Here is a 62,616-nt window from a genome sequence, read left to right on the forward strand (position 1 = left end):
TTGAAGAATCTCAAATATGAAATATATTTTGATTTGTTTAACACTTTTTTGGTTACTACATGATTCCATGTGTGTTATTTCATAGTTTTGATGTCTTCACTATTCTACAACAATGTAGAAAATAGTCTAAATAAAGAAAAACCCTTGAATGAGTAGGTGTGTCCAAACTTTTGACTCGTACTGTATATATGTGTATATATATACAGTTGAAGTCGGAAGTTTACATACACCTTAGCCAAATACATTTAAACTCTGTTTTTCACAATAACTGACATTTTATCCTAGTAAAAATTCCCTGTCTTAGGTCAGTTAGGATCACCACTTTATTTTAAGAATGTGAAATGTCAGAATAATAATAGAGAATGATTTATTTCAGCTTTTATTTCTTTCATCACATTCCCAGTGGGTCAGATGTTTACATACACTCAATTAGTATTTGGTAGCATTGCCTTTAAATTGTTTAACTTGGGTCAAACGTTTCGGGTAGCCTTCAACAAGCTTCCTATAATAAGTTGGGTGAATTTTGACCCTTTCCTCCTGACAGAGCTCGTGTAACTGAATCAGGTTTGTAGGCGTCCGCTTTTTCAGTTCTGCCCACACATTTTCTATAGGATTGAGGTCAGGGCTTTGTGATGGCCACTCCAATACCTTGACTTTGTTGTCCTTAAGCCATTTTGCCTCAACTTTGGAAGTATGCTTGGGGTCATTGTCCATTTGGAAGACCCATTTGCGACCAAGCTTTCACTTCCTGACTGATGTCTTGAGATGTTGCTTCAATATATCCACATAATTTTCCTTCCTCATGATGCCATCTATTTTGTGAAGTGCACCAGTCCCTCCTGCAGCAAAGCACCCCCAAAGCATGATGCTGCCACCCCCATGCTTCACGGTTGGGATGGTGTTCTTCGGCTTGTAAGCCCCCCCCTTTTCCTCCAAACATAACGATGGACGTTATGGCCGAACAGTTCTATTTCTGACCAGAGGACATTTCTCCAAAAAGTACGATCTTTGTCCCCATGTGCAGTTGAAAACCGTAGTCTTGCTTTTTTATGGTGGTTTTGGAGCAGTGGCTTCTTCCTTGCTGAGCGGCCTTTCAGGTTATGTCGATTATAGGACTTGTTTTACTGTGGATATAGATACTTTTGTACCTGTTTCCTCCAGCATCTTCACAAGGTCCTTTGCTGTTGTTCTGGGAGTGATTTGCACTTTTCGCACCAAAGTACGTTCATCTTTAGGAGACAGAACGCATCTCCTTCCTGAGCGGTATGACGGCTGCGTGGTCCCATGGTGTTTATACTTGCATACTATTGTTTGTACAGATGAACGTGGTACCTTCAGGCGTTTGGAAAATTGCTCCCAAGGATGAACCAGACTTGTGGAGGTCTAGATTTTTTTTTCTGAGGTCTTGGCTGATTTCTTTTGATTTTCCCATGATGTCAAGCAAAGAGGCACTGAGTTTGAAGGTAGTTCTTGAAATACATCCACAGGTACACCTCCAATTGACTCAAATGATGTCAATTAGCCAATCAGAAGCTTCTAAAGCCATGACATCATTTTCTTGAATTTTCTAAGCTGTTTAAATGCACAGTCAATTTAGTGTATGTAAACTTCTGAACCAATGTAATTGTGATAGATTACAGACACAGTGAATTATAAGTGAAATAAACAGTTGTTGGAAAAATTACTTGTCATGCACAAAGTAACTATAGTTTGTTAACAAGAAATGTGTGGAGTGGTTGAAAAACGAGTTTTAATGACTCCAACCTAAGTGTATTTAAACTTCCGACTTCAACTGTGTATATAACTCAACAAAAAAATAAACATCCTCTCACTCAACTGCGTTTATTTTCAGCAAACTTAACAAGTGTAAATATTTTTATGAACATAACAAGATTCAATAACTGAGACAAACTCTGTGCATGCTGTAATCACACACAGTATGATCAGAAAATTAAGAGATGTAACATCAGATCAATACAATTCTATATTTACACTGGCAAAAACCTCAAACAATCTTATGCTAATCCTATGACTATAACAAATACATCTGGTTACTTAGTTGATATAGAATTGTATTGATCTGATGCATCTCTTAATTTTCCCATCATACGGCAAGCTTTTACTTATCTTTCAAACATTGTCTGCATGGATTACAACATGTCCTTAAGCAGCAGACAATAAGGATGGGTGGAGTTTTCCACAATAGCGCTCTCTTGAACAGGAGATGATTCCTCAGGCCCATAGACCAGCCACTAACTCGCTCTCCTTTTCTGGGGGTTGATCCTATTCTGTAGCACCACCTTGTAGGCTTTGTTATCTATTTTGGACGTGAATCTCTCTGAGAACTACTCTGCTATGTTAATGTCCGGTGTTGAGTAGACTCCTCTTCCGAAAGTAGCACCAGCTCCATCTCCATCATTCCTGATGATGCCCTGGGATCCGTCCATAGCAGGTCTGTGGTAGGCCACTGGCCAGGCCTCGTCGCCAGTCCCCAACCATCCATCTCCATCCCTCTATTTGTTCAAAACCTTCAGGGCCATGCGGTTCCAGCCGCAGGGTCTGACGTACTGCTCCTTTCCCCAGAGTAAACGCTGCTTCCCCATCGTTAACATTTGCAAAGACAGCAGGGAATGCAAACTCAATCAAATAGTTAATACTTTGAACGTATCTCAAGTTTGACAAGTTTACTTAAAGAGACATTACACTCCAAAACCAAAGTTAGTCTTTTACAAATCTGCAGTTGTTACATATCATTATTTTAAAAGTAAAAAAATGTATGTACCCATTGATTCTTGAAGAATATCACAGTCCTTGCATGGGGTAACCTTTTATTGTTTGAACTGCAGATTGCCCCTTTAAAACTAAATTGTTCCCTCTTTCAGGTAAAACTAAATTTTGGTGCAGCACCTGTGTGAACAGGAATTCAAGTCTCAAGGTAAAAGTACTTCTGTAAATGATTTAAGTCATAATAGTTAGGACTAAACCTTATCTAACTGTAAATGTACGCCTGAGAGGTTTGGATGGCATGATGTTAATATTTAATCTCTAACCATGATATGTTTTTCATAGGAAGTGAGTCTGCACTATGCCAGTCTGAAGCACACTGGTAAGGCCCGCCCCACTGCTCAGGGAGTGCCAGGATTGGCCCAGGGAGACGTCACCTATGCAACAGTAGCCCAATGTGTTCTTACAGGCGCATGATGCATCACATGCACAGCTGACATGGTTCTTTGAATATCCATTATTGATGGAAATAGGGTTGTATTTTGATTTGTACAGGTATGTGTGTTTCTGTAAATGTTGAAAAGGCTAATGTTATAATTATTGTTAATGTTCTCCAAAGAATCTCAATAAAAACATTGAGGCAACAGGATATAGAATGAGTTGAATAAAATAATAGTATCTTGGGTATCTTGAAAGACAAAAAATAAATGTACTATAATATTAAAGAGCAACCTGTGTAAAATGTAGTCATACTGTAATACAAAGAAGTAAAATATGAATGGTCTGGTAAAGGTCATCAGTCAAATCAATGTTTTATCCTCTTCAAACCCTGGAATGCTGGTCTAGCAGTGACCACAGCGGAATAGATGACGTGATGCTGGTCTCCCTGTACCCTCGATCTTTCCCTCCAGTTCTGCCGACCCAGAGATGCATACTGAACCTCATTGTCTTCCACATGAGAAATGCCCTGAGACACACACGGAAACATACAAATATTTTCATTTTAGCAATGCTTTCAGTTTCCAGTGAGAGGTATTCATTTGTACTCACATCTTGCCCATCTCCCTGTGTGATCTCAGACCCTATAAGACAAAATATGATACAATCATTTGTTTTCCATGAGAGCAATACTTGTTGGGAGAATGCACATATACTACACAAACCCTACTATAGGGACTATTCTGTTAGCAAATAATTAGACAGTGTTCTTTACCTAGATTTGACAAGCACCTAGTCTGGAGTTCAGTTCCTTCCTGCTTGTGTCCTGTCACTATAGGAAATACAGTAATCATGTCACATGTTTGTCAAAAGGTTGTTGCATGACAGCATTGGCCAATTTAATCGCTTAATATGAACCTAAAGGCTTGTACAAACAAGATCAGAGGCATATAATGTAACAACAGAGTTTTTAGACATTTTTACCTGTACTGCAATTCTTTCTTCTTTTGCTCAGTCTGCCTATCAGCAAAAGGTACAGCATACCAGCCAAAAGCACCACGACGCATAGTCCAATGACAGCTATCATCACCACAACTGAAAGACAAAAGCACAGTTCAATATGTGAAAATGTCACCTGTATTAAAGATAGCAGGATGAAAGCCTAGTTCGTGCTCTCTGTAGCGAGCACAGCACAGAGGGTTGCTAACGGCAAACAAAGATGGGTGCCACTTATGTTCTTGTTTTTCAAGACTCTCAATTTTGACCAACACACACTGCCACTTTAGTTTCACCACAAAGAGCAAAAACAGAGTTTTGAATTACTTTTCATTTAGTCTAATTTGTCAGAATGTCCGTGGACAACCTACCATTTGTAGGGCCTGTCTCTTTGTTCGCTCTCCCAACATCATCTGAAAATAGGTGAAGAATATTAGTCATGGAATTTACTTTCACAGCACACAGTTAAAACCCTGGATTTTGGTGTTACTTTCATACTTGTAATTAGAATTGCATAGTGTTGCTGTGTGTTACCTGTTTACATAACAGCAGTGGTACTCTGGATGTTGAGGTGATCTGGGTTTGCAAAAAAAAAAAAGGTTATGCATAAGCATGACATTTTAAATTAAAGGGGAATGACATTAGAGGGGCTTCTAAAGTGTGGTTCCCCCAACACTTTCTCTCACTGCTTTTCCTAGCAAGTGATAAAGATGATTGTTGAGCCTGATCTTTTAACTAAATGAAAATGTCACTGTTAAAATAAAACATGGACAAATAAATAGATAAAATGCCATTTGGAAAGCTCTACCTGTCAACCCCGTTACTTTAGCTGCCGTTTCCCCATTACACAGATACTCTCCAGAGTCCCTTGGCTGCAGATTGAGGATCTGCAGGGCTCCATCTTCATCATAGGAAAACCTGTTCTGCGGGTCCTCACTCTCCCTTTTCACGGTTCCATTTTTTAACAGAGTCGAAATGGGTTCCTGTTTCGCATGACTATCTTTCTTGAAGAACCACCTCTGCTTGGCTTTTCTAGATACTCTACAGGGCAGCAATAGGGTCCTGCCAGCAGAAACAGCAAACTTTTGGCCTGTGGGAAGATATTTATGAAATGGTTGTAACAAGATGTGGAAATGTTATAAACAATGATAGGAATATGCTCATTAGACAAAAAAAGTATGTTTCAGCTAATTTCCTTAAAAATAGTTTACTTATATTGTTCTATCACTCCAATGACAGAGCAATTTTACAAGTGGTTGTCCACTTGTCCTGCTTGAAATTGATAATTGGTTCAACCATTATTGATCGCCCAGTCAGTGGTCCATTTTCAGCGCTCATCATCACGGACAGCAACCGATATATTTATAAAAAACATATTTGTTATTCTAGAGGGGTGGTCAGATAAGCGTTATATTTCACACACTGTAACCTCCTGTCCTCATACCTTTCAGTACCTCCACGTCTGCCACTAGCTGGTCGTTGCAGTGGTAGTCCCCTGAGTCAGATGGCTCCAGCTCTTCTATAACCAGAGATCCATCAGGCTGGAGGTCATATTTCTGGTGGTTCCGGTAAGCAACCGACTGGCCTTGTTTGATGACTATGATCCCGTTGACCTGGTGTCTCCACTGTAAGTCAACAGTGCCACTGCAGGCCAGGTACAGACGATGATCCTCAGGCACTGAGACTCTTCTCACTGAGGGCAGACATAGCAGGCGTGAATTGGCTTTAGCCTAACTAGAATAAACTGGACTGACATTGTGGGAAATATAGAAAACATTTTGGCAACTTTGGCAACACATCTGAGCATGTCTGATTTGTGTCACAGCTAATCTATTTCGAGACAAAATATGGGGTAATGTGTTGGATCAGGGTTTTTTCTTAGAGCCTGACTTGTCATAAGCTTGTGCCATCATCGGAGAGTGCAATCTACTTCCACAGTGGCTGTATGTAGACTAATATCAATTTTTGTCTACCACTACATGCAAGGATGTGTGTCACTCATATCTCCCTGAGTCAACTTTGGTCCTGCTTCCTGTGTGATCCACTATTCCTCTTTATCTAAAGCGAACATGGTATATCCTTAGAGTGGGAATAAAATTAGCCTGCTTCAAGGAAGCTGACATGTGTGTTTTTTTCTTTCAAGACACAAAACCATTAAAACAAACACAGGTATTATGGTGATATTATGTTGGGGAAATGTTACGGTCAAGGTGTTGACAAAAGGTATGTAATCTCACCCGAACAATGAAGAAAGAGCTATTTTGGTCACTGATTATAGGCAACTATGATTGTTCACATTATTGTAATATACATCTTCCTGAAGTAGCATCTCAAATCAATTTAAGAAATAAAGTTAAATAGAAATAAAATTATTCTAATATACTATGGTTTTCCCAGTAGCTAGTACTACTCCCTATTCTAATGTTTTGTTAATTTTGTCTTGGATAGAAAGAAAGTTTGAGTGCTGTGCGTGTAGTACTCAATTAATGCAAATAACAAAATGCTCACTGTACCTGTAGCTGTTGCACTGGAGGTGAGGAGAATCATTAGAAAACACAACAAAGGCTTGAAATAGTGCCACATCTTTCACCAAAACTCTTAGCACTGCAGAGTTCATCGGGATATGTGATAGTAACCCCTCCTTCCCTGTTCCTCTGTTCCCTGTTTAGAACAGACCAAGACCATGTGTCTGTGTGGTCATGGATGAGATGGGGACATTATGAGGACTGATGCGCAGCATTATACCCCTTTTAATAGCATTATACCATTGACTCAATTAGGATAACATTTGATAGTGGAAATCTCAAATGTTTCATTATGCCTCAATGAGAGGACATTGAAATGTATTTTCACATATACATATTATACTGTATAATACATTTACAATACATATTTATTTCATAGTAATTTATTGGATTGATTGGCAAATAAGAGGCCCTTCACACTAGGGCTTATCTGGAAGTAGATACCGCGTTTAATGATCTCTTCGAGAGTACAGATTTGAACCAGGTGGGACCCCTGCAGGGTGACTTTCCAAACAACGCTATTAGAATGATGACAGTAGTAGCGAAATAAATGCTTTTTACTACTTTTGTGCATTTGATGTGCTCTCGAGACATACCAGAGATTGTTCAGAATGTTATTTTACTGTGAATTTGGACATACAGTAACCTACTTCATACAGTGGAGGGCGCCAAACAACAACAACAACAAAAACTTTACATCCATGTAAGGAACACATTTGGTAGGGACCCTGTTATAAAAGGAATACTTTTCAGATGAAGACTTTTCTTCATACTAGGTACCTACATTCTATTCAGAAGTTGTTATATGGCAAAGACCTCATATAACCTGGCTGGACCATTATGTAAAATATGGCACTCGTGACAGAGGATAGCCTCTTGATACCTTACTGCAAGATGTAGTTAATAGAGTAATTGATGGTACAGTATGATACTACTATGAGACTGCTAAATAGCTAGTTAAATAGCTACCCGGACTATCTGCATTGACCCTTTTTGCACTAACTTTTTTGAATCATCACATACACTGCTGCTACTGTTTATTATCTATCCTGTTGCCTAGTCACTTATTCGTAGTTATATGTACATATCTACCTCAATTACTTGGTACCCCTGTACATCGACTCGGTACTGGTACCCGTGTATATAGTCAAGTTATCACTTATTGTGTATTTATTATTACGTGTTATTACATTTCTATTATTTCTCTATGGTCTGCATTCTTGGGAAGCGCCCGTAAGTAAGCATTTCACGGTTAGTTTCACCTGTTGTTAACGAAGCATGTGACGAATAAAATTAGATTTGGATTTGATACTTGTTAAAAGTCAATCATCAATATAATATTTTTTTTTTCAAGTACAGTTGCGGTGCGTGATTAAAACCACTGGTGAAGCCAGAAAGAAAAGCCATATTACAACCTATGTGTTCTGATAATTGCGTTGTTTGCTCTATAGCCTGTTAGTTCATATGCCTTGCGACCTTGATAAATACAATGCATACAGTATTCAGACCCCTTGGCTTTTTCCACATTTTGTTACATTACAGCCTTATCCTAAAATGGATTCAATTATTTTTCCCCTCATCAATCTACATACAATAACCCATAATGACGAAGCGAAAACAGGTTTTTTGAATTTTTTGCTAATTTATTACAAATAAAAAACAGAAATACCTTATTTTCAGACCCTTTGCTATGAGACTCGAAATTGAGCTCAGGTGCATCCTGTTTCCATTCAACATCCTTAAGATGTTTCTACAACTTGATTGGAGTCCATCTGTGGTAAATTCAATTGATTGGACATGATTTGAAAAGGCACACACACCTGTCTATATAAGGTCCCACAGTTGACAGTGCATGTCAGAGTGAAAACCAAGCCATGAGGTTGAAGAAATTGTCCATAGAGCCCCGAGACAGGATTGTGCTGCGGCTCATATCTGGGGTAGTAACAAAACATTTCTGCAGCATTGAGGGTCCCCAAGAACACAGTGGCCTCCATCATTCTTAAATGGAATAAGTTTGCAACCACCAAGACTCTTCCTAGAGCTGGCCGCCTGGCCAAACTGAGCAATCGGGGGAGAAGGGCCTTGGTCCGGGAGGTGACCAAGAACCCGATGGTCACTGACAGACAGAGCTTCCAGAAGGACAACAATCTCTGCAGCACTCCACCAATCAGGCCTTTATGGTAGAGTGGCCAGATGGAAGCCACTCCTCAGTAAAAGGCACATGACAGCCCGCTTGGAGTTTGCCAAAAGGCACCTAAAGGACTGACCATGAGAAACAAGATTATCTGGTCTGATGAAACCAAGATTGAACTCTTTGGCCTGAATGCCAAGCGTCACGTCTGGAGGAAACCTAGCACAATCCCTACGGTGAAGCATGGTGGTGGCAGAATCCTGCTGTGGGGATGTTTTTCAGCGGCAGTGCTGGGAGACTAGTCAGGATCGATGGAAAGATGAACAGAGCAAAGAACAGAGGGAACTATTTAATCCATTTTAGAATAAGGCTAACGTAACAAAATGTGGAAAAAGTCAAGGGGTCTGAATACTTTCCAAATGCACTGTAAGCCTAAGGCCGAGACAGTAAGACACAGTGGTAGAATACATTCAACCACACCTTTGTTTCATCACAAAACCGGAGAGCAACCTGTCCGGTGAAGTCCACAAAGCATATTGCATGTAACAAACAGTTATATGACCTGCATGGTCAAGCAAGTTAATGTTTCCGACATTTTCGGACCACTAAACAACTATTGATTTAGAACCATGGAGAGTTAACAAAAGTCGCAAAAAAACAGGAGCTGCCTCAGCCATTTCAACATCATGAAATCACCTATGCTTAGTCTAATACAGTGACAACTAAAAGATACCAAAAACAATTTAGTCCAATGTAAGCTAAATATGATGTTGCTGTCCATGGTTCTGATTTGTTTGTGTGTGCATGCAAGTAGAAAGAACATGTTGACTACTCACCCTACTGTAATATTCATATGTGTCAGCATAATGAATTGTAATTGGATGCATTCTACTGTCATATCATACTGTGCTAGGATTGGTTAAGACCACCCAGGTGGTGAGGGCATTCTAAATATGATCATGGCCAGAGACACATGAACATGCCAGTTATAGCTAGTTAATAAAGAGCTACGTTTATAAATATCCTGTCGTCCTGCATTTTATTATTTTGTACAAAGCATACAAAACAAGACATGGTGTCAGAGTAAAAGGACTAAAAGATGGATTTTGCTGGAGTTCCTTCACCTCGAATGGATTGGGGGTCTACAAATCTACCCGGTGCATGGCGTAAGTTCAAACAGCATGTGGAGCTGATGTTCACGGGTCCTCTGAAGGAAAGAGGAGAAGAGGAAAACTGCAGCTACCTGCTCCTCTGGATCGGTGAAAAAGGGAGAGACATGTACAACACATGGACACTTACCGAGGCTGAATCAAAGGCACTGAAAACATACTACGATCGTTTTGAAGCATATGTTGTGCCAAAGACCAATACAATTTTCGCTAGGTACAAATTCCATGAGAAACTACAAGGCGCTAGCGAATCGTTTGAACAGTTTGTCACTGAGCTGCGTCTGCTTGTGAAAGACTGTGATTATGCAAACAAGGATGAGATGGTCAGGGACCGTATTGTATTTGGAATACACTCACCGCGAGTGCGATAGAAACTTTTGAATGTTGGGTCTGAGCTAACGCTGGACAAAGCTATCGACATATCCAGATCTCACGAGCTAGCACAGGTTCAGATGAAAACCATTTCGGGCGGCAGCACGAGCGCATCACGTGAACAAGCAGTGCACGCAGTCAGGCAGACATCAAAGCACACCTCCAGTGCCCAGAGAGCATGTTTCAGAACGGAGACAAACAGAACTCCAAAACAGAGCGACACAGACTCCAAACGCCCAAAAACATGTGGATATTGTGGATACAAAGTGCATGGCGAACAGGGGAATTGCCCAGCTAAAGGCAAACAGTGTACTAAATGTGGAAAATGGAATCACTTTGCAAAAGTGTGCAGAGTTTACCGTGGAAAAACAGTACATACAGTGAGTGAAGATGAAATGTCAATCAAAGAGTCAAATGCTGATGAACTGTTTATTGATTCAGTGACACAGAAAAGTCATATATCAGAGACAGAGCAAGCCTTTGCTGACATTGAGATAGGAAGACAAGGCACAGAGCTAAAATTCAAACTAGACACTGGTGCACAAGTAAACATTATTCCTCTGAGTAAGTACAGAAGCTTGACATCTGAGTGTGAGCTACAGCCCACCACGCGCAGACTGACTGGTTATGGTGGTGAACAGCTCCCAGTAAAAGGCACATGCACTCTCAAATGCAAATACAAGGAAAGGGACATGATGTTGGACTTTTACGTTGTTGACACTCGAGCACCTGCAGTGCTAGGTCTTAAAGCATGTTTAGACATGGACCTTATCAAGCTAGTTTTATCAGTGACAGCACCAGTAGAGATAGAGAATGTCATGGAGGAGTTTGCTGATGTTTTTACAGGAATAGGACTATTCCCAGGAGAATGTACCATTCACCTTGACCCAGACGCAACCCCTGTGGTCTACCCACCGAGAAAGATTCCACTTGCTCTCCGCGCCCATCTGAAGAAAGAGTTGGAGAGCATGGAGCAATCTGACATCGTCACCAAGGTTACAGAACCGACGGATTGGGTCAACGCGTTAGTGGTGGTGGAGAAACCACGCACAGGCAAGCTCAGAGTATGTCTCGACCCAAGAGACTTGAACAAGGCTATCAAACGCCCCCATTACCCCTTACCGACGCTAGATGGCATCACACACAAGCTAGCGGGCGCAAGCTACTTCAGTGTCATGGACGCCAGATCAGGCTACTGGGCTATCAAGCTCACAGAAGAGTCATCTAAGCTCACAACGTTCAACACACTGTTTGGACGCTACAGGTTCCGTCACCTGCCTTTTGTGATTATCTCAGCCCAAGACGAGTTTCAGCGAAAGATCGACGATGTGTACGAAGGCCTCGACGGAGTCGTGGCAATTGTGGACGTGTCACGATCGTCATTCATAGAGGAGGACCAAGGCACAGCGTTGAATGCGAACATTTTATTTATTAGAATGATCACACGATCAAAACAACAAAACGAAACGTGACGTCCCTGGTTACATAAACAAACCAACACGGAACAAGAAACCACAAATAATGAATGCCTAACGGCTACCTAAGTATGACTCCCAATCAGAGACAACGAGCTACAGCCGTCTCTGATTGGGAGCCACCCTGGCCAACATAGATATACAACAACTAGAACATAAACAAATGAAAACTCACACCCTGGCTCAACATACTAGAGTCCCCAGAGCCAGGGCGTGACAGTACCCCCCCCTAAAGGCGCGGACTCCGACCGCGCCAACCAAATACAACAGGGGAGGGACCGGGTGGGCACTCCGCCTCGGCGGCGGATCCGGCTCCGGACATGACCCCCACTCCTTCTCTAACCCCCCAAAGTACCCCTGGTCCGGTCTGGCCCTGCTGACCAGAGCTGAACTGAACACTGGTGGAGCGGATTGCTCTAGCTCCGGCGTGACGCAGCACCTGACCGGTGCCGGACACGCCACCGGTGGAACAGGCACGGGCCGTACCGGACTGACGACGCACACCACTGGCTTGGTGTGGGGAGCAGGAGCGGGCCGAGCCGGGCTGACGAAACGCACCACTGACTTGGTGCGGGGAGCAGGAGCGGGCCGGACCGGGCTGACGACGCGCACCACTGACTTGGTGCGGGGAGCAGGAACGGGCCGGACAGGGCTGACGAAACGCACCACTGACTTGGTGCGGGGAGCAGGAATGGGCCAGACTGGGCTGGCGACGCGCACCACAGACTTGGTGCGGAGAGCAGGAACGGGCCGGACAGGGCTGACGAAACGCACCACTGACTTGGTGCGGGGAGCAGGAATGGGCCGGACTGGGCTGGCGACGCGCACCACAGACTTGGTGCGGAGAGCAGGAACGGGCCGGACAGGGCTGACGAAACGCACCACAGACTTGGTGCGGGGAGCAGGAATGGGCCGGACTGGGCTGGCGACGCGCACCACAGACTTGGTACGGAGAGCAGGAACGGGCCGGACAGGGCTGACGAAACGCACCACTGACTTGGCGCGGGGAGCAGGAATGGGCCGGGCCGAGCTGGCGATGCGCACCGTAGACTTGGTGCAAGTGGCAGGAACAGGCCGGACCGTACTGGGAACACACACCACTGGCCCTACGTGGGGATCAGGAACAGGCCGGACCGGACTGGCAACACACGCCAGTACCTCTCGCCGTGCCTCTACATCTTCCACCCCCTCTTCGACCAGTGGCCCCCGTAACCTGGCGGCCTCCTCTGCCAATCCGCTGGGCCGCTCTGCAGCGGTCTCCTGCTGGCCCGTCGTCCACGGCGTTAGCCCCCCCCTAAAAAATGTATGGGCTTCACTCCTACCCGTGGCCAAGGCCTCCATCCCTCTTGCCAGACTCGCACTCATCTCCTCCCAAGTCCATCCTCTCTCCTCGTCACGCTGCTTGATCCAGTCGAGGTGGTTTCTTCTGTCACGATCGTCATTCATAGAGGAGGACCAAGGCGCAGCATTGAATGCGAACATTTTATTTATTAGAATGATCACACGATCAAAACAACAAAACGAAACGTGACGTCCCTGGTTACATAAACAAACCAACACGGAACAAGAAACCACAAATAATGAATGCCTAACGGCTACCTAAGTATGACTCCCAATCAGAGACAACGAGCTACAGCCGTCTCTGATTGGGAGCCACCCTGGCCAACATAGATATACAACAACTAGAACATAAACAAATGAAAACTCACACCCTGGCTCAACATACTAGAGTCCCCAGAGCCAGGGCGTGACAGGACGACATCCTTGTCTATGGTCGAACCAAAGAGGAACACGACAGAAACCTCAGCGCGATGCTGCAAAGGTCGCGAGAGAGGAGTCCGGCTCAACCCCGAGAAGAGCACAGTCGGCGCTACAGAGGTCAGCTACTTCGGACATCTTCTCACAGCGAATGGAATCAAGCCAGATCCGCAGAAGATCTCAGCCATAAAGGAAATGGAGCCACCAAAGAACCGCGCAGAGCTGGAAACAGTGCTTGGCATGGTCAACTACTTAGCCAAGTTCGCACCCAGCCTCTCCAATGCTAATGCACCCCTGCGTCAGCTGCTAAAGCAGTCCTGTGAGTTCCTCTGGGACAAGCAACACGACATCGCTTTCCAGAAAGTGAAAGACTTGATCACGAGAGAACCAGGACCAATCCTTGCCTACTACGACCCCAACAAAGAGCTCAGACTCCAGGTGGACGCGTCGAAGTATGGACTAGGGGCAGTGCTACTGCAAGAAGGAAAACCCATCGGCTACGCGTCCAAATCTCTCACAGACTGTGAAATCAACTACGCTCAAATCGAAAAGGAGCTGTACCCCATTCTGTTCAGATGTAAGCGTTTCCATCAGTATGTCTATGGACAACAAGTCATTGTGGAATCAGACCACAAGCCCCTCGAGTCAATCATGAGGAAACCGTTAGCCGCAGCCCCGCCAAGGCTACAGAGAATGATCCTTCAACTACAAAAATACGACTTCACAATCACTCACCGTCCAGGCAAAGACATCCCTGTCGCAGACACACTCTCCAGGAAGTTTCTTACCTACAAGGACAGCAGCCTCAGTGAAGGCATGGACATGCAGGTGCACACTGTGTACAGCAACTTACCAGTTAGTGACACAAAACTGAAGGAGATCCGAGCAGAAACAGAAAAAGACACACAACTCACACAGCTGAGGAAAGTCATACAGTTAGGATGGCCTGAGGAGAGGAGAAAATGCCCTCAGAGCGTCTCAGAGTTCTGGAACCATCGTGACGAACTATCACAGATCAACGGAATCATTTTCAAAGGAGAGAAAATCATCATTCCTACCAGTCTCAGAGAAGAGATTTTGACAAAGATCCATGCTGGACACATGGGCATGGAAAAGTGCAAACAGAGAGCACGGGACATTTTGTTTTGGCCCGGAGTGTGCAAACAAATAGAGGACATGGTTGGTAAATGCCCCACCTGTCTTGAACGACGCCCCTCAAACACCAAAGAGACAATGTTACCTCACAGTATCCCAGACCGACCCTGGCAGGTCGTGGCAACCGATCTGTTCACGTGGAACAACGAGGACTACATTATAACAGTGGACTACTACAGCAGGTACTTCGAACTCGACAAGCTTCACAGCACCACATCTGCAGCTGTGATACACAAGCTGAAAGCAGCCTTTGCCAGGCATGGCATTGTAGAGACTTTAATATCTGAGAATGGGCCCTGTTACAAATCAAATGAGTTTGAATCCTTCACAAAAGCATGGGAGTTCACACACGTCACCACAAGCCCACATTACCCTCAAAGTAATGGCCTTGTTGAAAAATCTGTGCAGATTGCTAAATCACTGATGGACAAAGCAAAAGCAGACAAGAGAGACCCCTACCTCAGTCTCCTTGAATACCGCAACACTCCAGTTGACAACTTCAAATCACCAGCCCAGCTGTTGATGAGCCGCAGACTTCGCTCAATCCTTCCCAGCACCAACCAGCAGCTGCAACCTGAGGTCGTCAGCTACAAGGAAATACATGCAAAACGTGCACAGAGACAACAACAGCAAAAGCGATACTACGACAGGTCAGCCAGACCACTGCCACCACTGAACGACAGAGAGTCAGTTAGAATCCAGGAGCATGGCTACTGGAAGCCAGCAGTCGTCATCCAACCAGCTGACACTGAACGTTCATATCACGTTCGCACCGCAGAAGGAGCGGTGTACCGCCGCAATCGTCGTCACCTACTGAACACAAAAGAACAACACACTGACGAGATGAACTGTTCCCCTGAAAGAGAACGGGATGGACTAAACACAGACCCAACACAACATACACCATACTTACCTGCAACACCACAAGAACTGTTGACTGACACAGAAGCATACTCAGCTTCATATCACACAAGGTCAAGAAGAGAGGTCAAGCCTAGAGCTGTCCTAGACCTGTGAAATGTCAAAGGGTGTAGGCGGATCGCTGCCCTAAAAGAGTTCCGGACTGTAAACTTGTTATTGAAAGTTAACTTGAAATGCTTTGGTGTTGTATTTGTTTGATATGTTGAGATGTCATTGCTACAGTGAAAAGCTGAGTTGCTGAGAAATATTTGTTCTAAAAGTAACAGTATGCTGAATCATTGTTTCAGTCTGTTATGTTGATGCAGTTGGTGCAGTTTAAATGGTTACTTACCTCGAGTTCAAACTACAGAGCATGTATTCAAAAGAAACGCTTTATTGTTCTACATATTTTTTTATTTATTTTTTTAAAAGAAGGGGGATGTAATATTCATATGTGTCAGCATAATGAATTGTAATTGGATGCATTCTACTGTCATATCATACTGTGCTAGGATTGGTTAAGACCTCTCTACATTTTCTTCATCTGTTTCTGCTGCTAAGGCCACTTTCTACCACTCTAAATTCCAAGCATCTGCCTCTAACACTAGGAAGCTCTTTGCCACATTCTCCTCCCTGCTGAATCCTCCCCCCCCCATCCTCCCTCTCTGTGGATGACTTCGTCAACCATTTTGAAAAGAAGGTTGACGACATCCGATCCTCGTTTGTTAAGTCAAATGACACTGCTGGTCTGCTCACACTGCCCTACCCTATGCTTTGACTTCTTTCTCCCCTCTCTCTCCAGATAAAATCTTGCGACTTGTGACGGCAGGCCGCCCAACAACCTGCCCGCTTGACCCTATCCCCTCCTCTCTTCTCCAGACCATCTCCGGTGACCTTCTCCCTTACCTCACCTCGCTGATCAACTCATCCTTGACCGCTGGCTATGTCCCTTCCGTCTTCAAGAGAGCGAGAGTTGCACCCCTTCTCAAAAAACCAACACTCGATCCCTCTGATGTCAACAACTACAGACCAGTATCCCTTCTTTCTTTTCTCTCCAAAACTATTGAGCGTGCCGTCTTTAGCCAACTCTCTTGCTATCTCTCTCAGAATGACCTTCTTGATCCAAACCAGTCAGGTTTCAAGACTGGTCATTCAACTGAGACTGCTCTTCTCTGTGTCACGGAGGCTCTCCGCACTGCTAAAGCTAACTCTCTCTCCTCTGCTCTTGTCCTTCTAGACCTGTCTGCTGCCTGTGATACTGTGAACCATCAGATCCTCCTCTCCACCCTCTCCGAGCTGGGCATCTCCGGCGCGGCTCACTCTTGGATTGCGTCCTACCTGACCGGTCGCTCCTACCAAGTGGCGTGGCGAGAAGCTGTCTCCGCACCACGTGCTCTCACCACTGGTGTCCCCCAGGGCTCAGTTCTAGGCCCTCTCCTATTCTCGCTATACACCAAGTCACTTGGCTCTGTCATATCCTCACATGGCCTCTCCTATCATTGCTACGCTGACGACACACAACTAATCTTCTCCTTTCCCCCTTCTGATAACCAGGTGGCGAATCGCATCTCTGCATGTCTGGCAGACATATCAGTATGGATGACGGATCACCACCTCAAGCTGAACCTTGGCAAGACGGAGCTGCTCTTCCTCCCGGGGAAGGACTGCCTGTTCCATGATCTCGCCATCACGGTTGACAACTCCGTTGTGTCCTCCTCCCAGAGTGCGAAGAGCCTTGGCGTGACCCTGGACAACACCCTGTCGTTCTCCGCTAACATCAAGGTGGTGACCCGATCCTGTAGGTTCATGCTCTACAACATTCGGTGAGTACGACCCTGCCTTACACAGGAAGCGGCACAGGTCCTAATCCAGGCACTTGTCATCTCCCGTCTGGATTACTGCAACTCGCTGTTGGCTGGGCTCCCTGCCTGTGCCATTAAACCCCTACAACTCATCCAGAATGCCGCAGCCCGTCTGGTGTTCAACCTTCCCAAGTTCTCTCACGTCATCCCGCTCCTCCGCACACTCCACTGGCTTCCAGTTGAAGCTCGCATCTGCTACAAGACCATGGTGCTTGCCTACGGAGCTGTGAGGGGAACGGCACCTCCGTACCTTCAGGCTCTGATCAGTCCCTACACCCAAACGAGGGCATTGCGTTCATCCACCTCTGGCCTGCTGGCTCCCCTACCTCTGCGGAAGCATAGTTCCCGCTCAGCCCAGTCAAAACTGTTCGCTGCTCTGGCACCCCAATGGTGGAACAAGCTCCCTCACGACGCCAGGACAGCGGAGTCACTCACCACCTTCCGGAGACATTTGAAACCCCACCTCTTTAAGGAATACCTGGGATAGGATAAAGTAATCCTTCTACCCCCCCCTTACCCCAACCCACCCCCCCCAAAAAAAAAGAGACACATGAACATGCCAGTTATAGCTAGTTAATAAAGAGCTACGTTTATAAATATCCTGTCGTCCTGCATTTTATTATTTTGTACAAAGCATACAAAACAAGACACCTACCTGTAGAGAAAAGCAAATGCCATGATCCTCCTCTCTTTCATGTTGACGAAACTGTCTATCACTCTGATACAGTACACGCTTTTAGTTTGTTGTCCTGCTACTTGGCTAAAAACTTTCATTGGTAACGTTAGCTAGTTAACACTAGGCTACTAAATAATATGCCATTTAGCAGACGCTTTTATCCAAAGCGACTTACAGTCGTGTGCATACATTTTTACTTATGGGTGGTCCCGGGGATCGAACCCACTACCCTGGCGTTACAAGCGCCATGCTCTACCAATTGAGCTATTGAACTTCCATCCTCTTAGGCAAGGGGCACAATGTATGAATTTATGGTTGGATCAGAATCGCCGTTATAATCATTGGCCAGTACGGAGAATTAAGTAAAACCACAAGTCCAAATCCCTATCTCCATCCATAGGCAATTTAGGAAAGGGACAATTTTAGCTAGCTGGCCACCATGTGCTCAAAGGAAAGGTTCTCATCGTTGAACACGATTGGTTTTTATAGCCTGTCCTTTGACAGGAATGCCTAATTACATGTCTACCATTTAATATTTTCAACGTCACTCAAAATTCTGAAGTGCGATTGAGCCGAATCACCTTTAAACATCTTCTTTCTGTCCACCCACAACGGTTTACTCTGCCTAAATAGTAATCATATTATTGGATAGGCCGATCGAAGAATCAATCTAACAAATCGTTGCTTTGATTGGATCCTGTATTGAAAATGGGCGGGCCTTTTGCGGAAATTTCGTTTCTTGTCTGGATGTCATCAAATGCGAGATGGTGCTGTGCCTGTGGATCGAGTGGATATTATGAAAAAAATCTAATGTTTCGCGTAAGAAATTATAGTTTTATTTTGTACATCGATGGACTTAATCGCCAACTGAGCATCATTCGCTGTAAAATCGATTTCGCGGATTTATCTTTTTTGATATAATTTATCAGTGATTATCTACACCCCCTCTAATTAACAAACGCCTTGTGGCTATGACTACGGATTTACTATCTGATTTGGATAGTCGTTTCTTCGCTGATAACCTCCTGACAAGCGAAGATTGGGGTAAGTGAGAGAGATAATACATGGTACTGTAATGCATGTTTACCACAGGGCAGCATGGATGCGTTAGCTAGCTACGTACTGTAGCTAACTAGCTAAAATGATGAGCTAACTTGTAGCTAGCTAACGAGACTCGCTGATCACGAACGCGTGAAATTGACTATGCATCTTCCATTTCCTAACCTTACCAGGTTGACCCTGGCAGCAAATTACGAAAAATCATAATGTGAAAGTTGGTGGTAGAATGATGTGCAGTTCGGGGTAGTTTGGTTTCTTGCGTGGGTGTGTGCCAATGACTGTAGCTATATATGTGCACTGGGCAGCAAACCGGATGTCACTGTATTAGCACAGATAGGATGGTTAATTATATAGTTAAACAAAATATTTGGTGTTAGTGTGAGAAAAGCTTGTGCTCTGCAAGCTTTCATTTTCCATAAGATTAAAGCTAGCTGAAAAGACCATCGATCCCAAATACCTGAATTACAAACGTATGCAATATGTGGAACCAAAACATAGGCTAAGGCCTATCTAAATACTGAAAACATAGCTGGCTTTATGGGACATCTGGTGGTCTGGGACATCTGGGTATCTCAGTCCCTTTCTTAAATCAATAGCATTTGCATCTGACAGATTGGCTTGCTTTCATTGTAGGGCACTGTATTTTAGATACTAAACTTCCCCTTTTACTGACCCCCTGATCATTGCTTTTGTATGCTCAAGTTTGCAGACTTAAGTCTTTGGTTGTCTCATGCACTTTAACTTCCTGTGATCACTGAACCTGATTCAATTTTACATTTACTCTTTATGATAGACATAATTTAAATAGTTAGGCCTGCCATATGAATCAAAACTAGTTGTGAAAAACGATTTAGAGTTGTAAAGGATAGCCTACTCAGTCTAGCATTCTTTCAAGAAAAAAACATCCCACGATAATGTAGGCTAGAACTACAATTTCATTTCAGCCCATAAATTGGCCCTCTAGTTAATGGGGTCTACTATTATAATGAGTAGCTAAGACTTTAGCTAGCCCTTGGCTAATTAAAATTCATCAGTAACGGGGAACAATTCTCAGCACAGAGCAGGTTGGTATCTGATCCCTCTGCTATTGAGCATGGGTCACCTCAGGGCTGAAAACCTCCATCTCATGTCTTTTAATCCAGCTTCCCCTCAATTGCTTAGATTTCCCTCAATTTGTAAAGCCGGAAAACCCAAACTGGACTCCTGTGAATTAAAGCTGCTTTGAATTTTAAAATGGGTGTGGAAAAGCATCAAACCTTGAGCTCATTTTAGGTGTGTTTATGATCACAACCATCATTTACTAGTAGATCCCTCTTCTTGTTTTAGCTCAAAGGTCAGAGTCGTGTTTCAAGCCCTTGACAAACCAAATAAGGCATGGGAAACCATGGCGACAAGGGGTCACTGTGGTATAGTGATAAGGCTTTACTTACCACCGCTATTGCAACTGATACTCAAGCAACTAGTGTGTCTGTCCATGTGCATAATTATGTTCCTACAGTACTAACTAATTGGTCGGTCTGTCTGTCTCAGATGCCTGTCTGTACCAGTGTGAGAGCATGGAGGAGGGAGAGGACGGGGAGTACACGAGAGGACCGAAATATGAAACATCGGTACGGACAAAGAGTTTCTGCTCGCAGACCCTGACTGTATTATCTGACCACTGTACTGCACATGTTGTATCACCACATCGAAGTTAATTCATAGCTATGACCAATGCTAATCACTCTTTCAATGATTTAGACCTAATTCCCGGTCTACTCAACATGAGGCCTATTCTAGGGATGGGCATTTGAAATGTTTTGACGGTTAGAGCACTCGCATTTATTTTTTGAGTACTCAAAGTGGGGGGGGGGGGGGGATCTATTTTTAGAACACAAGGCCTGAACTGGAAATAAATATTTGTGCATTATCTATATGCCAACAGTACGCAACAATGCCTAATTTATCAAAACCATTACAGATAACAAATCCTAATTTCTAAATTGCCCCATATATATATATATATATATATGTATATGTGCCATTTAAGATTCATTTATCGAAACCGTAAAATCAACTGGTTATACATTTACATTTACGTCATTTAGCAGACGCTCTTATCCAGAGCGACTTACAAACCCTATAGCCAGTGGGATAACCACTTTACAATATCTTATTTTTTTTTTAGGGGGGGGTAGAAGGATTACTTTATCCTATCCCAGGTATTCCTTAAAGAGGTGGGGTTTCAAATGTCTCCGGAAGGTGGTGAGTGACTCCGCTGTCCTGGCGTCGTGAGGGAGCTTGTTCCACCATTGGGGTGCCAGAGCAGCGAACAGTTTTGACTGGGCTGAGCGGGAACTATGCTTCCGCAGAGGAAAGGGAGCCAGCAGGCCAGAGGTGGATGAATGCAATGCCCTCGTTTGGATGTAGGGACTGATCAGAGCCTGAAGGTACAGAGGTGCCGATCCCCTCACAGCTCCATAGGCAAGCACCATGGTCTTGTAACAGATGCGAGCTTCAACTGGAAGCCAGTGGAGTGTGCGGAGGAGCGGGGTGACGTGAGAGAACTTGGGAAGGTTGAACACCAGACGGGCTGCGGCATTCTGGATGAGTTGTAGGGGTTTAATGGCACAGGCAGGGAGCCCAGCCAACAGCGAGTTGCAGTAATCCAGACGGGAGATGACAAGTGCCTGGATTAGGACCTGTGCCGCTTCCTGTGTAAGGCAGGGTCGTTCTCTCCGAATGTTGTAGAGCATGAACCTGCAGGATCGGGTCACCGCCTTGATGTTAGCGGAGAACGACAGGGTGTTGTCCAGGGTCACGCCAAGGCTCTTCGCACTCTGGGAGGAGGACACAACGGAGTTGTCAACCGTGATGGCGAGATCATGGAACGGGCAGTCCTTCCCGGGAGGAAGAGCAGCTCCGTCTTGCCAAGGTTCAGCTTGAGGTGGTGATCCGTCATCCATACTGATATGTCTGCCAGACATGCAGAGATGCGATTCGCCACCTGGTTATCAGAAGGGGGAAAGGAGAAGATTAGTTGTGTATCGTCAGCGTAGCAATGATAGGAGAGGCCATGTGAGGATATGACAGAGCCAAGTGACTTGGTGTATAGCGAGAATAGGAGAGGGCCTAGAACTGAGCCCTGGGGGACACCAGTGGTGAGAGCACGTGGTGCGGAGACAGCTTCTCGCCACGCCACTTGGTAGGAGCGACCGGTCAGGTAGGACGCGATCCAGGAGTGAGCCGCGCCGGAGATGCCCAGCTCGGAGAGGGTGGAGAGGAGGATCTGATGGTTCACAGTATCAAAGGCAGCAGACAGGTCTAGAAGGACAAGAGCAGAGGAGAGAGAGTTAGCTTTAGCAGTGCGGAGAGCCTCCGTGACACAGAGAAGAGCAGTCTCAGTTGAATGACCAGTCCTGAAACCTGACTGGTTTGGATCAAGAAGGTCATTCTGAGAGAGATAGCAAGAGAGTTGGCTAAAGACGGCACGCTCAATAGTTTTGGAAAGAAAAGAAAGAAGGGATACTGGTCTGTAGTTGTTGACATCAGTGGGATCGAGTGTTTGGTTTTTTGAGAAGGGGTGCAACTCTCGCTCTCTTGAAGACGGAAGGGACATAGCCAGCGGTCAAGGATGAGTTGATCAGCGAGGTGAGGTAGGGGAGAAGGTCACCGGAGATGGTCTGGAGAAGAGAGGAGGGGATGGGGTCAAGCGGGCAGGTTGTTGGGCGGCCTGCAGTCACAAGTCGCAAGATTTTATCTGGAGATAGAGGGGAGAAAGAAGTCAAAGCATAGGGTAGGGCAGTGTGAGCAGGACCAGCAGTGTCATTAGACTTAACAAACGAGGATCGGATGTCGTCAACCTTCTTTTCAAAGTGGTTGACGAAGTCATCCACAGAGAGAGAGGAGGGGGGAGGAGGATTCAGCAGGGGAGGAGAATGTGGCAAAGAGCTTCCTAGGGTTAGAGGCAGATGCTTGGAATTTAGAGTGGTAGAAAGTGGCCTTAGCAGCAGAAACAGATGAAGAAAATGTAGAGAGGAGGGAGTGAAAAGATGCCAGGTCGGCAGGGAGTTTAGTTTTCTTCCATTTCCGCTCCTCTGCCCGTAGCTCTGTTCTGTGAGCTCGCAATGAGTCATCAAGCCACGGAGCTGGAGGGGAGGACCGAGCCGGCCGGGAGGATAGGGGACACAGAGAGTCAAAGGATGCAGAAAGGGAGGAGAGGAGGGTTGAGGAGGTAGAATCAGGAGATTGGAGGGAGAAGGATTGAGCAGAGGGAAGAGATGATAGGATGGAAGAGGAGAGAGTAGTGGGAGAGAGAGAGCGAAGGTTGCGGCGGCGCATTACCATCTGTGTAGGGGCAGAGTGAGTAGTGTTGGAGGAGAGCGAGAGAGAAAAGGATACAAAGTAGTGGTCGGAGACATGGAGGGGAGTTGCAGTGAGATTAGTAGAAGAGCAGCATCTAGTAAAGATGAGGTCAAGCGTATTGCCTGCCTTGTGAGTAGGGGGGGACAGTGAGAGGGTGAGGTCAAAAGAGGAGAGGAGTGGAAAGAAGGAGGCAGAGAGAAATGAGTCAAATGTAGACATAGGGAGGTTGAAATCCCCCAGAACTGTGAGGGGTGAGCCATCCTCAGGAAAGGAACTTATCAAGGCGTCAAGCTCATTAATGAACTCTCCAAGGGAACCTGGAGGGCGATAGATGACAAGGATATTAAGCTTAAATGGGCTAGTGACTGTGACAGCATGGAATTCAAATGAGGAGATAGACAGATGGGTTAGGGGAAAAATTGAGAATGTCCACTTGGGAGAGATGAGGATTCCTGTGCCACCACCCCTCTGACCAGATGCTCTCGGGGTATGCGAGAACACATGGTCAGACGAGGAGAGAGCAGTAGGAGTAGCAGTGTTTTCAGTGGTAATCCATGTTTCCGTCAGCGCCAGGAAGTCGAGGGACTGGAGGGTAGCATAGGCTGGGATGAAGTCAGCCTTGTTGGCAGCAGAACGGCAGTTCCAGAGGCTGCCTGAGACCTGGAACTCCAGGTGTGGGGTGCGTGCAGGGACCACCAGGTTAGAGAGGCAGCAGCCACGCGGTGTGAGGCGTTTGTGTAGCCTGTGCGGAGAGGAGAGAACAGGGATAGGCAGAGGCATAGTTGACAGGCTGTAGCAAATGGCTACAATAATGCAGAGGAGATCGGAATGAAATGAACTAAACATCTGGGAAAGGAGAGAGTAAAAACCAAAACTCCCAAATATAACTCTCCCAACTTCACCCCAGAAACTATAATTGTTTCACTGAACCACCCGAATAAAACTCTCCCAACTTCCACTTTAGAAATTAGAATTGTTGTGAACTACAGCGGTTCAATGTTTCAAGAATAGACTCAACTTACTTTATTCAGCTAGCTAACTATGACGCTATAGCTAACTAGCATGCTAGCATCCAATAACACACAGTTTAGCACCAATACTTGGTTACAACAAACTACCAATAGTGTGTTAACACACTAAACAGATAATTCGTGTCCGTGTCTAGTTCCTTTCATAACGCAGCAATAATTAAACGTTGGCTAGCTAGCACAAATATATTGTATTTAGCTGCTGCAGTACAGCTAGCCGGTCGTGTTGGCTAGCTAGCAATGGCTGCTGTGTTGACTTTGTTTGAATAACGGCGGCGCTGCGAACAAATGTAGCTGGCTAAAAGGATATTGTATTTAGTTGCTACCGTTGCTAATAGCTACTCGCCAGCTAGTCCAGGAGGTGAGTTAGCTAGCTAGCTAGCTTCGTGCTACACCCGGCACCGCCGAACACAATGCTAACCTACAATAACTACCCACAACAGCCCACGATGCCTACCTATAATACCTAATAATATACAGCCCACGATGCCTACCTATAATACCTAACTACAATCTAAATACATAGTTTAAGCCTTACTCGACAAAGCCCAAGCTATGTATAAAGCCAAACTTACCCGACGCCAGCTGTCTGGGTGGCAGACTGCAATCAGTAGCTGTAATTAAGTACAGCAGCCACCAACCACCTAACGTTAATGCCTCGGATAATGAGGTTAGAAAAACAGCTGAATGGTAGGTAGCTAGCTGGCTTAATTACAGGTACTCTTAAGCGTGAAATAACATTGGAAACAGCTATCCACAGTTGCTAAAAGTTACCAGTAGCTACCCGCTAGCTAGCTAGCTTTGTTGGTCCAAGTAGTGGGTTAGCTAGCCTCGTGCTTCGCCGGGGTCCGCCGAATACAATACTTACCTACAATAATTACCTACAATAACCTACAATAACCTACAATAACTACCTAAGTAAACTAACTACAATACCTACCTACAATCTAAATACATGGTTTAAGCTTTACTCAACACCATATAAGAAGCCAAGCTTACCTCCTGCTAGAGAAAACACAACCTCTCCCGACCACCGACTGGACATATGTTATATTATATTGTGGAACACAATCTTCAAACAGGTAGTAACCTTAGCAGTGGCGCTTGCTTGTTGAAGCCTATGGCTGTGCAATGGCATAGCCTTGTTTTGTTAATTTAGCAGACACAACGCTCTTATTTCCCAAGACTTATCACAGTCAAGACGCACCTAATTTATAGGGAAAAAAGAATGTCATATAACAGAATAAAATCGAACCAACAATTTTTCTAAATGAAATAAATTGCCAATGCGAAGTGATGCGCATCTCACGTCTGGAATAGTTATTCTCAAAGAGTGATCATTTGAAACGGGGCTCAATTTAGCGAGTTGAAAGACAATTTTCTGAGGGTTACAAACCAAAATCTTTCTTCGATATACAGATGTTCGATTTAGTTTATTTTTCCTTTTCTTTCAAATTTTTCTAAACGGATTAAGAATTCTACATTAAACACTGCATGGAGATTAATTAAGACCACAACATTTATTTGGTGAGTAGGCCTGGTGTTAATGATTCTGATGAAAATACGCTCTGTCTTTATCAAATGAATGTCTTGGCATATTTTCAGTGTAGAACCTATCTATGTTTAGGGGGGTTATAGCCTAGGCTAACCAATTCTAAATGGCGTTAGCAGTTTGCAAAGTAGCCTAGGTGGAAAATAGACAGGATGCAATTATTTCAAATCTGCAGCTCGTTGTTGGAACACATATTTCCCTACATCAGTCAACCAGTTCATTTTGAATTTGTGATTAAACTGTTGTCATTTGGCAAGGAATGTAGCTTGTGTATCCCATCAGTTAGATCCGTTTTTATAGGCATTTCTTTCTGTAGGGCTAACAGAAGCTTGTGTGCGCACTCGGCACACGTGTAGCAGGAGCGGACGGAACACAATTTAGTGAGTGAGACACGGAGGGGAAAATGAATTTAGGGAGAAGAACTGATGCTTGGCTTGATTTCTTTTTTTGTTGTGTCCTGCAAATGCGCATGTACAAATGGAACACTAGAGTCAAAGCAAATGAACGTTGTCTTCAAGACCATTTTTTAAATAAAATCGGGACAAAATGTTACATGCCCGTTCGGGCAGCCACAAAGCACATTCCACAAAATATTTCACAGTATAAAAAAAGGTGATTTTTAGTCGGGTTAAAGATTGAGTTTTGACATCCGTTGGAGGACTCATTTACCCATCTCTAGCCTATTCCAATCTACTGTACCAGTCAAAAGTTTGGACACCTACTCATTCAAGGGTTTTTCTTTATTTGTACTATTTTCTACATTGTAGAATAATAGTGAAGACATCAAAACTATGAAATAACACATGGAGTCATGTAGTAACCAAAAAAGTGTTAAACAAATCAAAATATATTTTATATTTGAGATTCTTCAAATAGCCTTTTTTTAATTGTATTTTAGTACTCGTTTAGCAGACGCTCTTATCCAGAGCGACTTACAGGAGCAATTAGGGTTAAGTGCCTTGCTCAAGGGCACATCGACAGATTTTTCACCTAGTCGGCTCGGGGATTAGAACCAGCGACCTTTCGGTTACTGGCACAACGCTCTTAACCACTAAGCTACCTGCCACACTCTACTCTCTACATCCCTACAATCAACCATTGGAAATATCTTGTTTGTTAGTTTTTATTTTATTTTTTTATTTAACCTTTATTTAACCAGGTAAGCCAGTTGAGAACAGGTTCACATTTACAACTGCGACCTGGCCAAGATAAAGCAAAGTAGTGCAATAAAAACAACACAGAGTTACATATGGGGTAAAAAAACATAAAGTCAGAAATACAACAGAAAATATATATACAGTGTGTGCAAATGTAGCAAGTTATGGAGGTAAGGCAATAAATAGGCTATAGTGCAGAATAATTACAATAGTATTAACACTGGAATGCTAGATGTGCAAGAGATTATGTGCAAATAGAGATACTGAGGTGCAAAAGAGCAAAATAAATAACAATATAGGGATGAGGTAGTTGGGTGGGCTAATTTCAGATGGGCTGTGTACAGGTGCAGTGATCGGTAAGGTGCTCTGACAACTGATGCTTAAAGTTATTGAGGGAGATAAGAGTCTCCAGCTTCAGAGATTTTTGCAATTCGTTCCAGTCATTTAGTAGTATATGTGGTAACCCCCACTGTTACCTCAATATCTGCTTGCACAATATGGTCAAAATTTGAGATCCAACAACGTGTAATTCTCAAATGTTCAATTCTCCCATTGATTTGTGCAAAAGTCTCAGTTACACGAGTGTATTTCAAATTAAGATTAGGCCCATAAAGACTAGGCCTATCTGATGCAAGCATCTCAGTCCATTCAGGATTACCAGGCCATCACTGTAAATAAGAATTTGTTCTTAATTGACCTGCCTAGTAAAATAAAGTTTAAATAAAATACAGTGTGCAATAGTGCGGCAATCTGCTCATTCTTATTTTATCAAATCAAATTTTATTGGTCACATACACATATTTAGCAGATGTGTAGCTAAATGCTTGTGTTCCTAGCTCCAACAATGCAGTAGTATCTAACAATTCACAACAATACACACAAATCTAAAAGTAAAGAATGGAATTAAGAATATATAAATATTAGCACAAGCAATGTCGGAGTGGCATTGACTAAAATGCAGTATATACAGTGAGGGGAAAAAAGTATTTGATCCCCTGCTGATTTTGTACGTTTGCCCACTGACAAAGAAATTATATGTCTATAATTTGAATGGTAGGTTTATTTGAACAGTGAGAGACAGAATAACAACAAAATAATCCAGAAAAATGCATGTCAAAAATGTTATAAATTGATTTGCATTTTAATGAGGGAAATAATTATTTGACCCCCTCTCAATCAGAAAGATTTCTGGCTCCCAGGTGTCTTTTATACAGGTAATGAGCTGAGATTAGGACCACACTCTTAAAGGGAGTGCTCCTAATCTCCGTTTTTTATCTGTATAAAAGACACCTGTCCACATAAGCAATCAATCAATCAGATTCCAAACTCTCCACCATGGCCAAGACCAAAGAGCTCTCCAAGGATGTCAGGGACAAGATTGTAGACCTACACAAGGCTGGAATGGGCTACAAGACCATCGCCAAGCAGCTTGGTGAAAAGGTGACAACAGTTGGTGCGATTATTCGCAAATGGAAGAAACACAAAAGAACGGTCATTCTCCCTCAGCCTGAGCTCTTTGGCATCAACTCAACTCGTCGTGTTTGGAGGAGGAGGAATGCTGCCTATGACCCCAATAACACCATCCCCACCGTCAAACATGGAGGTGGAAACATTAACACCTTTTGGGGTGTTTTTATGCTAAGGACAAGGACAACTTCACCGCATCAAAGGGACGATGGACGGGGCCATGTACCGTCAAATCTTGGGTGAGAACCTCCTTCCCTCAGCCAGGGCATTGAAAATGGGTCGTGGATGGGTATTCCAGCATGACAATGACCCAAAACACACGGCCAAGGCAACAAAGGAGTGGCTCAAGAAGAGGCACATTAAGGTCCTGGAGTGGCCTAGCCAGTCTCCAGACCTTAATCCCATAGAAAATCTGTGGAGGGAGCTGAAGGTTCGAGTTGCCAAACGTCAGCCTCGAAACCTTAATGACTTGGAGAAGATCTGCAAAGAGCAGTGGGACAAAATCCCTCCTGAGATGTGTGCAAACCTGGTGGCCAACTACAAGAAACGTCTGACCTCTGTGATTGCCAACAAGGGTTTTGCCACCAAGTACTAAGTCATGTTTTGCAGAGGGGTCAAATACTTATTTCCCTCATTAAAATGCAAATACATTTATAAAAAAATTTACATGCGTTTTTCTGGATTTTTTTGTTGCTATTCTGTCTCTCACTGTTCAAATAAACCTACCATTAAAATTATAGACTGATCATGTCTTTGTCAGTGGGCAAACGTACAAAATCAGCAGGGGATCAAATACTTCTTTCCCTCACTGTACATATGAAATGAGTAAAGCAGTATGTAAACATTAGTGACTAGTGTTCCATTATTAAAGTGACCAGTGATTCCATGTCTATGTATATCAGTATAAACCAGGCAGCGTTACACACTACCTAGCAGTGGTGAGAGTTCAGTGTGTGATGCCAAGGTTATGGGGCTGATTTGCCTGTTGGGGCAACCGATGGTGCTCCCCCTGCCAACCTACTGACTAATCCACACGATGGCCTAATTCTGTGCTCCGCTTCCTCTCTCTCCTCGCAGTTTGACAACGATCTCGTGCTGACCCTTGATCCCGACAATCCCACATCGCCATGGAGACACCTGGACGACAACCTTCTCACAGGTGCAGAGATTAATAAAGCATGGCAGGAAGCATAAGAAGAGGTTTTCCTTTTTAAAGTATTAGTTGTGGTAGTAGACATGTTATTACTACTATAGAAGGCCCATAAAGTAAAATAGGAACATCACTTCAGGTTCGTAGTAAGGTGTCATTGTAGCTCAGCGTCGGTTTTGGTGTACTTGTAAAACCTTGCTCCCTCTCTCTCTCTCTCTCTCTGCTCTGCCTTCCTCTCACTCTTAAGGGGACAGTCCCGTATTGAAAGATGAAATGACAATAACACAGCCTTTGCCAGTGGACATGTGTAAGTTCCTCTTTGGCTATTGCTTACGTGTATGTGTGCGTCTTATGCTTGAATGTGAAATATTCACTATGTATAATTTGTGTCTGCTGTTCCAGTGTTCCGGGTAAAGGCTGAGCCTCCCTCCCCTGCCTCCTCGCTAGCCTCAGACTGCTCCCTGACGTCACTTCCAGACTCACAGGTCAGTCCAGACAGAGATCAGCTCCCAGACTCACAGGTCAGTCCAGACAGAGATCAGCTCCCAGACTCACAGGTCAGTCCAGACAGAGATCAGCTCCCAGACTCATAGGTCAGTCCAGACAGAGATCAGCTCCCAGACTCACAGGTCAGTCCAGACAGAGATCAGCTCCCAGACTCATAGGTCAGTCCAGACAGAGATCAGCTCCCAGACTCACAGGTCAGTCTAGACAGAGATCAGCTTCCACATCACACTGCTAAAGGCACCCTATGCTATATTGATGCATCACAGTTTAGAGACACTGAGATGCAATGTACACAAAGTGCTAATTTTCAGTGACATAATGATGGACTTTAGAACATAGTCAGAGTATTTCAAAACTAACCAATGTGCAACAAAGGTGTGACGCCTTTTTTAACATTTCTTGCACATCTCTCTTTCTACCATTCAGATCACAGTGAAAGGGGAGAACCCGCCCACACCTCCTTACATGTTTGGAGATGTGCTGGCACCACCACTTGGCACATGTGAAGTCACGGTGGCCTCCGCACAACTGGCCCAACCACAGTCCAAACTGCCCCCACAGCCACAGCAACACCAAACAGCAGCCAATGGCATCGACACACAGCCACAGGCCACAGGTACGCGTTTCTACAGTGACGTCAGCTATCAATGTGCTGCACAGGAAAGACTTCAGCCACGAGAGCACACTTCATATTTCATATCATGTACTTTTGGTGCAAATGTTGTTGACATTGTCCTTGGCAGACATTTATAGTGCATGGGAGTGGTTTTAACTCCCACACTATCATGTTCTCTGTCCCTCCAGTCCACCCCACTGCGGCCACGATTAAAGCCAGTACCATCCTGAGCAGTAAGCCTCTCATCCAGCCCAGGCCTGTGTGTGTAGCAGCTCTCCCCGTCCCCCAGGCTCCTAGTCCAGCCAAGGCCCTCATACTGCACAGCCTGCCTAGCATGGACCAGAGCAGGCCTGGTGAGTCTTGGGACCAGACTGACCATTTTTCACACATTACCTTATTCCAGGCTTACCATTTGGTGAATGCATGAGGTTAATTAAAGGGGAGCGTTGAACTCAGAAGTTTTGAATTCAGAGTTACTGTATGTATCTGTGTGTGTATGCTCAAATCGCCACAATACCTATTAATGTCTATTCCTGTGATTGATTAGAATGTGTTTGTATTTCATTCTCTTTTTTGTGTGGTAAATGGCCATGCCATTACATAATACATGATGTAATAGCTAAGTGATGTCACATTCCTTTCCTCCCTTAGTGGTGCTTTCCCAGTCCGTCTGTCTGGGGTCCGCTCCAGCCATCGTCAAAATGGAGCCCGTCTCCCCCACAATGCCTCACTGCCATAGCCCCACGGCCCCCTTCCCCAGCAAACCCATAGTCCCAGCGTCCTCTCTGCCAGGGAGCAACTGCAACGGCATCGATGTGAGTGTCTGTCAGTCACATGTCAGTCAGTCAGTGAGTAGGTCTCTCTCAATTTCTTCTTCAACCGTTGCGTTACCTCAGGCTTCACTGTTAGATCATACACCCATTAACTTTCATGCATTCTCTCCTCCGGCCGCGTCTCAGATGAAGGTGATGAAGAGGCAGCAGCGGATGATCAAGAACCGGGAGTCGGCGTGCCAGTCACGCAAGAAGAAGAAGGAGTACCTGCAGAACCTGGAGGGCCAGCTGAGGGAGGTGCAGCAGGAGAACGAGCGCCTCCGCAGGGAGAACCAGGCCCTGAGGGAGAGGCTTGCCGGGAAAGAGGTACAGGAGGGGAGAGGGAGGGAGGGAGGGTGGGTGGAGTGGAGTGGAGTGGAGTGGAGTGGAGTGGAGTGGGAGGGAAGAAGGTACAGGGGAAGGGAGAACGGAGGGGTATGGGAGGAGAGTAGTGGCGGAGGTACAGGAGTAGAATCAAGGGGAGGGGTAGGAGACAGAGGAGGGAGGGTGGCAGGGGAGCTGGAAAGCCAGGAAACCTCCCTTAAGCAAATGTGTTCGTGATTACATTACTGAGGCAGAGATGGATTTCCCTAATGAACCGGATGGACTGTATTGCTTTCAATGAATCTTTCTAAATGAAAGTCTTAAGAATGTGGTTAAGATTTGACTGTTAAAGAAACAACTAGGAATACATTCAAAGAGGTCATTGAGGACATGTTGGTACTTGCGTGTTTACTAGGGCCAGGACGATACCAGTATCGCAATATTTTTTCCAGGGCAAAAATGAAAACCCGAAGTAGAACACTTAGGTCCTTTAAAAACCTGCTATATGTAAAATATTGTGTTCTATAGCTTGGAAAATAAATAAATGTCCCTCTGGATGACAACATAATGACGTTTGTTTCCAAAAGACGGCTGTTTTCCTAAAGAAGTTAACCCTCTTCGTGTTTTGTTTCCTTGCCACGATACTAACGAGCATCGCGATACTGGTATCGTCCCGGCCATAGTGTTTACATTGTGCTCTAACTCTCCTCTCTCTGTTCCAGGGCAGTGACTCTGGTAACAACAAGAGGGCCGTCTGCGTCATGGCAGTGCTACTATTCATGACTTTCAGTTTCGGCCCCGTCAGGTAAAAGTCACTGCCATTCAATGAAGTGTTATCAATTGGCAAATTGGCCCCCAAAAAATCCTGTTTTAAAGAGTCATGTACAGAACTGCATGATTGGTTGATTTTGACAAAATGTTTTCCTCCAGTATCACAGACAGGAAGCTGGAGACGGGGTTACAGGAAGAGGTGGTCCCTCACACAGGAAGACATCTCCTGGAGTTTGAGACGGCTCAGGAACACAGCAGAGTGGAGGAAAGGATAGAGCCCGAGGAGGAGGGAGGAGAGGATAGGTGGAAGGGAAGAGAGGTGGAGAGGGAATCCACTGATTCATACCAGTTTAGGTGGGTAATAAAGTCCAATTCATAGTTAACTCTGCATATCCACGATGGTGAGCCTGTTCATTATGACCTTATCACAGCCATCTGCGGCTGCTGCTCATGTGGTTCTAATTGATGAGGCTTTGCAAACATGCTTCAGTCAAGTAGAATGCCATTATCAATTTTCAATCAATTTTATTTTATATAGCCCTTCTTACATCAGCTAATATCTCGAAGTGCTGTACAGAAACCCAGCCTAAAACCCCAAACAGCTAGTAATGCAGGTGTAGAAGCACGGTGGCTAGGAAAAACTCCCTAGAAAGGCGAAAACCTAGGAAGAAACCTAGAGAGGAACCAGGCTATGAGGGGTGGCCAGTCCTCTTCTGGCTGTGCCGGGTGGAGATTATAACAGAACCATGCCAAGATGTTCAAAAATGTTCATAAGTGACAAGCATGGTCAAATAATAATCAGGAATAAGAGAACAAGACCGTGTTTGAGATGTGCAGAAGATTTGCATGCAGTCTAATCATTTAGAATGCAGTCATACTGGTCTGAACTTGAAACTACAGTGGCTTGCGAAAGTATTCACCCCCCTTGGCATTTTTCCTATTTTGTTGCCTTTGTATCATTTGATTTACACAACATGCCTACCACTTTGAAGATGCTAAATATTTTTTATTGTGAAACAAACAAGAAATAAGACAAAAAAACAGAACTTGAGCGTGCATAACTATTCACCCCCCCCAAAGTCAAAACTTTGTAGAGCCACTTTTTGCAGCAATTACAGCTGCAAATATATTGGGGTATGTCTCTATAAGCTTGGCACGTCTAGCCACTGGGATTTTTGCCCCATTCTTCAAGGCAAAACTGCTCTAGCTCCTTCAAGTTCGGTGGGTTCCGCTGGTGTACAGCAATCTTTGTCATACCACAGATTCTCAATTGGATTGAGGTCTGGGCTTTGACTAGGCCATTCCAAGACATTTAAATGTTTCCCCTTAAACCACTTGAGTGTTGCTTTAGCATTATGCTTAGGGTCATTGTCCTGCTGGAAGGTGAACCTCCGTCCCAGTCTCAAATCTCTGGAAGACTGAAAAAGGTTTCCCTCAAGAATTTCCCTGTATTTAGCGCCATCCATCATTCCTTCAGTTCGGACCAGTTTCCCAGTCCCTGCCGATGGAAAAACATCCCCACAGCATGATGCTGCCACCACGCTTCACTGTGGGGATGGTGTTCTCGGGGTGATGAGAAGTGTTGGGTTTGCACCAGACATTGCGTTTTCCTTGAAGACCAAAAAGCTCAATTTTAGTCTCATCTGACCAGAGTACCTTCTTCCATATGTTTGGGGAGTCTCTCACATGCCTTTTGGCGAACACCAAACGTGTTTGCTTATTTTTTTCTTTAAGCAATGGCTTTTTTCTGCCCACTCTTCTGTAAAGCCCAGCTCTGTGGAGTGTACGGCTTAAAGTGGTCCTATGGACAGATACTCCAATCTCCGCTGTGCAGCTCCTTCAGGGTTATCTTTGGTCTCTTTGTGGCCTCTCTGATTAATGCCCTCCTTGCCTGGTCCGTGAGTTTTGGTGGGCGGCCCTCTCTTGGCAGGTTTGTTGTGGTGCCATATTCTTTCAATTTTTTAATAATGGATTTAATGGTGCTCCGTGGGATGTTCAAAGTTTCAGATATTTTTTTATAACCCAACCCTGATCTGTACTTCTCCACAACTTTGTCCCTGACCTGTTTGGAGAGCTCCTTGGTCTTCATGGTGCCGCTTGCTTGGTGGTGCCCCTTGCTTAGTGGTGTTGCAGACTCTGGGGCCTTTCAGAACAGGTGTATATATACTGAGATCATGTGACACTTAGATTGCACACAGGTGGACTTTATTTCACTAATTATGTAACTTCTGAAGGTAATTGGTTGCACCAGATCTTATTTAGGGGCTTCATAGCAAAGGGGGTGAATACATATACACGCACCACTTTTCCGTTATTTATTTTTTAGAATTGTTTGAAACAAGTTATTTTTTTCATTTCACTTCACCAATTTGGACTATTTTGTGTATGTCCATTACATGAAATCCAAATAAAAATCCATTTAAATTACAGGTTGTAATGCAACAAAATAGGAAAAACGCCATGGGGGATGAATACTTTTGCAAGGCACTGTATGTAACAGGCAGTGGTGGAAAATGTATTAAATTGTCATACTTGAGTAAAAGTAAAGAGACCTTAATAGAAAATGACTCAAGTAAAAGTGAAAGTCACACAGTAAAATACTACTTGAGTAAAAGTCTTAATGTATTTGGTTTAAATATACTTATGTATCAAAAGTGAATGTAATTGCTAAAATATACTTAAGTATCAAAAGTAAAAGTATAAATCAATTCCAATTCCTTATGTTAAGCAAACCAGACGGCACAATTTAATTACATTTTTTACGGATAGCCAGAGGTACACTCCACCACTCAGAAGTAATTTACAAACAAAGCATTTGTGTTTAGTGAGTCCACCAGATCAGAGGCAGTAGGGATGACCAGGGATGTTCTCTTGATAAGTGCGTGTATTGGACCATTTTCCTGTCAAAATGTAATGAGTACTTTTGGGTGTGAGGGAAAATGTATTTAGTAAAAAGTACATTATTTTCTTTAGGAATGTAGTGAAGTAACTGCTAACAGGCTGTCATAAAATGAATGATGTCCACATATGACTTGCCTGTAAGATGTTTACTTCATGTTTACAGCTCTTTAAGGACTTGTGCCCTTTGAAATCACTATGGTTTTGTATAGAATAGTATTGATATACTTGTTAGGCTTTCAGAAGGATGTTGAATCTGTTAAAGGTTGTTGTTTCAATCTGTATTACATGTTTGGCTGTTTTTAGAAACCTGAGTGATGTGTTCAGCGATGTGAAGGACCTGGTCCTGCAGGACCTTGACCGCTATTTCACCTCTAATGACTGCAGGCAGTTCAACCGCTCCGAGTCCCTCAGGTCAGCAGCGCTGCTATAGTCCTAACTCAGGCGTCCACGAGTCTCTCTGTCATCCCATCTTTCACCACATTATGCAAATATGATATTGAGTTACACCATCTACAGTACACCTGTGCTCTCAAACAGGCCTGTCACTGTATCCATGTTCAAAGGAGGCAGTGTATATTATATCCCCATAGATCCCACTGTATTTGTATTATACTGAATTAGTCAAGTTTCTGTGTGCTCATCTTGACTTCTACAGCTGACTGTTTCTCTTTCTCGCTCAGGCTGGCGGATGAGCTGAGAGGATGGGTTCACAGGCACCAGATCGACAGGAAGAAGTCTGGAGGGAAGCCAAAGATAGTGAAAAAAGCTAAAATAGCACAGGTGTGGTTTCATCTACTTTCTTAGTATTTCTGTATCAGATCATATTTTCGTAGTATTGCACGTTCAGATGCACACGTGAGTACACATGATGCCTCTGGTGTGTTGAACGACCTAGTTTCTGTTCATGTGTATTGTTTTGCATCATAGTTGTTTCCCTTCCCTTTTCTACAGAAAGCACAGCTAAGGAAGACAAACTTCTCAAGATATCTTCCCATTCAGACCCATCGTTCCATTGAAAGGTAACCGTTGTAGACTACATATACAGTGGGGGAGAAAAGTATTTAGTCAGCCACCAATTGTGCAAGTTCTCCCACTTAAAAAGATGAGAGGCCTGTAATTTTCATCATAGGTACATGTCAACTATGACAGACAAATTGAGATTTTTTTTCTCCAGAAAATCACATTGTAGGATTTTTAATGAATTGATTTGCAAATTATGGTGGAAAATAAGTATTTGGTCACCTACAAACAAGCAAGATTTCTGGCTCTCACAGACCTGTAACTTCTTCTTTAAGAGGCTCCTCTGTCCTCCACTCGTTACCTGTATTAATGGCACCTGTTTGAACTTGTTATCAGTATAAAAGACACCTGTCCACAACCTCAAACAGTCACACTCCAAACTCCACTATGGCCAAGACCAAAGAGCTGTCAAAGGACACCAGAAACAAAATTGTAGACCTGCACCAGGCTGGGCAGACTGAATCTGCAATAGGTAAGCAGCTTGGTTTGAAGAAATCAACTGTGGGAGCAATTATTAGGAAATGGAAGACATATAAGACCACTGATAATCTCCCTCGGTCTGGGGCTCCACGCAAGATCTCACCCCGTGGGGTCAAAATGATCACAAGAACGGTGAGCAAAAATCCCAGAACCACACGGGGGGACCTAGTGAATGACCTGCAGAGAGCTGGGACCAAAGTAACAAAGCCTACCATCAGTAACACACTACGCCGCCAGGGACTCAAATCCTGCAGTGCCAGACGTGTCCCCCTGCTTAAGCCAGTACATGTCCAGGCCCGTCTGAAGTTTGCTAGAGTGCATTTGGATGATCCAGAAGAGGATTGGGAGAATGTCATATGGTCAGATGAAACCAAAATAGAACTTTTTGGTAAAAACTCAACTCGTCGTGTTTGGAGGACAAAGAATGCTGAGTTGCATCCAAAGAACACCATACCTACTGTGAAGCATGGGGGTGGAAACATCATGCTTTGGGGCTGTTTTTCTGCAAAGGGACCAGGACGACTGATCCGTGTAAAGGAAAGAATGAATGGGGCCATGTATCGTGAGATTTTGAGTGAAAACCTCCTTCCATCAGCAAGGGCATTGAAGATGAAACGTGGCTGGGTCTTTCAGCATGACAATGATCCCAAACACACCGCCCGGGCAAGGAGTGGCTTCGTAAGAAGCATTTCAAGGTCCTGGAGTGGCCTAGCCAGTCTCCAGATCTCAACCCCATAGAAAATCTTTGGAGGGAGTTGAAAGTCCGTGTTGCCCAGCGACAGCCCCAAAACATCACTGCTCTAGAGGAGATCTGCATGGAGGAATGGGCCAAAATACCAGCAACAGTGTGTGAAGACTTACAGAAAACGTTTGACCTGTGTCATTGCCAACAAAGGGTATATAACAAAGTATTGAGAAACTTTTGTTATTGACCAAAGACTTATTTTCCACTGTAATTTGCAAATAAATTCATTAAAAATCCTACAATGTGATTTTCAGGAATTTTTTTCTCATTTTGTCTGTCATAGTTGACGTGTACCTATGATGAAAATGACAGGCCTCATCTTTTTAAGTGGGAGAACTTGCACAATTGGTGGCTGACTAAATACTTTTTTCCCCCACTGTACCTGTAGTCAGCAGTGGTGTTCATCCTTCAATTTCTAAGTGATTCGTTGACTTTTGCATGTTCACTTGTACCATACTAAACCAAGTTTTGTATTTGTATCAACTGAGGGGAAAAAAACTGCTGGATTGAGTCCTACCATTTTTATTGGTATTTGTCATATTGGCCTAACTTCCCTTCTATTTGTCTCTCACAGTCAGATACAAGTGTTCCCTGCTGGTCCAGAGATCAGCTACAGTGACTTCATGGACGCTATCGACCGGCGTGAGGACACCTTCTACGTGGTCTCCTTCAGACGGGTAAGACAGAACAGCAACGCCAAATCTCTAGGGAAGTGAAACCGAGTGTGAATAAAAACGGACAGTGGGTGTCATTCACATTTTTATTTATTTCACTTTTATTTAACCAGGTAAGCCAGTTGAGAACAAGTTCTCATTTACCACTGCGACCTGGCCAAGATAAAGCAAAGCGGTGCGATTTAAAAACAACAACATAGAGTTACATATGGGGTAAAACAAAACATAAAGTCAAAAATACAACATAAAATATATATACAGTGTGTGCGAATGTAGTAAATTATGGAGGTAAGGCAATAAATAGGCCATAGTGCAAAATAGTTACAATTTCGTATTAACACTGGAATGATAGATGTGCAAATAGAGATACTGTGGTGCAAATTAGCAAAATGAATAACAATATGGGGATGAGGTAGTTGGATGGGCTAATTACAGATGGGCTGTGTACAGGTGCAGTGATCGGTAAGCTGCTCTGACAACTGACGCCTAAAGTTAGTGAGGGAGATAAGTGTCTCCGGCTTCAGAGATTTTTGCAGTTCGTTCCAGTCATTGGCAGCAGAGAACTGGAAGGAATGGCGGCCAAAGGAGGTGTTGGCTTTGGGGATGACCAGTGAGATATACCTGCTGGAGCGCAGACTACGGGTGGGTGTTGCTATGGTGACCATTGAGCTAAGATAAGACAGGGATTTGCCTAGCAGTGATTTATAGATGACCTGGAGCCAGTGGGTTTGGCGACGAATATGTAGTGAGGGACAGCCAACAAGAGCATACAGGTCACAATGGTGGTAGTATATGGGGCTTTGGTGACAAAACGGATGGCACTGTGATAGACTACATCCAATTTGCTGAGTAGAGTGTTGGAGGCTATTTTGTAAATGACATCGCCGAAGTCTAGGATCGGTAGGATAGTCAGTTTTACGAGGGCATGTTTTGCAGCATGAGTGAAGGAGGCTTTGTTGCGAAATAGGAAGCCGATTCTAGATTTAACTTTTGATTGGAGATGCTTAATGTGAGTCTGGAAGGAGAGTTTACAGTCTAACCAGACACCTAGGTATTTGTAGTTGTCCACATACTCTAGGTCAGACCCGCCGAGAGTAGCGATTTCTAGTCGGGTGGGCGGGTGCAAGCAGCGTTCGGTTGAAGAGTATGCATTTAGTTTTACTAGTGTTTAAGAGCAGTTGGAGGCTACGGAAGGAGTGTTGTATGGCATTGAAGCTCGTTTGGAGGTTTGTTAACACAGTGTCCAATGAAGGGCCAGATGTATACAAAATGGTGTCGTCCGCATAAAGGTGGATCCGAGCGTCACCAGCAGCAAGAGCAACATCATTGATATACACAGAGAATAGAGTCGGCCCGAGAATTGAACCCTGTGGCACCCCCATAGAGACTGCCAGAGGTCCAGACAACAGGCCCTCCGATTTGACACATTTAACTCTATCTGAGAAGTAGTTGGTGAACCAGGCGAGGCAGTCATTTGAGAAACCAAGGCTATTTAGTCTGCCAATAAGAATGTGGTGGTTGACAGAGTCGAAAGCCTTGGCCAGGTCGATGAAGACGGCTGCGCAGTACTGTCTTTTATCGATCGCGATTATAATATCGTTTAGGACCTTGAGCGTGGCTGAGGTGCACCCATGACCAGCTCGGAAACCGGATTGCCGGATGCATAATACAAGACAAATATGTCCGACATTTATTAACATACTTTCTCTCTGTAGGATCACCTGCTGTTGCCAGCCATCAGCCACAATAAGACCACACGACCCAAAATGTCTCTGGTGATGCCAGCTATGTCTGTCAACGGTGAGTTTGTTTTTCTTGATATCTAGATGGAACAATTGGTGGTTTAGAATTATGCCAAATTATAGCCTCATTGCACTTCTGTACACTGTTGTACAAATATTGTCCGATTTAACTTTTTGAGATGCCCTTGTTATCTTTGAACAATGGAGATCTTTGAATGTTGAATTTCATTTTTTGGTGAACGCGGAGGCATATTACGTAAAACCTACGTGTTATGTGCCCTTGAGCAAGGCACTAAACCCTAATTAGCTCCAGGGGCGCTGTACTACTATGGCTGACCCTGTAAAACAACACATTTCACTGCACCTATCTGGTGTACGGGACCAAAAAATTAAATGTTTGTTTGTTTTTGTTAGTTGTTTAGTTAGCCTCTGTATCTGTCTATCTATTGTACACTTTCCTCTCCCTGTCAGTGTCTCTTTTTTTACATTGCACTCTCGTTCTCTCTCACTCCCACAGAGAGTTTATATAACAAATCCCAGGGGTACGAGATGATGATGCAGGTGGATTGTGAGGTCATGGACACCCGGATCATCCCCATCAAAGCTTCCGCTGTTCCCCCGTCCCTCCGCGACCCCCCTCCCGCTCCCCCCGCCCACCATCACCACAGCAACCACACCTCCCTCCGAGGCCGCCACCATCCCCACACCGGCGGAGCGGCGTCTCCACGGCAACCCTTACCTGCCAGAAGACAGGAGGCTGAGTATTACATCAGCCAGGGGGGCGGGGTTTGAGGTTAGTGAAGGTGAACAAATGAGAGTGGGATGAAAGGAGAAAGGAAAGGAAGTGGAAAACAGGAAGGAGAGGGTAATGGGAGATTGAATAGGTGAAGTGAGATGGAGAGGAGGACTTGATAAGGGAGAGTGGAAAGGTTGTTGGAGGCAAATCTGTCAGGGAATTATGGAGGCCATCTGTACTAATTGAAACAAATGGTTAACAATACGGTGCCACAATGTTGAAACGTTGTCCCAGCAACTCAAAGCAAATGTGTTTATTCTACTGAAGATTCAATATTTGAATCAATATACTAATAGACCAATGAGTAAAACCCACTCCGCAAAGCTGATCTGTTTAATATAAAAAAAGTCAAATAAAATTGAAGTTCAATTTTTCTTTAGCAAACCTAAAAGACGTGACACCCTCTTTTTTTAAAACATTCTAGAATTAAAAGGTTTACCAATGGTTCCTAACTAAATAATTTCTTAATATATACTTTTTTTAAACCTGCCCAAACATAGACCTAGCAGTTCACTGCACTTCGACATAGCGCAGAATGAATCACCGAAATATATGCAGCTAATGGTAGTGGACTGCTCATGGTTTCATTTGAGGACAATTTTTTGTAGCGGTTCCATTTTGTATATTTGTGTTTATTGCTCTCCATTGAAATTCCATTCAGAGGGCTCCTGCAGAAAATGCAGGTCAGATGCTAGTCGTCAGCTTAGATTTGTTTTTTGTTTGTTTCTTTTTTATGTAAAATGTGTTTGGATTTGTATGAGGATTTATTTAACTTGTGATTATTGGTTGTAAATATCAATGGTAGCTGTTGTGATATTGTTATTTTCAAACCTATATTTTGCTCTGTCCTCTAAACTACTTCTTCTTATGGGCACAAACCTGCTGTTCCTATACTCCAGAAGTGAGCACATTAATAAGTACATGGACAGGCCTAAATATATTTGCATTGAACGCAGAAGACCACCTTGATCATACAGTGTGTTGTGTATTTGTATATACTTGTAATTTTCTAGCACTTGCACAAATCTTGCAGCATCGAGCTTGATCCACTGTATCTCCATGTAATTATGGAGAATAGCAACAGATTTGGTAGTACAGAAAAAAATCTAGGATGTATTAACATCTGAATACATTCTCAATGTCATCAGCAATATGGTGATGTTAAATTACTGACACCTTATCCAGAATCATCCAGGTACTCTGAAATTATAGAATTGATTGTGTTTCTTATACACATATGTGAAGTAAATCCAGTAAGCATTGTTTTCAGTTTGTTTTTGTTTTTTACCCCCCAAATGCAGTCAGTCTTCTGACCAAAACTGGTTTCTGAGTCTACAATGAGATGTGAAGTCATTTTCATTAGTTGCAAACTCTCTGTGAACTCGTCTTGCTCTGACTGAAGCACTGCACACACTTCTTCAGCAAGTGTATATGTTTGAGATAATAATGCCATTCTCACGGGAATACCACCCATTGTTTTTCATTTTTATATAAAAAGTATAATAATTCTTATCAAAAGAAATGAAATATTTAAAAAGTTTGATATGAAGCTGTACAAGTTTTGTTAGGGGTGTTGAGAGGTCTCTTTTTAGTTTGATTTCAGAACCCACTTTGGCCAATGGGAATACAGGAACACAATGCTACTAGTGATATATAGTGAGGTGTCGGATCCAATACATTTACATGTCAATTCACTCCCACACAAACACACTCACCACACACATGCACATTATATGTACACACACACACGGCAAAACTTTAAGCATGAAAATCTGTGGTTATAATGGTAGCAATGTACATTATATGGTCAATGCCTCCTGTCTTTTTTCTTATTTAAATGAATTTTCATAACTTTTTTTTTTTAATTCTCTTTCCCTGATTATACGAGAAGTTTGAACTGCTGCCTTTTTGTTTGTAGAAAACGAACATTGAATTTGATAAATAAAGCGATTTTTAAAGTACACTGTTGCATTTCTCTTGAACATAACAAAAAAGAAGGAGTAACATGAACATAGCCACGTTCAGAGACCTAGTTATCATCCAACTTTTTTGTTTGTCAGTTTTCCTTAGGATTCTTCTTACCGATCCAGTGTGTATCACAATTGTTCTGTAACCTTGATTGGATTTATCTCTTAAACCGAAGGCCAGAGTAGTTGGTCTCGTTCCAGCAGCTTTTATTGTCAGTTGATACAAAGAACATCCTTGGTTTAGTCTGGTACAAATAATCTGAAAATAAACAGATAATGCCCTCTACTGAATGCTTTCACTTAATCTCGCTACTGCATTTTCATCTCACTACTCATGTAGCCTGACAAATGCAAATTATTAACAAGTCAAATGTCTTTGCAGGAGAAATTTGCATCAGGGAAATAGATGCGAAAGGACAACCTAAAAGTAAAGGAAAACTGGTCTGGTGACCAAGCAAACAGCTTCATATAGACTGGCAGCAATGTTTTTCAGTACAAGAACCCATCATTATTCAGGGCCAAGCTGAGGTAGTTGAATGTTCAGCACAGACTGATGACAAGAGCTAGTAAAGCATGTTTGAATTCCCAGAGGACAGGGCACTACTTTGACAGAGAACCAGGGGCCTAATTGCTGAAGTAACTACCCAGCCATAAAGCAGAAAGCAGATGATGGGGGCAAATAAAAGGGAGCGGTTGCCATCGTAAATGCAGGACGGGGCCTCCTACAAATTGACAAAGTTTGAAGCTCAGCTCACACACACTCACAGATCCTGTTCCTGAGGTATTCAGAAAAACGAGTCAAGAACAGTCACAAAATAAGAATCTGCCTGACTGATGACTTCGACATTAACTTTAGGGAATGTCAATGTAATCAATCAGATGGGATTCTTTTTCAGTGTCTTTTCTTGTTCATCGGGCTGTATGAATATCAAAGAACGCAATGGTAAAGGTTAATACAACTGAGAGACTCAAAACATGTTTGTCTTCATCAGGCATCTTTCACAGCTAGGGGGCACTTGAGTTCTGTGCATTGTGGCTTCTGGGTGAATCAGACCCCAGTCTGATGGTGGTGTTGTATGACCAAAGAAAGACATCTCCATGTTAGACCCCTACAGGATCTCAGAATGGTCCATAACATTTGGAGACATTTCGGTCTGGTCACTTGAACAGTCTGCAGGGAATACTACTTTCGTTTGGAAACATTTGCTCCTATTTTGGAGGTAATCAAATATACTTTTGGCTCAGAAAACATGGAAAAGAGGGACGACTACAACCAATTTTGATCAAGTAAAAGGTTCAAAGGAGAGTGTTTTGGCTTTGAGAAAGTATGGATGGGGGGTGACACTGTAAACATGACAATTCTGCCTCCTGGACATTCCAATGATTCTCTTTTGATCGCACATCAGTATAGCTGCACCGAGCGTAGTAATTTACACTGATTTACAAGGTGACTTTACCAGTCCACTGGAGTCTGTTAATTAGAAGTTAATGTTTTTTTGTACAATGTTGTTATTTCAGTAGGTAGTATGTCTTAGATTTTATATTCAGTAGGAAATATCCTCTCGCTCGCTCTCTCTCTCTCTCACACTCACACACACACACACACACACACACACACACACACACACACACACACACACACACACACACACACACACACACACACACACACACACACACACTCAGCTGATTAGGGAGTATTGGAAGGCTGTTTGGCCCTCAGGTAGGGGTTTACAGTCAGCTTCTACATTTACCCCTAGCATTACAGACATGAGAGGATGTCCCAGTAAGCAGAATTACATTTAAAAATATGTCTAAAATACGTATTTTCCAGACGTTGAAGTATAATTTTAGGTTATGGATGAAAGGTGAAAATATGTATTTTCCAGACATTTAAAATACGTATTTTCAGGATGTTGAAAATACATATTTTCTGGATGTTAGTGATGTTACGTTTGATACTGGAGCCCCGAGGCCTTCGTCGAAATCGCTAAGAAGCTAACTTCGAAGCAGTGTGCCACTGCGAGTATCACTTTATCAGAAATACGTCATCAATGACGTCCGAAGCTTCATTTGTTCACGTGCAAACCATGTGTAGCAAAATGCAAGAGCCCACTGATTTCACTGTGGTTCCGGTGCTTTCTTTGATTAAGCTGCTTTCAAACACCGACCTCTACTGGATACCATACTTATAAATATAGTTATGATTTTGTACATTTAATTTCACCTGACCGGTAGTTTAGCAGGTAGAGTATGAACTATGGAACATTCAGGGACATGTGGGTATGAGATCAAATCCTGTTGAAGACACACTATTTTGATTTAATTTTATGTGAAAGCACACTTTCTGCAATGTTGTTCAATTAATTTGTTTTATTTAGTATAGTATAAGCTTCTGTCTTAAGCATCCTAAATAATGCAAAAACCGCTGCACCACAGAGTTTTGATAAAATCAGTTGAAAAAACCCTCTATCTGATAATCACATGTTGCTATTTATTGCTGAACAGCAGATGTCACTAATCTGCATTGTGAACGGATAATAAAGCTGTTTTCGACACAATTGTCTGGAAAGCCTCAATGCTTCAGGAATCTTCGTTTACCCATCACTACTAGACTTGAAAATACGTATTTTCCAGACGTTGAAAAGACGGGTGTTGAAATCAGGTTTATTTTCGGTTATGAATGAAAGTTGAGAAGATGTCTTAATAAATAAATAAAACTACAATAAAATTCTCATGAATGGTTACAGAATTTTTATATTCTTGCTATGACTACTATGTTGTTGTTTATCTACCTTAGTTGAATGCACTGACTATAAGTCACTCTGGATAAGAGTGTCTGCTGAATTACCAAAATGTAAAAACAAACACTTGCAAAGCATGATGTGTATTATTCTAATGAGCTCCGCGCCCAGACCAAATCTTAACAAATAATAGACAATAATGTTTGGGCCAAATCAAGGCCAGTCCAGACCGTACCAAATCGGAACTAATTTTAGACATCTATGTTTGGGCCAAATATAGGCCGATCCGGACCAAAGATCAATGTCCGTGGACATTGAAATCAAGGCCAGTCCGGAAAACAAAACTAAAAATGAGACGAGACAAAAAAAAGATGTCCAAAATACATTGTGTCGTCGGTGCTTAGTGGGGTATGTCTGCTCCATCCTCCCTTCCATTATGTCCACACAGTGTTCCTTTTCATTGAATCACTGATTGATGACAATGTGGGAGATAAAAGTCACAGTTCAGTGATCCAGTAATCATTGTTTGTCATATTGTCATATTATGTGAAGCACTGCAAGTGAAATATGCTTAGTTTGAAGGTGTGATCATACTGACCTCTAGGCCAAGAGGATTTACATGTATTGTTTGCAAGCATCACTATAGATAATTATTTACATAATAGTAATGACATTGGGTCTGTAAACATGTATTATGACAATATTTCATGCTTCAGGTCACTCTGTGCGCTTCTGCCCTCTGGTGCCCATACTTTACATTGAAACAGGTCAGATGTAAGCATTCTGCATACACGCAATCTAGTGAGCAATTCATCCCTAACAATGCTTTTGTTCTAAATGGGGTGATGGTCATTGATTCTTCAAACGACATTTAAGTTCATGCATCAAAGAGAGAGAGAGAGAGAGAGAGAGAGAGAGAGAGAGAGAGAGAGAGAGAGAGAGAGAGAGAGAGAGAGAGAGAGAGAGAGAGAGAGAGAGAGAGAGAGAGAGAGAGAGAGAGAGAGAGAGAGAGAGAGAGAGAGAGAGAGAGAGAGAAGAGAGAGAGAGAGAGAGAGAGAGAGAGAGAGAGAGAGAGAGAGAGAGAGAGAGAGAGAGAGAGAGAGAGAGAGAGAGAGAGAGAGAGAGAGAGAGAGAGAGAGAGAGAGAGAGAGAGAGAGAGAGAGAGAGAGAGAGAGAGAGAGAGAGAGAGAGAGAGGGAGAGGGGAGAGAGGGGGGGGGGGGGGGGGGGGGGGGGGGGGGGGGGGGGAGGAGAGGGGGGGGGGGGGGGGGGGGGGGGGGGGGGGGGGGGGGGGGGAGAACGGAAATGGGGTTCAAGTGTAGAGTGAAAATTATAATGATAATGTCAGGGATGGAAACTCATTAGTAAGTTTGCTTAACATGATTAAAAGTCCCCATGACATAATTTCCTTATTTTGTGGTCCTGACAGATGATGTAATTTCAAATATATTACTGTCCTGATTTTTATAATACAGTAATAGGGGTTATTTTTCTCTACTTGGGTATTTCTTTCCTTTTTACTGTTATTCTTTCTGGCACACAGGGAGAAAGATTTGTTTTTAAATCAATTGCTGATGACAGACTATTGTGTGTGTATGGGAACTGTTCTCATTCTCTCCCACTGTGTTTTATGACAGTGTCCAGTTATTATCTTACTGCTACTGAAACAAATCTCAGAGGACTCTTCAAACTTCAAATCTTCTCATTCACACACACACATAACCGGCATATACACACATGCAAACCTGCAAAGAGATTCTCTCTCTCTCTCTCTCTCTCACACACTCACTCACACACTCACTCACTCACTCACTCACTCACTCACTCACTCACTCACTCACACATTTGTAAACCTTATTGCAAACCATTCATACTATGACTAAGAATGGGCTAAAGATGTCCATTCAAATACATGCCTATTAAATGTAAAAAAGGCCCAACTAGAACTGCTGCAATGTGGGTGAGGGAAAGATAGACTCATAAGAATAACAATGGGCCCTGGGCACAAATAGCTTTTATGTCAAGATGCCGATAAAGTCCAACCACCCGGAACAGCCTGAACTTGTAAACACTCTACCATGGACTGGCTGAACATGTGTGAGTATGCGTGTATGTGTCAGTGTGTGTTAATACAGTTGTGTATGTGTGTGTGTCCACTGTCCAGGCATGTACATCTGTTTGCTTGTGTTTACATTGTCTCCAGGTGGTGTTGAGGAAGTGTCAGGGAATGGACATTGGTTTATGTTTGTGTGCTGTGTATCTACCTGCATCTCTCTCTCCACATTTCTGAGCGAAGACGAGTTTGGAGATGTGTTCTTACACTTAGTATGGGGGTTATTTCATTCTGTATTCACACCATTTTATGTGTTTTTGCAATGTTCTGTGCTGTCTTTATAAGCGCAGACAGGAAAGACTATGTAAGGTATAATAAGCACTGTGCTCATTTAACCTGCTTTAACATGTAGCATGTTTAGGTCTCTCCAAGCTGCCCCCCTAAAAATCCATACCCTCCAGTCATTTTATTCAATTGAGCTTCATTTCACTTTTATTTGACTGGCTCTGGTTGGCTTGGGTTACAGCAGTGGAAACTCTCCATTATATAAAACTGGCTTCCTGATTTACAACTGGCAGTCCAACTAAGCTTGTGTGCGCTGACAGACAGTATGTGAGACACGGTCAGTGTGTGTGTGTGTGTGTATGTACAGTGGGGTCTAAAATGATTGACACCCTTGATAAAGATGAGCAATAATGTCTGTATAAAATAAATCATTCAAATGTTGAGCTGTATTGTATACTCAAAACAATGGAGAAATTATACAACTGCTCAGTGAAAGAGATTTTGTTTAACAAGTAATTTATTTTCTTTAAAAAAATGTAGGGGTCAAAATGATTGACACCCCTAAAGATTCTTATTGACATTTACATTTTAGTCATTTAGCAGACGCTCTTATCCAGAGCGACTTACAGTTAGTGAGTGCATAAAGTAGTCAGAAGTTTAGTATTTTGTCCCATCTTCCTAGCATGTAATGGTTATACACCCACCCATCCACCCTGACCAACCACCCTACTTTTGTTTTTGCCTTAAGTAACCATCTGTCTTATGTAACCATACCAAATGTAACATATCATACTAATTTGAGTGTCCCGGATTTACATTTACTATGTTTACGTCTAGTCTATGAGACCAGGCTGATAATTTCAGACCCCACTGTATGTGTAGATGTGTGTGTGTGCAGGGCCCATGTGTGAGGGGACACACAAATGTAGATTTATGCCACCTTGTCCGAGCTGGTGAGTGTGATTTACACGGTGCGTGCGTGAGCCAGTTGAATGAGCACTGAAACAGCACATGTTCTCACTGTTTATGTGTGCAGGGAAATATGTCCTTGCTTTGGTTTTAAGTGTTGAGCACATGCCCTGGGCATATGTCTGCCCTGTGTGAGCCTACATTTGACTGAACCGCTTTGTGGGAATGAACATATTCGACACAATAACAGATTGAGTTCTGATGAACATGCAGAGCATAAAGGGTGGCCAACCTTTCTCCCGCTGGATTTATAATTCTCCACTAATCCCTGTTAAATGCTGTTTATCATTTCTCATTTGAACATGTGGCAATTATAAGCAATTTAAGGACAGCGCATTTAAGGTATGTGTTAAATGTCTCCACATGCTCACAGCGACTGTGGAAACAAGACTCCTACTTGCTCATTTCAGGGCATTTTCCCTAATAACACTTTGTATCAGAGCCAGCCTGCTACACTGGAATACAATTGCAACAAGCCTGCACAATACCGCCATTAGCACTGTAATCATGTCACCAGCTCCCAGCTAAAAGCCATGAACGATCTCTGTAACAATGCGGTTAAATGAACATCCATAAATGTTTATTTAACGTGTTTGGTATGTGTTGGGAGATGTTAGGCCAACACAGCTATATGGAGAAATAAGTGTACAATCATTGTTTTCATCAGAGTTGGTTACTCAGGCCAGCTCATCTTGCAATTGTAAGGCTGCATTGGGTTTTATGTACACTCTGGGGCCAATATGCTGCCTTCGCAGAAGCTACCTCACGATCAGCTCTTTGCCTGAGGGCCCGATGCATCAGATGCCCCAGACGGGCTTTGACCCCTAAATCTGTGTATGTGTTCTAACTTCAAGCCACAGGTCTGTGAATAATCAAAGCAGCGTGAAGACCACAACCCGACTACGAGTAAATACCTCTGTTCTGAGTGTGTCTGTGTGTGTGCATGTGTGTTCATGCACATGTGTACATGGATGCATGTTATGTATGAGTGCATCTGCACTGGATGTGGTAAATGTGTTGTTAAAAGGGCTTGACTCAGTAACGCTTGTACAGTCGTGGTCAAAAGATTTTAGAATGACACAAATATTAATTTTCACAAAGTCTGCTGCCTCATTTTTTATGATGGCAATTTACATATACTCCAGAATGTTATGAAGAGTGATCAGATGAATTGCAATTAATTGCAAAGTCCCTCTTTGCCATGAAAATGAACTTAATCCCCAAAAAACATTTCCACCACACTTCAGCCCTGCCACAAAAGGACCAGCTCACAGCATGTCAATGATTCTCTCGTTAACACAGGTGAGAGTGTTGACGAGGACAAGGCTGGAGATCACTCTGTCATGCTGATTGAGTTAGAATAACAGATTGGAAGCTTTAAAAGGAGGGTGGTGCTTAAAATCATTGTTCTTCCTCTGGTAACCATGCTTACCTGCAAGGAAACACGTGCCGTCATCATTGCTTTGCACAAAAAGGGCTTCACAGGCAAGGGTATTGCTGCTAGTAAGATTGCACCTAAATCAACCATTTATCGGATCATTAAGAACTTCAAGGAGAGAGGTTAAATTGTTGTGAAGAAGGCTTCAGGGCGCCCAAGAAAGTCCAGCTAGCACCAGGACCGTCTCCTAAAGTTGATTCAGCTGCGGGATCGGGGCACCACCAGTGCAGAGCTTGCTCAGGAATGGCAGCAGGCAGGTGTGAGTGCATCTGCATGCACAGTGAGGTGAAGACTTTTGGAGGATGGCCTGGTGTCAAGACGGGCAGCGAGGAAGCCACTTCTCTCCAGGAAAAACATCCGGGACAGACTGATATTCTGCAAAAGGTACAGGGATTGGACTGCTGAGGACTGGGGTAAAGTCATTTTCTCTGATGAATCCCCTTTCCGATTGTTTGGGCCATCCGGAAAGAAGCTTGTCCTAAGAAGACAAGGTGAGTGCTACCATCAGTCTTGTGTCATGCCAACAGTAAAGCATCCTGAGACCATTCATGTGTGGGGTTGCTTCTCAGCCAAGGAAGTGGGCTCACTCACAATTTTGCCTAAGAACACAGCCATGAATAAAGAATGGTACCAACACATCCTCCGAGAGCAACTTCTCCCAACCATCCAAGAACAGTTTGGTGACGAACAATGCCTTTTCCAGCATGATGGAGCACCTTGCAATAAGGCAAAAGTGATAACTAAGTGGCTCGGGGAACAAAACATCGACATTTTGGATCCATGGCCAGGAAACTCCCCAGACCTTAATCCCATTGAGAACTTACATTTACATTTTAGTCATTTAGCAGATGCTCTTATCCAGAGCGACTTACAGTTAGTAAGTGCATACATTATTTTTTAATTTTATATACTGTCCCAGCGTGGGAATCAAACCCACAACCCTGGCGTTGCAAACGCCATGCTCTACCAACTGAGCTACATTCCTGCCGGCCATTCCCTCCCCTACCCTGGACGACGCTGGACCAATTGTGCGCTGCCCCATGGGTCTCCCGGTCACGGCCGGCTACGACAGAGCCTGGATTCAAACCAGGATCTCTAGTGGCACAGCTAGCACTGCGATGCAGTGCCTTAGACCACTGCATCACTCAGGATGATTGACTTGTGGTCAATCCTCAAGAAGCGGGTGGACAAACAAAAACACACAAATTCTGACAAACTCCAAGCATTGATTATGCAAGAATGGGCTGCCATCAGTCAGGATGTGGCCCAGAAGTTAATTGACAGCATGCCAGGGCGGATTGCAGAGGTCTTGAAAAAGAAGGGTCAACGCTGCAAATATTGACTCTTTGCATAAACTTAATGTAATTGTCAATAAAAGCCTTTGACACTTATGGAATGCTTGTAATTATACTTCAGTATACCATAGTAACATCTGACAAAAATATCTAAAAACACTGAAGCAGCAAACTTTGTGAAGACCAATACTTGTGTCATTCTCAAAACTTTTGACCACGACTGTACATGACTGCAGGAGGTAAGTCTTTTATAGAAGACTTAAGAGTAGTAATGTTAAATGCTTTGATTGAATACTGCATCTGAATTTCTATTTGCATAAAAGGGTATGGGTTACAGTTGTACATGCATTCAAGCGTCAAATGTGTATATTTGTGTGTAGGGAAATGTGCTTTATTGTGTGTGTGTGCGCAAAATAATATGCCAAATATATGTCATGGATTGGGCGTGTTTGTGTGTGTTTTTTATGTGTTTATGTGTTTTTTATGATTTTACTGTGTACTTAATCCACCTCGTCTTCTCTCAAACCTCAGATTAAAAAGTAATTAGCCGGCGCCAACGGTCCCAAACCCAGAGATCCTGGGTCTACAAGAGATAGTCTTCCTATCACTGTATGGGTACTGTCTCTTCGTCTGTCACTATCTGTCATAACATTTTACAATCAAGAAACGATTTAACGACAAAGCAATGTGTTAGATATTATAGCAATATTCACATCAGTCAAATCAAAATATCATGTGGTGTTGATTTACTTTGTTCCCTTTTTATCTGTTCTTGCATGTATGGATCTGTCCTCCAAGAGCCAGCCATCTCCTTCACTGACTGTCCGTGTCCTGACCTTTTTGCCTCTTTCTCTATTTCCTGAATGATAGACACAGTACGTGCCACCATTTTGGCTCCAGAGTAATAAAAGTCAACTGGGGCTGCTTTGAAAGTGAGACAGACATCATCAGTATGCATGTATGCGAATGTGCGCGTATGCACCTGAGTCTGGAGAGCTGGAAAATAGGCAGAGGCTACTAGGTCCAGGGACCATGTTGGCTCTATTTCAATGGCTCTGCATGGGGACTATGGCAGTAGGCATGTGTCCATCTTGGCTCTAGCGCTTCATGGGTTTATATCTTTCCCTGCAGTGGAAAAAGAGCGAGCAGGGGACACAGAGAGTCAGAGGAGGGAGAGTTACCATAAATGTCAGTTTGGACAATTCAAGCCAAACTTCAGGGGAGATGCCCCCTCAGACTATTCAACCTTCTTTTGAAAAATATGAAGACGGAGTGGCAGGGAGGACTTAAAAAAACAAAGATTTGCAGAGAAACATGAACAAAATGGTAAAGGAAAATCCAATAGAGTCCTTAAGTGATGGGGAGAGGGAGAGAACACCAGACAGAGGCAGGGAAATAAAGAAAGAAAATGATTGAACGCTGAGCGAGCTCTTATTGGAACTGTGTGTACATGCGTTGGCCTTGATTTATGACCTTTAAGTGTTTTGGCAAAGATGGAATATTGCTGTCATAGCCATAAAGGCACTTTGAATTTTTGAGAGAGAGAGAGTAGTGGGAGAGAGAAAACAGAGAGAGAGGGTGGAGGGCATAAGAGACTGCAAAGAGTCTGCACACGGAGAAAGAGACCGGCAAAATTAAAGAGTGCTAGAGTCAAGATAATCAAGAAATGGTCAACTGAATTTATTCAAAATGTTACACTTCATGAGGGCATTTCATGGAAACATGGTGCTAAAAATATTGACGGTTGCTTTGGAGCGTTGAAAAGAGCAGAGGCAGAGACACAAGGAAGGAGAAAAGGAAAAGAAAAGACAAGGCGAGTGGACAGAATATTGGACAAAGCCATTACGTCAATTTACGTTCCGCTGGTCAGTCGTTTTTCAAGCTTCAGACAGCGGGTGCCACCAGCTCTGTGGAAAGCGTTGGGTGGGAGGAAGAGAGGAGGAATTTGGCTGGTAGGCTACAAAGAGCTATGTCACCATCTGAAACCATGACGTCCAGCCCTTTATTGATTCCATAACTTTGTGTTCCGGTTATAAGACAGCCTTCTATCACCTCATCAAATCAGATTTCCTGATATGTGCAAACCAACCATCCCACAATCCAACAATCTAGATTTTCGTTACCACGCAGCCAAAATTGCTAATTTTCTGGAATGGAGAAAGTGTGAAAGGCAACACTTGCCAGAGGTAGGTACATGAGGAACTGAGAGCGGAGGATGAAAAGGAAGTTTCCCTGTTGCACATAAACTGGACTGTCATGGAGTGAAAGCATTGGTTAGCTACATATCTCATCATTGCTGTCACTACATTGCTCTGCCATGATCTCAGCATAATGCAGAAAGGTCAAAGGGTAAAAAAAAAGCCAGATTTCCCTATGACAATGGCCTGTTCACAAAATGGGCTAAAACTCCATGATACATCAAAATGACTCAGATTGTTGGTCCTTTGTGGACATTTTAAAAATATTTACGATTGTAAAACAAATGTTTCTCTATACAAGCCACTGTTGATTGTGGGGTTATTTTAGGCAAGAAGGATGATCTGATCAGATATCCAAATCATCAGGATGAAAGGTACCAACGTGTCAGTAACAATTTACATTCAACACAGTATGTGAACTCCAGGTCTGCAACATGGGCACGCTACAGTTTCATTGTGCCATATTGCCAGTAATAAAATGTTTGAGCTTCACTGCAATGGGAACATATCCTAAAATGTGTTCATGGAAATTCAGTGACCTGTCGAGTGAAGGTAAAGTACAGTATCTTGGTACCATTTTGCATCATGGGATGGGATTCATAGCCCAAAGAGAGGCTTTCGTTTTATAGCATGTTTTATTGCCAAAAGTGTGTTTATGCACCAGTGCAAAGTTTGCAACTCATTTTTGCAGAAGAACAACAACTTGAAAACATGAAACTGTTGTCTGCAGTTACTTTACTGTATTGTCTTAATATCTTTTTACAGCTTTTTGTTCTGCCACTGCATGATGAGTTTTCAATCCACAATCCCTTTGTGTTGTTGAATAGCATCTAACTGAATCGGAATGAACTATGAAGTATTACATTGATACTTTGCTAGATTGCTAAGAACTTAAATGGAAATAATTATTTGTCCATCGTTATTCATTGTCACTGTCTCTGCTTCCGGTAAGGAATGTTGATAATGTCATTATGATCTCAGACAGTTCGCCGAAGACTGACTGTAAACCAGACTTGTGTTATTGTAACTTCTAGATCTAAATCCGTCCGCACTATAAGATGGTAGACTGATTGGAGATCGGATGTGTTGTCCACAACCTGGGAAGGGACTAGCAGTTGCCCATAAAGAAGCATCAGCTGGGACACTCAACCTTCAAGTACAGGACTAACTATTCTTACTTCAATCCATTAGGAGGTAAAAAAGCCAACCTGCCCATACATCAGAGTGCTAATGTAATGGGCAACAACAACCTGAACCACCTGACTTGAGGGTTAGTGGGGCGTCTGACTCATAGCTACCTTGCCTCATTGCACCGTCACCCACAGAGCAATACATGGCTGAGTGGGTCTGGGATGGAGGAACCTGCCGGGCCCTTGGGTCCCCCAGGGTCCATTCACAGCTTGGTGGAGATAAGATGGCTACACTATGTGATGGATAGTACAGTACAGTTCCGGACAGGTTCCAATGTCAACAAGGCTACCGCCAAGAGACGCATAGGTAACTGACATCATGTCAAATTAATGTGGAAATTACGTCGGACTACAGAGAGAACTGCGGCGTGATGAATTAGCAACTGGCGCACTCGCCAGCAGGGGAGAAGACGGGAAGAAACTGTGTATAAATATACACTGTAGATGCCATCACCCTTTCTACAGAAGCTCAGGCTGACCATTATAAACTCAACACTCGCACAGAGAGGGGAAGCAAAAGAGAGGGAGAAAGAGACTCACCTGGAAACCATTAACCTGACAGCTGCGTCTCCAAGGGGGAGGGACTTTGGGGGATGCGTGCAGTCATGTGTCCCCAATAAAAGGGTTTCCCCCCATGGCCAGATGTTTTGCACTGATGGGTTTAACAGCTGCTGTGAAATATGCATTGCTAATGTAACACAGGCACACACTTTGCAAAAAAAAAGTGTGGGCTCTCACACACAGACAACAAATATTGATTGATATATCTCAAACACTTACTAAAGTGCTGCTTTCTAGGGTCTATCATTAGCTCATAATGAAAATACAAGAAATAAAAAACTGCTAATCTCTATTTCATCCGATAATTGCAACTAACTTTGCCATACTTGGTGTTTTACCCATTACAATGTAGAAATGAAGTAGGTACACATACCCATTACAATTTAAAAAACATATATTCTTAATTCAATCACTGCTACGGGATAGCTACAGTATGTTGTTTGGCCAAGGAAACCTCCTTGGATGGAGATACAATGTCAGCTTTGTTTAGCCTCAGTTGGGTTATTTCTCCTGCAGAAGTTGTGTTTGTGTGAAGACCACATAGTCTCAGGAGATGGTGCATGTCACAGTTAGAGAGAGTAAACCAGGAGTGAAATACTTCACCTCTGGGTCAGTTGCATCTAGCATCCTTTGCTCGCTACTACAGTGACTAACCAATAATATATGCTAGCTAGGCCACACAGAAACGCAAGTGCCTCCAGAAAGTATTCACACCCCTTTACCTTTTACACATTATGTTGTGTTACAGCCTGAATGTAAAATGGAGTAAATTTAGATTTCTTGTCACTGGCCTACACACAATACCCCATAATGTCAAAGTGGAATTATGTATTTTTGCATTTTTTACAAATAAATACAAAATGAAAAGCTGAAATGTCTTGAGTCAATAAGTATTCAAACCCTTTGTTATGGCAAGCCTAAATAAGTTAAAGAGTAAAAATGTGCTTAACACGTCACATAATAAGTTGCATGGACTCACTCCGTGTGCAATAATAGTGTTTAACCTGATTTTTGAATTACTACCTCATCTCTGTACCCCACAAATACAATTATCTGTAAGGTCCCTCAGTCGAGCAGTGAATTTCAAACAGATTCAACCACAAAGACCAGGGATGTTTTCCAGCACCTCGCAAAGAAGGGCACCTATTGGTAAATGGGTAATAAAATGTAAAAAGCAGACACTGGATATCCCTTTGAGCATGGTGAAGTTATTAATTATACTTTAGATGGTGTATCAATACACCCAGTCACTACAAAGATACAGGCGTCCTTCCTAACTCAGTTGCCGGAGAGGAAGGAAACCGATGAGTGATTTCACTATGAGGCCAATCGTGACTTTAAAACAGTTACAGAGTTTAATGGCTGTGATAGGAGAAAACTGAGGATGGATCAACAACATTGTAGTTACTCCACAATACTAACCTAATTGACAGAGTGAAAAGAAGGAAGCCTGTACAGAATACAAATATTCCAAAACATGCATCCTGTTTGCAACAAGTCACAAAAGTAATATTGCAAAAAATGTGGCAAAGCAATTAACTTTTTGTCCTGAATACAAAGTGTTATGTTTGGGGTAAATCCAATACAACACATTACTGAATACCACTCTCCATATCTCAAGCATATTGGTGGCTGCATCATGCTATGGTTATGTTTGTAATCGTTAAAGACCGGGGAGTTTTCAGGATAAAAAATAAATGGAATAGAGCTAAGCACCGGCAAAGTCCTAGAGGAAAACATGGTTCAGTCTGCTTTCCACCAGACACTGGGAGATGAATTCACCTTTCAGCAGGACAATAACCTAAAACACAAGGCCAAATCTACACTGGAATTGCTTACCAAGAAGACAGTGAATGTTCCTGAGTGGCAGAGTTACAGGTTTGACTTAAATCTACTAGAAAATCAATGGCAAGACCTGAAAATTGTTGTCTAGCAATGATCAACAACCAATTTGACAGAGCTTGAAGAATTTTGAAAATAATAATGGGCAAATACTTCTACAAAGTATTGACTCAGGGGTGTGAATACTTATGTAAATTATATATTTCTTTATTTCATGTTCAATTAATTTGCAAAAATTTCTAAAAACATGTTTTCAATTTGTCATTATGGGGTATTGTGTGTAATCAATGTTGAATTCAGGCTGTTACACAACAAAATGTGGAATAAGTCAAGGGGTATGAATACTTTCTGAAGGCACTGTATATGACAATAAAAACACAAACACATTTACAGTTTGAACAAAGCTATATGAGCAAAACACATTCTCAAATGCTACACGTTCTCTAGCTTGTTCACATAAAATGCTATTAAATGCCTATTAATGGAACACACATGGAAACACAATTCCAAGGACACACACATACACAGACACATTCTGTTATGTATCTTACGAGACTAGACTAATAAAAATTATACCGCTCATAAAAATTCTACCCACTTCAGGAGTGTATTTTTTGTTATTTTACAAATGTTTGTTGTTTCTTTTTGGCCAGCAGTACCTTAGGGAACTCTGTGTGCTGTGGACTCATGTGCCCCCTCAGAGGCAAGAGGTTGTGGCATAGAGGTCAGCAAGTGTCAACAGAGATTTTTTCTGCCTTGGCACTCTGCGAATCAGGGACACATGCTCGGCACGCATAGCGGAATGCACCAGGATGTCATCGATGTAGACCACCACACCGTGACCAAGCATGTCCCGAAACACCTCGTTCACAAAGGACCGGAAGACTGATGGAGCGTTCATCAACCTGTACGGCATCACCATGTATTCATAATGCCCTGTGGTGGTGCTAAATGCTGTCTTCCATTCGTCCCCTTCCCGGACACGCACCAGGTTGTACGCACTCCTGAGATCTAATTCCGTGAAGAAGCGCGCCCCATGCATTGATTTGATCACAGAGGAAATGAGGGGTAGAGGATTACCATAGCGAATTGTAATTTTATTAAGTGCACGGTAATCAATGCAAGGGCGCAGACCCCCGTCTTTCTTCTTCACGAAAAATAAACTCAAGGAGGTGGGAGAAGTGGATGGACGTATGAACCCCTGATGCAGGGACTCGAAGACATTTGTTTCCATAGCCTCCGTTTCAGCCTGCGACAGGGGATATACATGACTCCTGGGCGGCACAGCGTCTAACCGGAGGTTTATTGCGCAATCCCCTGGGCGAATGGGTGGTAATTTGGTCGCCTGCGTTTTGGAAAAGGCGTGCGCCAAATTGAGGTATTCGGGGGGGAATGCGCACAGTGGAGGCATTGTCTGGACTTTCCACCATGGTCGCACCAACGGAAACAGCTAGACACCTACCCTGACTCTCTCGCGACCAGCCTGTGAGAGCCCTTTGTGGCCATGAAAAGGTGGGGTCGTGTAGTGCTAGCCAGGGAAGGCTCAACGCAACAGGGAAATCAGGGGACTCAATAATATGAAACGTGATTTGCTCATTATGGGTCTCCTGCGTAATCATAGTGACTGGTGCTGTAACCTCCCTAACAAAACCTGACCCTAATGGTTGATTGTCAAGTGCTTTGATGGCCAATGGAATAGACAGGGGAACCAATGTAATACGTAGACTAAGAGCTAAAGACCTGTCCATAAAGTTCCCAGCTGCGCCTGAATCTACCAGCGCCTTGTGTGGGTTTGTGCGTGGGTTTGTGCTACCTGGGGTGATGCGAGAGTGCCCTGCCTGCCGCCTACAGAACCAGAAGAACTCTGACGACATTGTGCAGCAGAATGTCCTCTTCTGCCACAAGAGTGACACTGGATCTGTCGTCCTCCGTTCTCCCGGAACGCTGCACCACCCAGCTCCATCGGAACGTGAACCGGGGTGAGGGGGGGGAAACGGGCAGGCCCCTTCCAGGACGTCCTCTCGAAGCCAGAAGGTTGTCCAACCGGATTGCCATGTCCACCAGTTGGTCGAAGGTCAGAGTGGTATCCCGGCAGGCTAGCTCCCTTCGGACGTCCTCACGCAGGCTGCATCGGAAATGGTCAATGAGGGGCCGCTCATTCCACCCGTACCCAGCCGCTAGGGTTCTAAACTCCAGGGCAAAGTCTTGCGTGGTCCTCGTCCTCTGCCTCAGATGGAACAGACGCTAGCCCGCCTCTCTTCCTTCAGTGGGATGATCAAAGACTGCATGGAAGAGGTGAGCAAACTCTCCGTAGCTGTCCAACGCGTCTCCTCCTTCACTCCAGACCGCGTTAGCCCACTCCAGGGCTATCCCTGAGAGGCAGGAGACGAGGGCGGACACCTTCTCCCGATCCGGTGGAGCAGGGCTGATGGTGTTGAAGTAGAGGTCCAGCTGCAGGAGGAAACCCTGGCAGCGGGCAGCTGTCCCGTCGTATTCCCTCGTTAGAGACAGGTGAACCCGATCCATCGCTTCGCCCAAGCTGGCTAACATGGTGGAATGCTCCCGGACCTGCTCAATGACTCCAGGCATATTCCCCGCTCCTGCTGACTCCATGCTGTTTGGGTGTGTTATTCTGTAACAGGTGAGTAGGACGGAGCCAGGCGCAGGAGGTGTGAATCAAAGAATCTGGTTTATTTGGCCAATACAGCAGTCCACAGCAATGCGTAAACCAAATACAGTGCGACTTCAATGCGTACTGTGGAAACAAAACACACCAGTGAATATCCCGGCGATAAAAGTAAGATAATGCTCAACACGAGCTAGCGACACCTCCACATTGAACAATAACACACAAAGACATGGGGGAGCAGAGGGAATAATTATACAGAGACTGATGAGGGGATATGCACTAGGTGTGTGTGAAAAACAAGACAAAACAAATGGAATGATGAAAAGAGGAGTGGCAGTGGCTAGAAGGCCGGTGACGACGAATGCTGAAGCCTGCCTGAACAAGGAGAGGAGGCAGCTTCGGAGGGAGTCGTGACAGATTGCCTGTGTTTTCCTAATTAAAATGACCTACAGTAGTCTCAATAGGGGTATTTATATGGAGCTTGCTGTAACTCACCAGATTGGGTTCAATTCATACACTTCACATACAAGCACTGTGTGTTGCAATATCCCTAACAATCAGGAACAGGAAACCATTTGTTAAGTTCCTTTCTATGTACTGTAGCTACTTCAGTGAAATTAGCATGTTCAAGTTCACTGAACAAGGTGGGACCAAAGAGACTGGTGGGACATACACCAGGTGTAGATACATAATACATATAGACAGGGTGAGGAGTGAAGGTGGGAGAAAGGATGAATTATATTATTTTAATCCCAGGCATGGCAGCACTACAGGCCCAACAGCACATCTTCAATAGCCCCACTGTGCCTAACGTCACGGTAACCCTCTCATTAACAACAGCCAGGCAAACAGCCCTCCTCCAAAGCACTGAAGTTCAAATATGTAATTCACAACGCTCCCCCTCTCTTTTTTCATTTTTACTGCCCCATCTGTGATATTTATTTAATGTTTCTACATCCCTTGATTTCCCCCCTCTCTCTCACACACATTCAGCATTACTCAGATTCTTCAACTCCTTTTTTCTGAATGGTCGGCTTTGAGTTTGAGGAAAAAAACAAACTTTTCCTCTATTCCTTGTTACAATGGTGCCCTTTCACGTCCCCGGAGAGACAGAAAAGGCTTTTTCAAGGAAATGTTTTCTGTTTCCAAATGTCCCTTCACCAATGCCCAACCTCTGCCACCTACATCCTTGTCTGTTTCATTACAATGATAGTCGGCAACTATTGCCTATACTGTATGTCATGTGAATAATATATAGTGAGCTCACCAGGGGCGCAACTTTCACTGGGGACGGGGACGGGGGGTCATGTCCCCCCCACATTCTGAAATAGCATTTTTGTCCCCCACAGTTTTATCATTGCAATGTGATACAAAAAGCGGTCTGGTAGGCTGTTTGGAGTGGTCAGCTGGCTGGATTTAGGACCGCACAGACACCACCGAGTGGACTGACAGGCTGTGTGAAGGCAAAGCTTCTGGAAGGCTGAATGGACCAGCACGGGAGAGTTGAGCATAGTTAATTGTGTTTGTGTTGCGCTCTTTCACCAAGTTTTAAAAGCAAGCAGAGCAGAAACTGGCTACTCTTTAGTTGACTGATGTAGCTGGCAAGGTAACTGCTATTTAATTTAACAGATTTCTTTTCTCACTATTGTTTATTCGCAGTGCTGAGCTAGTATTGTAATTCACATGTAACGTTAGCTAATGTTTCATCCCCTCTTGACTGAGTGAAATGAATAAGCTACGCTAGCTAGTAGCTACCACAGCCAGGTCAGCTTTAGCCTCTAGTTATCTGTCAGATAGCGATATGAAGTGGCTATAATTACTATCTAACAGCTGTTGTTTGTATGGACATGTTTTGTACCCTTTGTTTTGTCCCATTTCAGAAGTATATGAACTTGACTAGCTTTCGCCAGTTGTTCTACTGTTAGAGAGAGAGCTGGCCAAAAGTTGGCTAACGTTAGCTATTATTTTTGCCTCAATCAAACTAGACCTGAATCAAATGATAAAACCATCGGCCAAATGATTGAAGATTGATATTCTGAAGTTTTTTCAGTGCGATGTGAGTTTTAATAGTCAGTATGGCAATGTAACATTATTGATCTGTCAGTTTCCCTAGCTAATTCC

General features: G+C 43.5%; 1 protein-coding gene and 1 long non-coding RNA gene across 4 annotated transcripts; one reads left to right on the forward strand and one right to left on the reverse strand.

Annotated features, from left to right (window-relative positions):
- Positions 1-3,616: 3,616 nt before the first annotated feature.
- Positions 3,617-5,844, reverse strand: LOC121585772. Its single transcript, XR_006661906.1, has 8 exons — positions 5,603-5,844; positions 4,967-5,248; positions 4,693-4,734; positions 4,530-4,571; positions 4,147-4,257; positions 3,938-3,994; positions 3,775-3,806; positions 3,617-3,691 (listed from the first exon to the last, which is right to left on the reverse strand). It is a non-coding gene; the product is annotated as an uncharacterized LOC121585772 (long non-coding RNA).
- A 13,076-nt stretch (positions 5,845-18,920) lies between these two features.
- Positions 18,921-43,287, forward strand: LOC121586473 (cyclic AMP-dependent transcription factor ATF-6 beta-like). Of its 3 annotated transcripts, none has more exons than XM_045226374.1 (17): positions 18,921-19,225; positions 20,771-20,850; positions 29,866-29,947; positions 30,186-30,245; positions 30,341-30,423; positions 30,872-31,061; positions 31,250-31,414; positions 31,713-31,909; positions 32,021-32,200; positions 32,920-33,002; positions 33,128-33,322; positions 36,173-36,280; positions 36,550-36,649; positions 36,821-36,888; positions 38,689-38,791; positions 40,504-40,588; positions 41,048-43,287. In XM_045226374.1, exons 1-17 carry the CDS (start codon positions 19,153-19,155, stop codon positions 41,320-41,322), a joined length of 2,127 nt encoding a protein of 708 aa, XP_045082309.1. In that variant the 5' UTR covers positions 18,921-19,152; the 3' UTR covers positions 41,323-43,287. The 3 variants fall into 3 exon arrangements, with proteins under 3 accessions (XP_045082309.1, XP_045082310.1, XP_045082308.1); XM_045226375.1 differs by having other exon boundaries at positions 31,713-31,876; XM_045226373.1 differs by having other exon boundaries at positions 31,713-32,200.
- The last annotated feature ends 19,329 nt before the right edge of the window (positions 43,288-62,616 follow it).

Source organism: Coregonus clupeaformis, chromosome 17 (genome assembly GCF_020615455.1).
Source record: "Coregonus clupeaformis isolate EN_2021a chromosome 17, ASM2061545v1, whole genome shotgun sequence".
Classification (NCBI taxonomy): Eukaryota; Metazoa; Chordata; class Actinopteri; order Salmoniformes; family Salmonidae; genus Coregonus; species Coregonus clupeaformis.

Excerpts from the sequence above, each read along its gene's own strand:
- LOC121586473 (XM_045226373.1), top strand. The coding sequence starts at position 19,153 with ATGACTACGGATTTACTATCTGATTTGGATAGTCGTTTCTTCGCTGAT. Across the intron at positions 20,851-29,865 it reads GACCGAAATATGAAACATCG|TTTGACAACGATCTCGTGCT; the intron begins GTACGGACAAAG and ends CTCTCCTCGCAG. Across the intron at positions 31,062-31,249 it reads CACACAGCCACAGGCCACAG|TCCACCCCACTGCGGCCACG; the intron begins GTACGCGTTTCT and ends CTGTCCCTCCAG.